Source organism: Cherax quadricarinatus, unplaced genomic scaffold (genome assembly GCF_038502225.1).
Source record: "Cherax quadricarinatus isolate ZL_2023a unplaced genomic scaffold, ASM3850222v1 Contig2141, whole genome shotgun sequence".
In the NCBI taxonomy this organism is placed as follows: domain Eukaryota; kingdom Metazoa; phylum Arthropoda; class Malacostraca; order Decapoda; family Parastacidae; genus Cherax; species Cherax quadricarinatus.
In genome coordinates this window covers 1-67501 of record NW_027197167.1, presented here as the reverse complement: position 1 = coordinate 67501, position 67501 = coordinate 1, and the positions used below count along the sequence as shown (strand labels likewise).

Sequence of the window (67501 nt, the reverse complement as noted above, 5' to 3'; positions counted from 1 at the left end):
ATTATTGTGGAAAATTTTTTAATTTTCCGAAACTATAGTGCCTAATAGGTGTTTAATGTGTCTATATGGGTCAAAAATGTATTTGAAAATAAGAGTAGAACCAAGAGCTCCCTTTGCGCATGCGCGGATGTGCGGGGGGGGGGGTGGCGGGTTTGTTTTGAAGGTGGAGAGGAAGCGGAAAAGGCATGGTACCACGAAATTGGCATTCACGGCGGCCTAAGGATTAATATAGGCCTCATTTCGTAATAGGAAGTGTCGTGACTGTTCCTAGTGGAGAGTGAGGGAACGTGATTTACGGGACCACGATAATAGAGTGGTAAAAGGTGATTACGGGTAGGACCGGGGGTGACTGACGCGTCGTCCTGGACTGAGCCCCGGGAAAATTACCCTTGGTTTAATCATCACTCATCGGTCTCAGATCTTAATGGAGTGATCTCTAATGTGTATAATAATTTGAGTCATTAAATCGTCTTGTGAATTGTAATGTAATTAAGGATAATAACGCTAAGTTAAGAGAATATGTGAAGTGAAATAAGTCGTTTGCTCCGAGTGAACACGCTAGACCTCGTTGTTAACGAGACGAGGAAAGGGAAACTCCTTGAGTCACGACGTCTAAAGCAGGACAAACCAGCGGATACCTCGTCCTGCTGGAATGAGAATCGTGTCGGTGTAGCAGGACATCGAAAATGAGATGGTGAATCAAGAAATGAGGAATATCAATCACCCACAGTTAAGTAACCCTTCTAGTTATAGCAACCTTAGACTGGCCAGTGGTGGTATGTTATAATTAGATAGGTTATGAGTGATCCAGCTACATCAAGTGACCACCAGAGAACATCTGGTAAGTAGTGGGATTATGTACAAATGTTTTCCTTGACGGATGTATCCAGGTGTATCCTACCCCCCTCCCCTTCATTCAGCTAAACTAATATAATCTATACAGTCCACAATTAATTAGTAGCACCGTACTTGTGGGTGCTACCCAATCCATACTGGTCTCGGATAGATATGGATAAGATTGTGAGGTCGAGGGGACCACTTGGTGCGACCAGGGGTGGTTAAGTTTTCTCACATGTCTACACGGGGTGACTACGGTAAACAATATGATTGTCTCCCAATGAGATTACTGGTATGTATATAATGTTGAGGTACATACAGGTAAGCACCCTAGAAAATTTTCCATATCTGCCCGTTGGTCCTTCGAGAACCGGGTGCAATCAGTGAAAAAATTAATTGAATTAATTACTTAATAATTAAGTGACTGATTGAAGGAAGTGGGTGTAGGGTGCACAAGTTTAATCGATCGTGTGATGGATGACAATTAGCCCAATTAATTGCTAGCACATGTGTGGCTAGGATATACAAGAGTAAAGTGCAAGAATTACTCTTATAAGGCGCCTACTTAAGTTGTATAATCAGTGATTAATAATTCTCTAACCATGACTGGATCTAATGGAGTTAATGTGGCTGACAAGTCCGTGAATTTTAGAGTAATGAAAGCATCATTACAGGCTATTAAAAGCCATGTGACGAAGGCATTTGATTTAGTGAATCAAAGAACCGTGAACCCTAATGAATTAAAGTTATATTTAGATGCTTTAGAGAGTAGATTTGATTGGTACAAATTGTGGTTTAAAGACTGTGAAAGAGATCTGCTAGAGAATTGTACAGATGGAATGGAAATGAATGTTTTAATTAATCAACATTACGAATTGGAAGAAAAACTGTCTTGTAAAAGTAAGGCTTTGAATAAATTAAAGGGTGTAAGCCAGGCAGTTGATCAACCTATTAATGCAAAGGGTGTGTTTGCCAAAACCTCCATAGTACGGTCTGGAGGAAATCAGACTAGGTCGGCAGGAATTAATTGTTCAATTGCAGACCAGTCAGCCAAACAGTTCTAAGGATATAACACATAATGACTCTGAAGTATCTGTCAAGGCTCAAAAGGGAAAAATAATCCCAGTGGTAATAATCATAGTTAAGAGTTAAATAGGCACATATCAAGTCAGGAATCAGTAATAGTGGTTCCTCACATCAAGGTAAGAGGAATAAGTACCTCAGTAAGTGTAACCCAGTTAATAAGAGGTCAGGCAAGGAAAAGAGAGACTGCCTCTTCTGCCAGGGTACTCATTTCACTAAAAATTGTAATGCCTGTAATTCATGGGATATTAAAGTGGAAAGAATGAAAGAACTTGACAGATTTATCAGATGTCTAGACAATCATAATGTAAAGGATTGTCATACCAAATTGAACAGTTGCTATCAATGCAACAAGGGAAAGCACCATACAGTTATGTGCAGGGTTGTATGTGATTCTTATAATAATGGTGACAATAATGATAATGTTAATAACCCTGACACTACAGTGACTGATGTAAAGGTTGCAGCTAATGGCAATAATGATGGCCTAGCTGAGGTAGCCTTGCCGGTGTTGGATGTAAAAATTCAGGATAAAGGGCATAAATCCAAAACCATACGGCGTCACTCTCCTCAACACTGGTACGGGCCATGTAATATATGGCAGACTACCGCCTAGTAATAATGACTAGAGGAAGTAGTGAATACGGTCACGGTGTCTTACTCATGAAAGGTCAACCCAGTACAAGTATTCTTCTATCGAGAATGATGTTGAACCAGTCTAATTTGTGGGAGCTGGACAGCATAGGGATTAATGTAAATGAGGAAAGTCCAAATGATTCCTTTACTCAGGAACAATACCTGAAGGATGTTAAATGTGAATCTGGACATTACTGGGTGCGACTTCCGTGGAAGCTTGACCGTCCAGAATTACCTACTAATTATAGGATGGCGTATGGACAGTTAAAGGACCCAGCTCTGCGAACTGAGCAAGACACCAAAATTGTTGACTGCTTATAATGATATAATTAATAAGCAGTTAAATAATAAATCGTTCTTACTTCAGGCGACGATAAATGCACACCTTAAGTGCACAGGTGGTCCACTGAGCGAAGTAATTGGGTAAATAATCTTATGTGGACAATTTCCGGGTGTGACGTCAACTGAAGAGGAACTAATGAGGATATGTGAAGGGGTTAATGAAATAATGAAGAAATGTGCTGGGACTGACTTGGGATACTGAGAGACTTGTTATTGTTAAAGTCTCAAAATTCCAGTATGCCCAATAAATTAATCCAGGGAGCATAGGCTTATGCCCCTGAGAGAATGGAACACTAATTAGTCCATTTTGAGGGATCAATAAATATAGATGGCCATGGAGTTGGTGCCTGTATGCAGTAATGTGCTGGGGCTGACTTGGGATACTGAGAGACTTGTTATTGGTAAAGTCTCAAAATTCCAGTATGCCCAATAACTTAATCCAGGGAGCATAGGCTTATGCCCCTGAGAGAATGGAACACCAATTAGTCCATTTTGAGGGATCAATAAATATAGATGGCCATGGAGTTGGTGCCTATATGCAGTAATGTGCTGGGGCTGACTTGGGATACTGAGAGACTTGTTATTGTTAAAGTCTCAAAATTCCAGTATGCCCAATAACTTAATCCAGGGAGCATAGGCTTATGCCCCTGAGAGAATGGAACACCAATTAGTCCATTTTGAGAGTTCAATAAATATGGGTGGCCAGTGAAGATGGAAAAAATTGTACTCCACATTATGTAAGTCGTCTAGCAACGACCTCCGCCCGGCCGCAGTGTGGAAAATTTTTTAATTTTCCGAAACTATAGTGCCTAATAGGTGTTTAATGTGTCTATATGGGTCAAAAATGTATTTGAAAATAAGAGTAGAACCAAGAGCTCCCTTTGCGCATGCGCGGATGTGCGGGGGGGGGGGGGGTGGCGGGTTTGTTTTGAAGGTGGAGAGGAAGCGGAAAAGGCATGGTACCACGAAATTGGCATTCACGGCGGCCTAAGGATTAATATAGGCCTCATTTCGTAATAGGAAGTGTCGTGACTGTTCCTAGTGGAGAGTGAGGGAACGTGATTTACGGGACCACGATAATAGAGTGGTAAAAGGTGATTACGGGTAGGACCGGGGGTGACTGACGCGTCGTCCTGGACTGAGCCCCGGGAAAATTACCCTTGGTTTAATCATCACTCATCGGTCTCAGATCTTAATGGAGTGATCTCTAATGTGTATAATAATTTGAGTCATTAAATCGTCTTGTGAATTGTAATGTAATTAAGGATAATAACGCTAAGTTAAGAGAATATGTGAAGTGAAATAAGTCGTTTGCTCCGAGTGAACACGCTAGACCTCGTTGTTAACGAGACGAGGAAAGGGAAACTCCTTGAGTCACGACGTCTAAAGCAGGACAAACCAGCGGATACCTCGTCCTGCTGGAATGAGAATCGTGTCGGTGTAGCAGGACATCGAAAATGAGATGGTGAATCAAGAAATGAGGAATATCAATCACCCACAGTTAAGTAACCCTTCTAGTTATAGCAACCTTAGACTGGCCAGTGGTGGTATGTTATAATTAGATAGGTTATGAGTGATCCAGCTACATCAAGTGACCACCAGAGAACATCTGGTAAGTAGTGGGATTATGTACAAATGTTTTCCTTGACGGATGTATCCAGGTGTATCCTACCCCCCTCCCCTTCATTCAGCTAAACTAATATAATCTATACAGTCCACAATTAATTAGTAGCACCGTACTTGTGGGTGCTACCCAATCCATACTGGTCTCGGATAGATATGGATAAGATTGTGAGGTCGAGGGGACCACTTGGTGCGACCAGGGGTGGTTAAGTTTTCTCACATGTCTACACGGGGTGACTACGGTAAACAATATGATTGTCTCCCAATGAGATTACTGGTATGTATATAATGTTGAGGTACATACAGGTAAGCACCCTAGAAAATTTTCCATAATACTGGTAGAAACATTACGTTGCGTTTCCTTAAGAAACCTGTTATCCATGTTCACCTATCAATAAATAGGTACCTGGGTATTAGTCGACTGGTTTGGGTCGCATCCTGGGACAAAACTGACCTAATTTGCGGGAAATGCTCAGCATAACAAGCGGCTTTCTATATAGTAGTATGTCATTGATGTCAGCTAGACCTGTATACCTTGTATATGTACTTGTAGAAATAAAAATATTATTATGTAATAAATGTTGGTCGCATTCTGGGAGAGAGGATTAGGGACCACAATGGAAATTAGACAAGCAGTCTTATTATTAAGTTTATTTAGGTACAGGTGCACAAATACAGTTGCATAAATTATCATGCTTAGTAACATATGTGTAAATTACCTAGGATAACCCAAAAAACGTCAAAGTGACCCATTTCCAGTGGCTTTACTGGGTTATCCTTGGTTACTAACCTTCCTGGTTATAATAATTATAGTGGTCTCACGTCCCTAACGGTGTGTATATCTCTGCACATTACGGCGGTCCCGCAATTAATATCATTATTTCTACAAGTACATATACAAGGTATACAGTCCTAGCTGACATCAATGACATACTACTATATAGAAAGCCGCTTGTTATGCTGAGCATTTCGGTCAAATTAAGTATTTTATCCCAGAATGCGACCCACACCAGTCGACTAACACCCTTGTACCTATTTAACATGGGTGAACAGGAACAACAGGTGTAAGCCAGTACACCCAATGTTTCCACCCTTGGATATAGGAAAGCACTGGTTTGGTAATAGAGTTGTGGATGAGTGGAACAAACTCCCGAGTACAGTTATTGAGGCTAAAACGTTGTGTAGTTTTAAAAATAGGTTAGATAAATACGTGAGTGGGTGTGAGTTGGATCTGACTAGCTTGTGCTACTAGGTCAGTTGTCGTGTTCCTTCCTTAAGTGAATGTGTCCTGCCCTGACTAGGTTGGGGCATTGGCTTAAGCCGGTAGGAGACTTGGACCTGCCTCGCATGGGCCAGTAGGCCTGCTGCAGTGTTCCTTCTTTCTTATGTTCTTACCGGGAATCGAACCACGGGTTCTCTGCGTGTGAAGCGAGAGCTTTGCCTACCAGCCCACAGCCCATCTAATTGCCAGAGATACCTTCCTAAATACCTTACAAGGACCCAAATGGAAATAAGTCACTTTTTTTTTTGAGGGGGGGGTTCTCCTAGGTAATTTACACTATGTATAATTGCACTTACGTGTGCCTAAATAAACTTAGTAGTAATTATAAAAAATAATTTTATGTGACTACAGTCTAGGACGTACCTGGTCACACTGGTCCTCATCACTGTTGTCTTCACAGTTAGTTTCACCGTCACACCACCATCTTTTAAGGATGCACTGTGAACCAGACTTACACTGACTCAGACCTGTCTTGCACACTACCTGTGGGAACTAAAATAATTTCGCCTTCATTTTCACGTTAAGATTAAGATTTATCCAACTTATTTATCTTTGCTCATTTTATAGTTTTTTTTTAAAAGTGATAATTTTCAAAAAATCTGTTTACTTTTAACTTTTTTATCATGATTTTTTCTTGTGTAGTCTTTTTAAAAGAGAATTTTCAATTCACCATTTCTACGTATTTTTACGTATTTATATAACTTTTGAAATTCTACCTCAAACATCAACCAAATTTGCTCCTCTGCAAGTCTGTAATACCTCAACTTTTCTCAAAACAGCTTTATTCCTGTACTATTAAATTACAAATTAATATCCATAGTAATTTAACGTGATCTAATCTCAAATGAAAAATTCTCGTATTTCTCTGTCTCTCACCCTCGTCCTCTTCCTCCCTATATTGTAACACTTCTCCAGAAGAATTAGGTGTAGCCTAGAACCACATGTGTTACTCTCGTGTTCTTAGATATCTGCACTCCAGTTCGACCTCAGTCGGGCTATGATCACTTAATTCTGTAGACAGCCTGTACTGTCTGCATAGAAAACTCATCTGGCAGACAGCATGGGCTCTCTATGCAGACAGTACAGGTTGTCTACATTTAAATGTAGACAGCCTGCACTGTCTGCAGTTCCACGTAATAAGGATCTTTAATGCGTTTTGTGAGCGCATCGATCTTATGCGACGATCGTAAATCATACAAACTGAATTACCAATAGAATGAGGCGTCGTATTTAAGCGAAGTCGCGTACTGCAAATCCGTATAAAGCGAGGGACACGTGGTACTCAAATTGTTTACAGCTCCCTAAAATTACACAAGTCCATTTAAAAATAGCGAAAACTTAATGATCTAAATAGTTAGAACTAATTCAAGTTGTGGCAAGTACGTTTAAAGACTTTTTTTTTTAATTTATTTTAATGTAAAAATTAATAATTTTGTACCCAAACAACCTTGGAAAGCTTACCTAACCTTTTTATAACAAGCACAATTTAATTTAACCTAATCCAACTAAATATACTTTAGATAATTGTGCAATAATTTAATAATAAACACACACAATGAGATATATTTTTTTCGTTAGGTTAAGAATGATTTTTGCGAAATTATTGCATACACAAATTTTCGCTTGCCTTTATTCAGCAAGAAGAGCGTTGCTATTTAAACCAATATAGCAAGTTTTACCTATTCGGCACGGTATTATATATTGCTGGTGTGGTCTCCATGCTTAAATACTTTAGTCAAGGTGGAAATATACAAAGTGCAATAATTGTAAAGGAAAGTCAACGTTGTTACTGTCCTGTATTTTACAGATGGTAATATCAGGAACCTACCTACCATCAGGTAGGTATACGCTTTGTCACAGTAGGTACCTATTTACCAACAGGTAGGTATATCCTTTGTCGTAGTAGGTACCTACTTACCAACAGGTAGATATATGCTGTCATAATAGGTACCTACCTACCATCAGGTAGGTATATGCTGCCACAGTAGTTACCTAACTACCATCAGGTAGGTATATGCTTATATCATTTGTCCTCTAACAAAAAATTTTTTAGCAATAAATTTCTAGAGATAATGGGCGATCTAAAAAACTATTACTGAAAATAAATATTTTTTTTAGAATGATAATATACCTGGAGAGTTTACCTGGAGGTTAATCGGGGGGATCAACGCCCCCGCGGCCCGGTCCACGACCAGGCCTATACAATGTTTCTAACAAAATGTCCCCTGGTGTCTTAACACGGCCCTGCACTAAACCCATGTATCTGAATGCCATTTAACAAAGCAGAATTGAACTCACATCACTGGGTAATGTTACGACTGCAGGTGGATCAGTCACTGCTACAGTGACTGTGGTGGGACAGTGAGCTTCATCACTGTTATCCTCACAGTCATCAACGCCATCACACACACTTGCTTGACCGATGCATTTTTTGTCCATAATGCATCGAAAGTCAGCCTCTGTACATTCCTCCTAGAATGTGTGTAAACGGTTAGGTTCAAATACTCGCAAGTATTGAAAAAAAAAAAAAAAAAAAAAAAAAAAAAAAAAAAAAAAAAAAAAAAAAAAAAAAAAAAAAAAAAAAAATACATTCGTCTCTCGACCTGCGGGGAGAGAGGACGCTTCTACTGGTTCTCTTGCACGCCACCTGGTGAGGAAAACATAGTATTAGCGCCAAGATGGCGGACCGACTGTACCGGCGCATTAATACTGTCTGCATTCAGCTGGTTAGAGGAACTTTAAGCAACGACACGATGAACGTTCTCCTGCCAAGCATTATCAGGGACTGTTATGGCATCCCCAACGAAGAGCTGTATGGTGTGGCACTGAATGGAATGTCAAGGGTCTTCGTGAAGTTCATGAGGGCTGACTTCTACTCTACCATCGTAGATGAATTTCAAGAACGACGGATGAGTATCAATTCGGCAGTGGAAGTATGCTTGCATGATGTGTCTAAGTATTTTACTTGGGTGAAGGTAAGGAATGTACCTTTTGAGGCAACAGCATACAGCATCCAAGATGTGTTCAGTGGTTATGGAACTGTACACTCGACGAGCATGGGAATGTGGAGGGACGGCCCTTATGAGGGGATGCCGGAAGGATCATGCACACTGAAAATGACCCTGAGGAGACCGATACCATCATATGTTACATTGCGTAACCATAGAACACAGGTTTTTGTTCACTATGCGGGGCAGAGGAAGACGTGCCGTTTATGTGACTCTTATGAGCACATGGTGGCACAATGCCCCAGGAGACAGGAGCCTAGGCGTCAGGAGACAGCTGCTGTGGATACGCCATTAGAAGCCACGGATGTTATGACGGATGAAGTGGAAAGACGGGGTACAGGCCTATGGAGTGAGGAGGTCGACAGGGCAGAGGTGGTTTTGGAGACGTGTGTTACACTACCAGTGGAAACGGGAGGGGAGGGAATATCGCCGTCAGACAGGCCGTTAGATAATGCAGAGTCAGCTCAGGACGGGATTTTGGAGGCTGTGCTGAAGGATTTTTTGGAAGAGTCGGTGCTTGGTGTGGAAAGTGATGTGAGGTCAGGTGATGACAAGGTGATGGATGAACAGAAGCAGGGTAAGGAAGACTTGAGTGAGGTTCGAAAGGAGAGCAATGTGGTGGTGGAGGTCCATCAAGAAGATGTGGTTGAAGAAGAAATGTATGTAGAGGGTAGCTCCCGCAAGAGATCAGCGGGGGCATCAGACATGGACGAGGTCCTCACACCAGCGCAGAGGCCTGGGAAGAAGATGTGGGCAGCTGTGGTTGCAAAGGCAAGTCAGGGAGGAGGGGGGGGCAATGGGAAGCTAGGTGGGAAGGGACAGGGAGGGGTTGGAGGGCAGGAACGAGGGATTGATAGAGAAGAACCGAGACCTATGAAAGGAGGACCAAGTAAGCCTCAGCGGCACAGGGGTAAGCCGCCTTTCTTGTAAAATTCAGGTGTGTAACTTTCAATGTAAACGGTCTTAAAAACGAGGTCAAGAGGGTATGGTTAGAGTGGGTTTTGAGGAGATTTAGCATTGATGTCTGTTTTTTGCAGGAACATAACCATAGGTTAGGATGTGAGCTGTTGTTGAAAGGTTATAGGTTGTTTACATGTGATGCTTTGAGGTTGAAAGGAGGTGTGGCTGTGGCGGTAAAGGAGACCAGTCCTTTGCGTATCCTGGGTTGGGAGGAGGGGGGGGGTGGGAGGGTTGTCAGGGTGGATGGGTTTTGGGGGGCCAGGAGGGTTAGTTTTGTAGGTGTGTACATGCCAGCAACTAGTAACACTAGAGTGAAGGTGGATTTTGTACGCGAGGTTCTGGTATATCACTTGAGAGGTTTACCTGCTTTTACGGTGATTGGTGGGGATTGGAATTGTGTCATTAGGAAGGGTGATGTGGTTCCGAGGGGGGCGGGTTGTGTTTTGGGGGTCCTGCGGGATGTTTTGCGAGATGTTGGAGCAGTAGATGTGGTGGGAAGTAGGGGATATGGAGTGGAGCACACTTTTATTCGTAGGGGATATGAGGCAAGGTTAGATAGGATTTATGTTAGGCAGGGCATAGGTGTGGAGAGGGTGAGGACTATCGATGTGGGTTTTTCTGATCATCGTGCTGTTATAGCAGATTTGAGGGTAGATGGCATAGTGAGGGTTTATGCAGGATATTGGAAATTAAATGTGAGGCTACTTAGGGAAAAGGATGAACCTACGGGGTTTGAAGATTGGTGGAAATCCTTGTGGGAGACTAGGAATATGGAAATGGATTTGCTGGATTGGTGGGAAATGAGGGCTAAAGTTGAAATAGGGAAATTTTTTAAAGTACGGGGTAAGGAGATGGCTAGGTGGAGCTATGGCCTACAAAATTATCTTGAGGGTCAGTTAAATGACTGTTATGCAGAGGAACGTGTGGGGCGGAGTGAGGACATGGAACGTTTGCGAAATAGGTTGGCGGAAATTCACAATGAAAAATTTGAGGCAATTCGAGTTAGGGCAGGGTTGGAGGATGTCTTAAGGGGAGATAGGCCATCGGGTTTTGTATTAAGGAGGTTTAAGGAACGGCAGGCGAAGACCACCTTGGCGTATATTGAGGTAGGTACAGGGGGGGGTGGCTTTGAGGAGGGTCAAGGCCTATCCACCACGGAAAATATTAGTTTGTATGCAGATTTTTGGTTTAGGGAGAAGTGGAGGAGGGATGGCAGGGGAGTGGGTGAGGGACGGTTTGGGGATGAAGGGTTTAATAGAGTATTAAGTGAGCAGGACAGTAACAGAATCGAGGGTAGTATTACTGTAGAGGAGGTGGAGGAGGCAGTTTTTGGGATGTGCCAGGGTAAAACCCCAGGCATAGACGGACTACCAAACGATTTTTATAGGTATCATTGGGGGAGTGTACGGCATTGTTTGGTGGGGGTTTTGAATTGTATGTTAAATAGTGGGAGGATGGGGAAATCACAAAGAACGGGTGTCACGGTTTTAGTGCCCAAAAAGAAGGAATGCCGAGTTTTGAATGATTATCGTGCGATTACGTTAATGTGCTCGGATTACAAGATTTTTGCTAAGGTTTTGGGCAACAGAATGAGGAAAGTGTTGGGTTTAGTGTTACATAGGGGACAGTTGGGAATTCCGGGAAGAAGGATGAGGGATGGACATGGTGTGATTAGGGATTTTCTAGAGAGATGTTCGGGAGGGGGAATACTAGGTTTAGATTGGGTGAATGCTTATGATTGCGTGGACAGAGATTTCTTAGGGGTTTGCTTAGAGAGGTTGGGTTTTCGGGAGGGGGTAGTGAGGTGGGTGAACACCCTGTATGATGGGGCTGAGGTGAGGGTACAGGTCAATGGGAGGTTGGGTGAAAGTGTACCAATGGAGAGAGGTTTGAGACAGGGCTGTCCGATGTCACAGCTGCTCTTTGCGTGTGTGCAGAATCCTTTTTATGAGTCTGTTGAGAGGGTAATGAACAATCAGGAGATGGAAGGGGGGTGCAAAGGGGGCATCGTTGGGTATGTGGATGATACTACTGTTATGCTAAGGGGTAAGGAGGAGTTAAGGAGGGTGGGAAGAGTGATTCAGATGTTTGGTATGAATACCGGAATGAGAGTTAATACGGTGAAATCAAGGTTACTAGAGGTCGGTAATTGGATAGGGGGGGGCTTGGGGATAGGGTTAGGATGGACAGTGGTTGACAGAATCAAGGTATGTGGGATATGGTATTTGGCAGAAGTGCAGGCATGCAGAAGGGTAAATTCGGAGTCTGTCAAGGGTAAGGTTTTAAGTAGACTAGGAGGTTTAAGTGCGAGGGACTTAGCTTTACATCAGAGGGTAGTGGTGGTAAATTCACTTGTCTATAGCAAGGTATGGGGGGTGGCAGAGGTTTTTCCCTTAGAGGTACGAGATATTGTGGAAATGCAGAGGAGGGTGCTGAAGTTTGTGTGGGGATTTGGGAGGGCATGGTTAAGTAAGGAGGTAGTTATGACGGATGTGCGGAGAGGGGGTTTAGGTTTGTTGACTTTAGGACTGAGAGTCATGGCTGTATATATCAAGGGGAGGTATATGAGGGAAGGGGGTGTGAGGGGCGTCAAAGTAGGAAGAGTTATGGAGGAGGCACGTAAATGGTGGAGTGGGAAGGAATTGAGGGTTTGTGAAGATATGTTGAGATTTTTATTGACAGTGCAACAGGTGGATAAAATCAAAGTGAAACGGTTGGTGAGGGTAGTGAAAGGTCAAGGAATTATGCAAGGGGTAGCCGTGTATCCAACGTATGATTGGGGGGTTATTTGGAAAGATTTTAGTAAGCTGCGGATACCGGCTAGAGTAAGAGAATTAGTATATAGGTTTATCATGGGGATTCTGGCTTCCAAGGAGGTGTTACGTAGTATGGGATTTGTGGAAGAGGCTTTTTGTCAGTTTTGTGGTGATGTTGAAACGGCGTTTCATGTGGTTTTTTTTTGTACCTCCTTGGAGGGGGTGAGATCATGGATGGGTGGGGTTATCAGACTGTTGGGGGGGGGTCGTTTGTCGCTTTTAAGGGCTTTACTACTGGATGTAGGGGGAGTGTCTAGGGATGTAGGAAGGGCTATAATGTATATCATAGTGGATTATCTGGACATTTCATGGGGAATGAGGGGATTAAGGGGTGATATGAGGATAAAAGCGTTGGCGGCCAGATTCTATAGGACGAAGTGTAGGAATAAGTTGGTTTATGGGGCGTCTTGGGAAAAAAGTTTCCCGGAAGGTTATAGGAATCTCACTGTGGGTTCCCTTGGGCGGGGTCCCTGAGGATGGACAAAGGAGTGGTCTCCTTATGGGGGGATGTAAAGGGGGGGGGTTGTTTTTGGTTTATCTGGAACTGATGTGTGTAAGAGGAAGGTAGTGAGAATTAGGTATGGATGGTAAGCCATGTTTCAAGAGAATGTTTGTCATAGTGAGATATAAGTGTGGTTTCCAGGGTTACTTTTCTAAGCCTGATGGTTATGTTCACTGGGTTTAAAATTTCCTTGAAAGCCAGGATACCGAGCCCTTAGGATCTCGTTTTTAAGTAATTAGATTGACACGTTGGTATCAACACAAAATTTTTCTGAGATACGTGTCAGTTCTTTTGGGACTGGCACATTACAGCAGCCTTAGTCTTATAACTACTCTGGTTTTATTTAAGTCTCGGGTTCTTTAAATTATTTACATAGCCTAGTATTGTACCGCTACTATGGCATGTGGTGTATTATCTTGTAATTTGAGTGTGAACTACACTATAGGCAAATGTTTTGAATGTTTGTAATTCATGGTTAACATTAATATTTGATATCATATTGGTGGTGTATATAATTCTACTTATTACAGTGTATGTGTCTAGGAATGTAATGTTTCATATCTGTTTTAGTCTGTGAATTTTGTGTTTTTGTCTTGTTCAAGCCCTACCAACTTTTAGGTTTGATGAGGTCAGGGTATGACCTTTCATTAGGATAATTCAATGTATGTTATTTAGAACGGGGACTGTACAAACGGGGAGAGGGGGGTAGAAGTGTCAGCTGTGTCTGCACTGGTAATAATGATTATTATAAAAGGAGGGTTTATAGGTTATGTATATGGTTGTGGGGTTATGTATATGGTTGTAATATGGCCTTGATCTATGGTGTTCTTAAAATGTACCGGGATTGTGTACTAGAGGTTTTGTAATACCTAGTATGGTTTTTAATTTTATACTATATTCATTATTGTATTTGCTCTGTTTATAAAATTCTGTATTGTAAGGATGTGGAAGGTTGGGTTTTCAATATTCTGGTGTATGTGTTAGGTATGGTGCTCCTGTTTAGCCAAGTACTTGTGACATGGAAGTAAACTATATGTATTTGTTCTGTATACCGATCTGAGTTGTATATTAATTTAATTAACATATATGTATGTGTGTGTGTGTGTATGTGTATATATATATATGTATATATATATATATATATATATATGAGTAAATATATGTATGTGTATGTATGTATTGTCATCAATACTAAGTACTTCTATAAAGTTACAGTGGATGTGGTTGGTTTATTGACTATTTTGTAATGTTGGTGTTTAATTTCATGTTCGGAGAGGTATGAAGGTCACTGTATGTACTTTTTATTTATTTTCACTGTGGTTTGTTTTGTAAGTAATACAATGTATTATGTATATGCAGTTTTTAAATAAAATATAAAAAAAAAAAAATACTCGCAAGTTTAATGAACATTTGAGGTATTTAATCACTGTGAATCCTATTCTTAGAATTAATGCTATTTTAATGGTTCATGTGCAGGTGAAACGTTGCCTTGATTGCCTCCAAGCCGTCACTAGCCTTTCAACCTAATAAACTAGCCATCCACACAACAATACATATTACAAACCACACTGAAACGCTAATCAATGGATTAAATGCACTCAAGAGTAATATTAACAAACCAACCACTAACTATCCAACTATGTAAGAAAATTGTGAAGGAATTCTTTCAGTTTTCACACATTTTGACTCTACACTAACACTAGGGTAGGCAAAATGCTGCACTTCATCATATCAAATGGCGCCGAGTCGCCATCTGGAGAAGACCCGGGCCGGAAGTACCGGCAAATCACTAATGAATGGATGAATGAATCATATCAAATGGAAGAAAAGTCTATCCCTCTCTACAACACTGTCATCATCTACTGGCTTTCAAATGAACTCGGGCAATTATTATAATCAAGGCGAAATATTAAACCCATAGGGTTATATAAGGGAAGGGAAAGCAATAAGGTTTGTTCCAAGGAAGAGGAGGACAGGCCCACTTCCTTGGATCAAGAGATTCTGGTCAGCATCAAGGTAGCCCTACCTTTCAGGAGAACTATATCACAGAATCTCTAAAGTTTAACGATAGCTATAATTTTAACTTTAATTTTTAAAGGGGTGAACGGGTAAGCCAGTGGAAGGCCTCGGTCAGATGACCAAAAGCTCCAGTGGCGGGTCATTATATGACTTAAGACACGCTTCAGGAAACACTTGGCCTGTTTCCTGACTAATCTTACCTAAGCTAACCTATTAATAGTCAAATATGGAAATAAGCTCAAGAATTTTTTATATTTTCAGTTTCTGTTGCCCTTTTTTTCTATGTTCATCAGACCCATTATCCTGACATAAGTCTTACTCAGACGATGTCCCGTCTCTGTGTTGTGAAGGAAGATCTGTGTAAGTACTCGTGGGTGACTGTTCCACGACACCGCTCTACAGCGGGGACCTGGATGTTAGCTGACAACAGAAGGGTCCAACCAGGCTAGGTTAGGTAAGATTTATCAGCAAACAGTACAAGTGTTTCCTGACCCGTCTTACTCATATGATGACCCGCCACTGGAGCTTTTGGTCTTCTGACCGAGGCCTTGTGCTGGCTTACCCCTCCACCCCTTTAAAAATTATGGTCATGATTATAACCATTCATTACTGCTCAACCCGGCTAGATTCCCGTTCCTACGTGGCTCGAAGGAAGCCTGGCTGTTGAGAGCTCTCTCTCTTCCTCATCCGACAGCCTTATTCATGTATAATTCGACAAGCGCTTATACAGCGCCTCATTCAGGCTTAATTCTGAGCACAGATGTCACCAACATCAATTCTTGAGGGGATTCTCATGAAAAGTACTGCTTTCGTTCTTAAAATTAGTCTAGATGGATCGAAAAACGATAATATAAGCAAATTTAATTCGCCTTTTACTGGCCCATGAGCTTTAGCACCTGAACTTCTTTATTTTTCGTTCGATTTCGTTCATTTTTTTTTTGTACGTAAAGAAGCACCTTTCCATTTTAATGTGACCAAGTTTCAATAAGATAACTAAAAAAAAAAAAAAAACGGGGAAAAAATTATTTACTTATTTTTCATACATATTGCAAGTTATTGCACGATACTGTCGAGGTGGGACTTGGAGAAGCTGTTTTGACATTATCTGCGCATAAAACAATGCTAAACTGTATTTATCCGGGTTAACTTCACTGTAATTTATCCTTTCTTCATTCTTAAAAAAAATAAAGTTTGTATGGTTTTGACATTCAGCCAAATATCTGACTTTTGCCCTCACAAAAATCAAAAACAAATTATGATATCTCAAAATGGTAATCTGCAGTTTGTAAAACAATCTTTCCTTTATGTTGTCTGTGAATTTCATTGCATTCCTGCTATTAACGACAGTACGGCAGTATATATGTGAATAACCTACTTCCGAGATAATCCGCGAAACAGCCGGACCACCGATTTTTTTTTCCGAGAAAATAGCATTTTTCTCAGGTTTATACTGCATTACGAGTGTATATCATAGTTACCCATGTCCGTTTTCTTTAATATAAGGACCCTGGATGTGAAAGAAGGAGAATGGAAGCCCATCCCTAACTATGGGAATCTTATATTCCAGAGGGAACGCTCTAGGAATATGCCATATATTATTCATTCTGGAGTATTTACCATATTTCTTTGTTATTTATATTGTTTATTATGTCATATTAGATCAATTGTGATAGATAAATAAGCCCTAGAAGCGATAATAGCGTTTGTATTGAAGCATATTCCCCGGCCATCCCGAGACTGGAATTTTCCATGACGTCAGCAATATGTTCCCAGAAGGTTCCTGATTGGCTGTAAGTCTACGTGTAAGTCCCACCCACTTTATTATGATGCCAAATCGTCAATTATTATCTTAGAAAGAATAATTTTATTTATTTATTTATTTATAATTTGAGCACACTTACAGAGGTACAAAAAAAATACAGATAAGAGCAGCATGCCAAAGCCACTTATACTATGCATAGCATTACGGGCTGGCTTAAAATTAACTTAAGATTAACTAAGCAATGATGAAATCAGTGATAAGACATTAATGTAAACTGATAACTATAAAATACAAATGAGTATTACAAAGACAGGTCATATGGTTGCATGCATTGTTGTTCATTCAGTAGAATGGAGTATTCTGTTAGGTAGTGTATTTAAAAAAAATAACAAATTGGGTTTTAGATTTAACATTTATGTGATATAATTGTGAGTAACATTTAGGATATACAATTTATATGGTTCAGTTATTCAGTATTTATTTGGTTTTGGGTGAGTAAGTGATCTTTGAGAAGAGACTTGAATTTATAAACAGGTAGTGTTTCTTTTATATTTACAGGTAATGAATTCCAGATTTTAGGGCCTTTTATGTGCATTGAGTTTTTGCATAGTGTGAGATGGACACGAGGAACATCAAAGAGTGATCTGTGCCTTGTGTTATGGTCATGTGTTCTGTTGAGGTTGGCAAGGAGATGTTTGAGGGGAGGGTTAATATCAGAGTTGAGTGTTCTATGTATGTAATAGGTGCTGTAATAAGTATGGATGTTTTGTATGGTGAGTAGGTTTAGTGTATTGAATATTGGTGGAGTGTGCTGCCTGTAGTGAGAATTTGTTATCATTCTAACTGCAGCCTTTTGTTGGGTAATTAGTGGTCTGAGATGGTTAGTTGTTGTTGAGCCCCATGCACAAATTCCATAGGTAAGATAGGGGTAAATAAGAGAGTGATAGAGGGCCAGGAGGGCTGACTGTGGAACATAGTACCGTATCTTCGATAGTATGCCTACAGTCTTGGAAATTTTCTTAGAAATTTGTTGTATATGTGTATAATATGTGTATAATATGTATATAATATGTATAATATGTATATAATATGTGTATAATAATACAATAAATACACGAAAGAAAATCGGAAAAGAAACATGAAAATTGAGGACAGGTGAGCAGACCTGCCGCGGGTGGTGACGTCACCCTAGGCGCTTTAAATGACTATAATTCCTTGTAGGAATGTCGTAGAACAATGATTCTTGTACCACAAATTGATTAACTCAATTTGTGAATTTTTTCGAATATTTTTGTCAGTCGCGCTGAGTAATCTCTAAGGGCCTCTCTTAATCTATTCCCACATTAAACTCATATACTGAAACTACATTTAATTATTTAAAATTTAACTCACCTCACTGGGTAATCTTATAACCGCTGGTGGATCTGTTGGGGGCAGTGTGTGTGGCTGGCTGGGGCAGAGAGCCTCATCACTCTTATCCTCGCAATCATAAACACCATCACACACTTTCACTTGGCCAATACATTTTTTATCCCCTATACAGCGAAAGTCAGTTCCTGTACACTGCTCCTAAAATGTATTAAAATAGACGAGTTTAAATAACTAGGTTTGCTAGTCGCCAAGATGCGACACCTGGGATCACAAAAACAAACACGGATTATTAATTCTGGAGGGTTTGCAGATTATGAATGCTAATCACGGACTTATTTTCACTGAGGTCCTTTGGAACTCTCAAAGAACAAAAAGACACAATACAGTGACTGGAACAATGTGCAAATAACCCGCACATAGGAGAGAGAAACTTATTACAACGTTTCGGTCCGACTCGGACCACTGACTAGTCTCAGTTTGCCTAGTCAGTGATCCAAGAATGCCACCACCCACAACAGATGACTAATACCCAGGTGCCTATTTACTGCTAAGTGAACATAAGCAGCAGATGACTCATTGGGTGAACAGATATGAAAGAATTTATGGGATTTATTCCGAGGTAAATGAGGTACGTCGTAACATATACTGTAACTCCCTCCTTAACCCCCCAAAAATATTATAATCTTAGTATTTCTTATTACAGAAGAATGCAGTGTATACATCATTACAGGATATTAAGATACCTTACCAATGAACACTGTTGTTCATCACTGCCATCTGCACAGTCTTCGTCACCGTCACATTTAAAGGACATAGGTACGCAGGAGCCACCAGAGGAGCAGTTAAACTCAGCCATGGTGCATGTCACCTGTTGGAATGTTCAGTGTCAGTAATGCCGAGATAAAGCTGGCAATAATTATAAAAAAGTTGGTACAAACACTGATTCGTGGGTAGGTAAGACACATAGGCAACTTTATTCCGTCGTATTCGACTAAGAAGCCTACTGTGTAGGCGAAACGTTTCGGAATAAAGTTGCCTAACTGTTGTCTATGTGTCTTACCTACCAACCTGTCGGTATTGTATACCATTTTGATATTCACTGATTAGTAGGCTTGGCAGTGGTCACCCTTCTATCACCGAGGTTAGGTTAGGTAATATTTGTCAAGAATAAGGACCAGTGTTCCCTGACGCGGGCCTTAGCCATACGATGACCCGCCACTGGAGCTTTTGGTCATCTGACAGAAGCCTTCCACTGGCATACCAGTCAACCCCTTTCAAAAAATACTTTTACTGTTACATCACAGAGGTACTTACCTGGAGGTTATTCCGGGGATCAACGCCCCCGCGGCCCGGTCCACGACCAGGCCTCCCGATGGATCAGGGCCTGATCAACTAGGCTGTTACTGCTGGCCGCACGCAGTCCGACGTACGAGCCACAGCCCGGCTGATCCGGCACTGACTTTAGGTATCTGTCCAGCTCTCTCTTGAAGGCAGCCAGGGGTTTATTGGCAATTCCCCTAATGCTTGATGGGAGGCTGTTGAACAGTTTTGGGCCCCGGACACTTATGGTGTTTTCTCTTAGGTACTTGTATTAATCTTTCCTAGAATTTGTGTATATAAAATTTTTTTAAAGCTATATACATTGATACTGGCACAGTATCAATGTATATAGCTGAAAAAGACCATGGTTGATAAATCACTTTGACATAGGGGGGAGGAGAGATGTTTTAAATTTATCACAAAGAACTGAAATAAAACAGTTCAGAAATAAAGAAAACGTCAAAAATAAAATGTAAGTAGCCACAATTTCTCTCAGAATAACACAAAAAGAAGCGCTAAGCCACAAGGACTATACAGCGCTGCAGGGCAGGAAGGAAGCGAGGGCATCAGGTGGCAAAAGGGAGATGGATGAGCAACAGGTTACGGATAACAGCGGGGCAGTGGATGGTGAAAGGGTAAAGGGCAGCAAGAGACTGAACCAGAAAGGGCTGAGGGGAGTGCGAAAAGTATCATCAGAGTTTGTGGAGTAAATCAGTCGTTGTCAAGAAGTCAATGAGAGAGTCAGGATTAAAGGAGGGTCCATCAGCAAGAAGGGAAGGTAAAGAGAGAGTAGTAGAACGAAGACGACGTTGGAGGTAAATTCTGCGTGCTCGTTGATAGAGAGGGCAGTCTAACAGAATGTGGCTAATCGATACTGGAACTTGACACTGCTCACAGAGAGGAACAGGGTGCCTCTCCATGAGATACCCATGAGTAAGACGAGTGTGGCCAATGCGAAGGCGGGAGAGAGTGGTCTCCCAACCTCGGCACTGATGACAAGAAGACGGCCAGTAACCTATGCTCGGTTTAATAGAATGAAGTTTGTTACCGAGCAGAGTTGACCAACGTTGTTGCCAACGGGTGCGAAGGTGGGTAGCTATTGCAGCAAAATAGTCCAGAAATGGAACACCTCGATAGGAAATTGGTAGGTCATATACTGCTGACCGCGCAGCAGTGTCTGCCTGTTCATTGCCCTGTACGTCGACATGACCAGGGACCCAACAAAAAACAATATCTTTATGTTTGGTAGAGATACGGCGTAGCCAAAGTTGGATACGGAGAACTAGGGGATGAGATGTATCAAATTTTCGTATAGCCTGTAGAGCACTAAGGGAGTCTGAGACTACTACAAATGATGACACAGGCATAGATGCGATACGAATAAGTGCTGCAAGAATGGCATACAGTTCAGCAGTAAAAATGCTAGCTGAAGATAGTAAATGCCCTCGTACGACGCTGTCCGGAAACACTGCTGCGAATCCGACGCCGTCTGAAGACTTAGAGCCATCTGTGTACACAGCGGTGGCATGAGAATGGGAGTGGAAGTGATCAAGAAAAAGAGAGCGGGAAGCCACCGTAGGCAGTTGAGCTTTCGAGCAAGGGAGTGAGAAAGAACAGACCCGAACAGCTGGAACTTCCCAGGGGGGTAGGGAAAAGTGAGATGCTACATGAACATATAAAGGTGGTAACTGAAGGGAAGACAAGAGTGAATGTAGGCGAAGAGAAAAGGGACGGAGCAAACAGGGGCGGCGAACGAATAAAGAATGTCTACTAATATCGGTGACCATTCTATAAATGGAAGGATTGTGTAGATCGTGAGAGCGTACATAGTAACGAAGGCAATGGGCATCACGGCGATCAGACAAGGATGGAACATTTGCTTCTGTATAGAGGCTCTCAACAGGGGAAGAGCGAAAAGCACCAAGGCACAAACGTAAGCCTTGGTGATGGATAGAGTTAAGGCTAGAGAGAGTAGCAGGAGAGGCCGCGGAATAAATCTGGTCACCATAATCGAGTTTCGATAAAACGAGGGCTGAATGTAGGCGAAGCAGAGTTCGACGATCAGCTCCCCAGGAAAGATGAGCAAGGGTTTTAAGAAGGTTTAGCCGGCTGTGACAAGTTGCCTTCAGAGAGGTAATGTGAGGTTTCCAGGTTAACCGACGGTCAAAGAGAAGGCCTAGAAACCTGACTGTATCACGTTCGGGGATACGGGAGCCATAGAGATACAAAGGATGATCGGAGATAACAGAGCGTCTAGTGAAAGTAATTTGGTGAGTTTTGGTACTTGAAAATTTAAACCCATGTGTGGTGGCCCAAGTGGAAACACGGTCGACCGCATGCTGGAGAGAAACTGCAATAAGGTGACAGTCAGCGCCTGCACAAGCAATAGCGAAGTCATCAACATAGAGTGATGACCAAATATTGGGTGGAAGAACAGAGGCCAAATCATTTATAGCAAGGAGAAAAAGTGTTGTGCTTAGAACACATCCCTGAGGGACACCTTCAGCTTGGACGAAGTCCGGGGAAAGAACATTATTGACTCGAACACGGAAATGTCTGTCAGTTAAAAAGTTCTTAAGGAAGGATGGTAGATTGCCTCGGAGGCCTAAGGAATGGGCCTGGGCCAAAATATTATACCTCCAAGTTGTGTCATATGCCTTCTCAAGGTCAAAAAATATGGCAATAACTGAGTGATTATTCGCAAAGGCATTACGAACATACGTATCCAAGCGTAGTAAGGGGTCTATGGTAGAACGACCCTTACGAAAGCCATATTGACTAGCGGAGAGACTGTTGTGAGTCTCTAAATACCACATTAAACGTCGATTTACGAGGCGTTCCATCACTTTGCAAACTGCACTTGTAAGAGCGATGGGGCGATAGTGGGAGGCATCATGTCCTGTAGTACCCGGTTTGCGGAAAGGGAGAACAATGGCAGATTTCCACAGCTGGGGAAGAACTCCTTGTGCCCAAATAAGATTGAAGAGGTGTAAGAGGACTACAAGGGCTGACCGATGTAAATGTTGTAACATACGAATATGAATGTCATCAGGCCCAGCTGCCGATGATCGGCAAGCTGAGAGCGTTGCCTCCAGTTCTTGAAGTGTAAAAGGCACATTATACTGTTCTTCTCCGAGAGAAGAAAAGTCCAAGGGTACTAACTCTCTGGCAGACTTTGAGGAAAGAAACGAGGGGCATAGATGGAGCCCTCGGGAAATACGGACCAGATGTGTGCCAAGTTCAATGGCAACGTCGAGAGGGTTTGCTATATCAACACCAGTGACCCGTAGAACAGGAGCCGGGTCAGGAGAGTATTTACCACTCAATTTCCTCACTTTTTTCCAGACTGCACTCATAGAAGAAGCAGAGGTGATGGTGGAAACATAGTCTCGCCAACAAGTGCGTTTAGCTTCACGGATGACACGGCGAGCGATCGCACGCTTCTGCTTAAAATCAACAAGTCTCTCAGCGGTTCTATTGTACCGGTACCTGCCCCATGCAGCACGTTTCAAACGTACTGCACGAGCACAAGCAGGAGACCACCAAGGCACGCACTTCTGAGAATGCCTGCCTGAGGTTTGGGGTATAGAATGAGAAGCTGCGGTATAAACTGATGTCGAGAAGATGTGTAGGAGCTCATCAATGGAGGATGAAGAAGGAACCTCACTAAAAGCAGTGAGGTGTGAGTAAAGATCCCAATTTGCCCGATCAAATTGCCAGCGAGGGCTACGGGAAGGTGGTGAATAGGAAGGAGAAGTAAGAATGATCGGAAAATGATCGCTGTCATGTAAGTCTGGTAGAACAGACCAGGTGAAGTCTAGTGCAGTGGAGGAAGAGCAGACTGATAGATCGATGCAAGAGAGAGTATGAGTACGAGGATCAAAATGGGTGGGAGTACCCGTATTTAAAACATGGAGGGGGTGAGAGGCAAGAAAAGCCTCCAACTGAATGCCACGTGAGTCACAATGAGACCCCCCCCAGAGGAAATGGTGGGCATTAAAATCACCAAGTAACAGAAGTGGTGGTGGTAAGGATGAAACAAGAAAGGCAAAGTCTGGGATAGAAAATGCTCGAGAAGGAGAGAGATATAAAGAACATATTGTAAACCACTTATTCAAGTGGATACGGGCTGCAGTGTAATGCAGCGAGGTATGGACAAATAGTTGACAGTACGGAATATCATTGCGTAGAAGAAGGGCACTTTCATTAAAGGTCCCATCTGAGAAAGGATCCGAAGAATACAATAAATTATAGCCTGAGATAGGTTGGAAAACAGCCGAGTGTAATTTTGGTTCTTGTAAGCAAGCACCAACAGGGGAAAACCTGGAAAGCAACATCTGAAGCTCACCCCGATTACCCCTGAGGCCGCGGATATTCCACTGTAAATAGGCCATGATTGGCGATGAAGAAAATATCAGGAATCTGTAGGTAAAGGCACCTACGGACTAGAGGGGTTAGAAAAGTCAACGTGTGGTGGCATTGGAAGATGTTCAAGTAGCGAAGGAACGGAGCGTTGCGAAGAATGGGGTTGTGAAGATGGAGGAGAGGGAAGAGAAGGAACAGGAAGTGAATCAGTGTCCATTGAAGGTTTAGTCTCTGCAATATATTCTGAAATGGCTTCAAGTGTTTCTGAATTCAAAGATGTATGGGAAACCATATTGGAGATAGGAGGAGGAGGGTGAGTAAAGATTGGGACAGTAATGGACTGTACCAAAGTAGAGGGGGAGGGAAAAGTGTAAGGGACTGGAGATGAAGTGTGGGGGGGGACAGAAGAGGTAGAAACCTGGGAGGTGACAGAAGAGGGAGAAACTTGGGAGGGGACGGGGGTGGAAGGCATAGTACGAGGAGGAGGGTGAATCTCCACACTTGTAATAGAGCCAGAGAGAGGGGAAGAACTAGGTACAGAGACTGGAAAGGTAAAGTGTGGAGGTGGAAGAAGGGAAGGAAGGGGCAAAGAAGATTTGAGCAATGTGGATTTTTTGGACTTCTGAGTAGAGGGGCGATTGGTATTAGGTGTCGTACGAGGTCTTGTCGATACTGGGGCTTGTGAGGAAGGACGCGAAGATGTGAGAACAGACTGAGTTGTAGTCGGGACGTCAGAGCCAAGGACAGCAAAAGGATTAGATGCCGTAGTGGCTATGGGAGGGGTAACAACAGAGGAGGCTGCAGAAGATGGGACCCCAGAAGTGGGGGGATGTTTGGAAACACGAGAATAAGAAACACGGGGTAGTCTCCCTTGGAGGCGGAGATGAGTAACTGCCATAGCATAAGGGAGACCTTCTGCCTCTTTGAGGCAACGGATTTCACGTTCATTTAAGTAGACCTGGCAACGGCGGGAGTACGAAGGGTGAGCTTCATTACAATTAAGGCAAGATGGAGGTTGACTGCAAGATGTATTAGAATGGTTGTCGGCACCACAGACTGGGCATTCGGCCATAGATCTGCAATATTTCGCTGGGTGACCAAAACGCCAGCAATTTCTACATTGTTGCGGTGTAGGTATCACCTTTCGAACTTGTAACCGATGTCCCGCGACATATACAGAGGACGGGAGTTCTCGGCTGTCAAAAGTTAAACGAGCCACATTGCAAGGGTAACGTCTCCGCCCCCGGGCAGGAAGGACATAAGTGTCTACTTTGAGGATTGGGAGATCCTGGAGTTCCAGCTGTTCAAAAATGTCATTGCCACATGACTGGAAATTCTGTTGGACTATGGTATGGGGCAGAATGACAGTACCACTACAAGAATTGAGAGAAAGATGTTTTTCAATAGTGATAGGAGTAGTATCGATATTCGAAAGGAGAGAAAGATCATGAGCTTGGGTAGCATTCTGGACAGTGACGATGCGCGTACCGCTCTTGAGAGCGTGAAATGAAATATCTCTGCCAACATGACGCAGGAGCGCTTTGGCAATACTATGGTCAGAAAGGTAGGCAGAAGAAGAAGTTGGTCTTAAAGTAAAGAATTTAGTCCATTGTGTGGTCCGAAACTGAGCGTGGAGAGGGAGTGCTTGACGTGTCGGTCGTTTCCGAGTAGAATGGGAAGGTAACGACGGAGCATCATCAGGAGATTGACGTTGGCGTTTAGGAGTAGGACCGGAGTTGGTCCGGCATGAAATGGGTGGGCGATTCGAAAATTGCCGTACCGTAGAGGGAGAAGCCGGAAGCATAGTCAAAGGAGAGCGGAGTTCAGACAAATCGAAGGAGTCAGTCGAAGCCCCGGTACCTGAAGCGGGTGAGGAAACAGCACCAGCAAGAGGTACAGGGGCATCAGGAGTGTCCGAAGAGTGGTCTAAACACAAGGCAGGGTCAGAATGGGGTGCGGTATCAAGAAGGGGCCCGGGGGTAGTGGTTTCATGGACTAGGGCTGCCATGGTTAGGTTACTCCTTTGCTTTTTGTTTTTAAGAAAAAAAAAGAAAGAAGAAAAGAAAATAAAAACAAAAAAAAGAATAAAAAAAGGGGGGAGCGGGGAGGAATAGTTCCCAGGAGGAATGAAAGGGCCGGAAATCTCCCTCCGCGCCCAAGAGGACTCGACACCGCTAGTAGCGCAGATGCAGCATGGAACCCGTGCCATACCCTACCCTTCATGCCAGTAAACCAGCAATCCGGGATAGCAACCTCACATCTGCCGAGCTACCTCGGTGGACAAAAGAGAGGGCGGCCGGATATCCGCCACAAAGCATACCTCCTTCAGCCACCACCCCCGGAATCCGAAAGGTGGCTTCCAGAGATACACCCGTCGCCCAAAAGACACCCAAAGCTACTCCGGGATACCGGAGAGGGATCGGGACATCCCTAGGCAATCCAGATTCCACGGCAAACTACGCCACCGCCAAGAAACCTCAACGGAATGGGATCGACCCCGGTGTCCTTTCCCCTACCTAGGAACTAGCGCGCCTGTGGGAGAAATCACGAAGGCTAAAAAGAGGAAGGGCAAAAGGGAGGGGTGAGGAGGAGGAGGAGGAATGGAAAAAGGGGAGGATGGGGAGGATGGGATAGGGGAGGGGAGAATGGGGGGTAATTAGGTTCGGTCTGAGGAAGAAGACCGACAGGGCTAATTCCTCAGACCAAGAGCCTCTTCACCACGCCAAGGAGCCCCCCTTGAAGAGGAAACGTGAGCCACACACACAGCCTTTCAGTGTTTCACACACACAGCCTTTCAAGTGTTTCACACACACAGCCTTTCACAGTGTTTCACACACACAGCCTTTCAAGTGTTTCACACACACAGCCTTTCACAGTGTTTCACACACAGCCTTTCACAGTGTTTCACACACACAGCCTTTCAAGTGTTTCACACACAGCCTTTCACAGTGTTTCACACATACAGCCTTTCACAGTGTTTCACACACACAGCCTTTCACAGTGTTTCACACACACTGTCTTTCACAGTGTTTCACACACACTGTCTTTCACAGTGTTTCACACACACTGTCTTTCACAGTGTTTCACACACACTGTCTTTCACAGTGTTTCACACACACTGTCTTTCACAGTGTTTCACACACACTGTCTTTCACAGTGTTTCACACACACTGTCTTTCACAGTGTTTCACACACACAGCCTTTCACAGTGTTTCACACACACAACCTTGGAGGCAAAGAGGGGAATGTATGAGAGTATAGTTTTACCAACGCTCTTATATGGGTGTGAAGCGTGGGTGATGAATGTTGCAGCGAGGAGAAGGCTGGAGGCAGTGGAGATGTCATGTCTGAGGGCAATGTGTGGTATGAATATAATGCAGAGAATTCGTAGTTTGGAAGTTAGGAGGAGGTGCGGGATTACCAAAACTGTTGTTCAGAGGGCTGAGGAAGGGTTGTTGAGGTGGTTCGGACATGTAGAGAGAATGGAGCGAAACAGAATGACTTCAAGAGTGTATCAGTCTGTAGTGGAAGGAAGGCGGGGTAGGGGTCGGCCTAGGAAAGGTTGGAGGGAGGGGGTAAAGGAGGTTTTGTGTGCGAGGGGCTTGGACTTCCAGCAGGCATGCGTGAGCGTGTTTGATAGGAGTGAATGGAGACAAATGGTTTTTAATACTTGACGTGCTGTTGGAGTGTGAGCAAAGTAACATTTATGAAGGGGTTCAGGGAAACCGGCAGGCCGGACTTGAGTCCTGGAGATGGGAAGTACAGTGCCTGCACTCTGAAGGAGGGGTGTTAATGTTGCAGTTTAAAAACTGTAGTGTAAAGCACCCTTCTGGCAAGACAGTGATGGAGTGAATGATGGTGAAAGTTTTTCTTTTTCGGGCCACCCTGCCTTGGTGGGAATCGGCCAGTGTGATAAAAAAAAATAAAACCTTTCACAGTGTTTCACACACACAGTCTTTCACAGTGTTTCACACACACAGTCTTTCACAGTGTTTCACACACACAGTCTTTCACAGTGTTTCACACACACAACCTTTCACAGTGTTTCACACAGCCTGAAAAAGATTCAGTGTGTTTCACATACAGCCAGAAAACAGTGTTTATATGTAACCTCAGAAAATTAAAAAGTAATTACTTTGTGTTGAGAGTTCTTTGAACTATTAAGAAGACTAGCAGACAGGCTGTATAAAAAAAAAAAAAAAAAAAAAAAAAAAAAAAAAAAAAAAAAAAAAAAAAAAAAAAAATTCTGTGCAGTATTAAAAATGTAGTTTACAAGTAATGAAATATTATTGAGCATGACCAACCGGGCTGTGGTTCGTACGTCAGCTTGCGTGCGGCCAGCAGTAACAGCCTGGTTGATCACACCCTCCCCTCAAGGAAGGTTCCTTGATGTTGGTGAGGGGCTCTTGATTTAGGGAATTGGATCTGTGCTCCAGTTCCCCGAATTAAGCCTGAATGCCTTCCACATCCCCCCCCCCAGGCGCTGTATAATCCTCCGGGTTTAGCGCTTCCCCCTTGATTATAATAATAATAATGATCACACCCTGATTCACCATGAGGCCTGGTCTCGGGTAATAAAAGAAAGCCACCAGCATGCATGTGTATTTAGGGCAGACTCTGTGATGTCAGTAACAGTCTCGTAGATGAAGTTTATAAGCTCCTTCTCAGCACAACCCCTCAAGGAAAGTTCCTTGATGTTGGTGAGGGGCTCTTGATTTAGGGAATTGGATCTGTGCTCCAGTTCCTCAAATTAAGCCTGAATACCTTCCACATCCCCCCCCCAGGCGCTGTATAATCTTCCGGGTTTAGCGCTTCCCCCTTGATTATAATAATAATAATAATCCTCCGCACGTATGCCGTATTCTATTCAAGATTGATGGACTGACCACATCGACTCAAGGTTGAGGGACTTATTATCTCATTCTCCTCCTGTTCTTCAAGATTCTCCTTTGTATGGACTGATGAAGCCACTGTGTGGCGAAACGTTTCCTCAATAAAGATACCCAAGAGTTGCACATGTGTCTAATTTATCAGTAACAGTCTCGTAGACAACTTGTATAAAATACAGACACGATGAAAAAATAGACGCAAATGGAGAGAAAATTCATTAAGTTTTTAACAGATCAGAGACACGGGATTACAAGGCAAACCGATCGTAAAATCACCGATAGCATAGTGTGAATTGTGAACCCCGGTGTTCGTGTTAATAAAATCGAACCTCAGAATGAGTTGAAAGTTTGTGTTTCGTAGGATCAAAGAATGACAGACTCTGCACGTTAGGTACCCACCTGACAGCCCGAAGCTAACACCAAACTGAATATTATCTTCAGGGACATGTTGGAAGATGAGACTGAGGCAATATATACCACAACAATAACTAACAACCATCTAAGGGTAGACAGAACAATGTAACTGGCAGATAAGAATAGAACAATGTAACTGGCTGACAAGAATGGAACAATGTAACTGGCAGACAAGAATAGAACAATGTAACTGGCAGACAAGAATAGAACAATGTAACTGGCTGACAAGAATGGAACAATGTAACTGGCTGACAAGAATATAACAATGTAACTGGCAGACAAGAATAGAACAATGTAACTGGCAGACAAGAATATAACAATGTAACTGGCTGACAAGAATGGAACAATGTAACTGGCTGACAAGAATATAACAATGTAACTGGCTGACAAGAATAGAACAATGTAACTGGCTGACAAGAATATAACAATGTAACTGGCAGACAAGAATATAACAATGTAACTGGCTGACAAGAATAGAACAATGTAACTGGCAGACAAGAATATAACAATGTAACTGGCTGACAAGAATAGAACAATGTAACTGGCTGACAAGAATATAACAATGTAACTGGCTGACAAGAATAGAACAATGTAACTGGCTGACAAGAATATAACAATGTAACTGGCTGACAAGAATAGAACAATGTAACTGGCTGACAAGAATATAACAATGTAACTGGCTGACAAGAATAGAACAATGTAACTGGCTGACAAGAATAGAACAATGAAACTGGCTGACAAGAATGTAACAATGTAACTGGCTGACAAGAATATAACAACGTAACTGGCTGACAAGAATATAACAATGTAACTGGCTGACAAGAATAGAACAATGTAACTGGCAGATAAGAATAGAACAATGTAACTGGCAGACAAGAATAGAACAATGTAACTGGCAGACAAGAATAGAACAATGTAACTGGCTGACAAGAATATAACAATGTAACTGGCTGACAAGAATAGAACAATGTAACCGGCTGACAAGAATATAACAATGTAACTGGCTGACAAGAATATAACAATGTAACTGGCTGACAAGAATATAACAATGTAACTGGGTGACAAGAATATAACAATGTAACTGGCTGACAAGAATATAACAATGCAACTGGCTGACAAGAATAGAACAATGTAACTAGCTGACAAGAATATAACAATGTAACTGGCTGACAAAAATAGAACAATGTAACTGACTGACAATATAACAATGCAACTGGCAGACAATAATATAACAATGTAACTGGCTGAAAAGAATATAACAATGTAACTGGCAGACAAGAATATAACAATGTAACTGGCAGACAAGAATATAACAATGCAACTGGCAGACAAGAATATAACAATGTAACTGGCAGACAAGAATATAACAATGCAACTGGCAGACAATAATATAACAATGTAACTGGCTGACAAGAATATAACAGTGTAACTGGCAGACAAGAATATAACAATGCAACTGGCAGACAAGAATAGAACAATGCAACTGGCAGACAAGAATATAACAATGTAACTGGCAGACAAGAATATAACAATGTAACTGGCTGACAAGAATATAACAATGTAACTGGCTGACAAGAATATAACAATGCAACTGGCAGACAAGAATAGAACAATGCAACTGGCAGACAAGAATATAACAATGTAACTGGCTGACAAGAAAAGAACAATGTAACTGGCAGACAAGAATATAACAATGTAACTGGCTGACAAGAATAGAACAATGTAACTAGCTGACAAGAATATAACAATGCAACTGGCAGACAAGAAAAACAATGCAACTGGCAGACAAGAATATAACAATGTAACTGGCTGACAAGAATATAACAATGTAACTGGCAGACAAGAATATAATGTAACTGCCTGACAAGAATAGAACAATGTAACTGGCTGACAAGAATATAACAATGTAACTGGCTGACAAGAATATAACAATGCAACTGGCAGACAAGAATATAACAATGTAACTGGCAGACAAGAATATAACAATGTAACTGGCTGACAAGAATAGAACAATGTAACTAGCTGACAAGAATATAACAATGTAACTGGCTGACAAGAATATAACAATGTAACTGGCAGACAAGAATATAACAATGCAACTGGCAGACAAGAATATAACAATGTAACTGGCTGACAAGAAAAGAACAATGTAACTGGCTGACAAGAATATAACAATGTAACTGGCTGACAAGAATATAACGCAACTGGCAGACAAGAATATAACAATGTAACTGGCAGACAAGAATATAACAATGTAACTGGCTGACAAGAATAGAACAATGTAACTAGCTGACAAGAATAGAACAATGTAACTGGCAGACAAGAATATAACAATGTAACTGGCAGACAAGAATAGAACAATGTAACTAGCTGACAAAAATATAACAATGTAACTGGCAGACAAGAATAGAACAATGTAACTAGCTGACCAGAATATAACAATGCAACTGGCTGACAAGAATATAACAATGTAACTGGCTGACAAGAATATAACAATGTAACTGGCTGACAAGAATATAACAATGCAACTGGCAGACAAGAATATAACAATGTAACTGGCAGACAAGAATATAACAATGTAACTGGCAGACAAGAATAGAACAATGCAACTGGCAGACAAGAATATAACAATGCAACTGGCAGACAAGAATATAACAATGTAACTGGCTGACAAGAATATAACAATGTAACTGGCAGACAAGAATATAACAATGTAACTGGCTGACAAGAATATAACAGTGTAACTGGCAGACAAGAATATAACAATGTAACTGGCTGACAAGAATATAACAGTGTAACTGGCAGACAAGAATATAACAATGCAACTGGCAGACAAGAATAGAACAATGCAACTGGCAGACAAGAATAGAACAATGCAACTGGCAGACAAGAATATAACAATGTAACTGGCTGACAAGAATATAACAATGTAACTTTCTGACAAGAATATAACAATGCAACTGGCAGACAAGAATATAACAATGTAACTGGCTGACAAGAATAGAACAATGTAACTGGCTGACAAGAATATAACAATGTAACTAGCTGACAAGAATATAACAATGTAACTGGCAGACAAGAATAGAACAATGTAACTGGCAGACAAGAATATAACAATGTAACTAGCTGACCAGAATATAACAATGTAACTGGCAGACAAGAATATAACAATGCAACTGGCAGACAAGAATATAACAATGTAACTGGCAGACAAGAATATAACAATGTAACTGGCTGACAAGAATATAACAATGCAACTGGCAGACAAGAATATAACAATGTAACTGGCAGACAAGAATATAACAATGTAACTGGCTGACAAGAATATAACAGTGTAACTGGCAGACAAGAATAGAACAATGCAACTGGCAGACAAGAATAAAACAATGCAACTGGCAGACAAGAATATAACAATGTAACTGGCAGACAAGAATATAACAATGTAAGTGGCTGACAAGAATATAACAATGCAACTGGCAGACAAGAATAGAACAATGCAACTGGCAGACAAGAATATAACAATGTAACTGGCTGACAAGAATAGAACAATGTAACTGGCAGACAAGAATATAACAATGTAACTGGCTGACAAGAATATAACAATTCAACTGGCTGACAAGAATAGAACAATGCAACTGGCAGACAAGAATATAACAATGTAACTGGCTGACAAGAATATAACAATGTAACTGGCTGACAAGAATATAACAATGCAACTGGCTGATAAGAATAGAACAATGCAACTGGCAGACAAGAATATAACAATGTAACTGGCTGACAAGAATAGAACAATGTAACTGGCAGACAAGAATATAACAATGTAACTGGCAGACAAGAATATAACAATGTAACTGGCAGACAAGAATATAACAATGTAACTGGCAGACAAGAATATAACAATGTAACTGGCAGACAAGAATATAACAATGTAACTGGCAGACAAGAATATAACAATGCAACTGGCAGAGAAGAATATAACAATGTAACTGGCAGACAAGAATATAACAATGTAACTGGCAGACAAGAATAAAACAATGTAACTGGCAGACAAGAATAGAACAATGTAACTGGCTGACAAGAATAGAACAATGTAACTGGCAGACAAGAGTAGAACAATGTACCTGGCAGACAAGAATAGAACAATGTAACTGGCAGACAAGAATAGAACAATGTAACTGGCTGACAAGAATAGAACAATGTAACTGGCAGACAAGAGTAGAACAATGTAACTGGCAGACAAGAATAGAACAATGTAACTGGCAGACAAGAATAGAGTATTAAAAAATAGAAACATTTAATAAATACCATTCTGAATTTGAACTGATATACACACTTTACACTAGGTATATTATTATTATAATAAAAAAGAAGCGCTAAGCCACAAGGGCTATACAGCTACATTAGGTATACTTATTACTGCACCTATTACATACATAGAACACTCAACTCTGATATTAACCCTCCCCTCAAACATCTCCTTGCCAACCTCAACAGAACACATGACCATAACACAAGGCACAGATCACTCTTTGATGTTCCTCGTGTCCATCTCACGCTATGCAAAAACTCAATGCACATAAAAGGCCCTAAAATCTGGAATTCATTACCTGTAAATATAAAAGAAACACTACCTGTTTATAAATTCAAGTCTCTTCTCAAAGATCACTTACTCACCCAAAACCAAATAAATACTGAATAACTGAACCTTATAAATTGTATATCTTAAATGTTTCTCACAATTATATCACGTAAATGTTAAACCTAAAACCCAATCTAACTTTATTATTTTTTAAATACACTACCTAACAGAATACTCCATTCTACTGAATTTACAACAATGCATGCAACCATATGACCTGTCTTTGTAATACTCACTTGTGCTTTATAGTAATCAGTTTACATTAATGTTTTTCACTGATTTCATCATTGCTTAGTTAATCTTAAGTTAATTTTAAGCCAGCCCGTAATGCTATGCATAGTATAAGTGGCTTTGGCATGCTGCTCTTATCTGTATTTTTTTTTTGTACCTCTGTAAGTGTGCTCAAATTATAAATAAATAAATAAATAAATAAATAAATAAAACAAAACATACAAACCGTGCAGTTGTGCTCATCACTGCTGTCGACGCAGTCAGCGCCGCCATCACACTGAAACATGGCTGGGATACATTGACCGTTGACACAGTAGAAAGCCTCAGGAGGACACTCAAACTGTGTAAAATGGAAGTGTAATTATTCATATCACACCAGAAAATTTTGAGTGTTTCAATACATGTAATTTTTCTTATGATGGCTAAAGCTCCCGCTTCACACACGGAGGGCCCGGGTTCGATTCCCGGCGGGTGGATACATTTCGACACGTTTCCTTACACCTATTGTCCTGTTCACCTAGCAGCAAATAGGTACCTGGGTGTTAGTCGACTGGTGTGGGTCGCATCCTGGGGGACAAGATTAAGGACCCCAATGGAAATAAGTTAGACAGTCCTCGATGACGCACTGACTTTCTTGGGTTATCCTGGGTGGCTAACCCTCCGGAGTTAAAAATCCGAACGAAATCTTATCTTATCACAGTAAGCGGGTATTATCACAATATGCGAAATAACCAGTGTGGAACAAAACAGTGAATTTCCAAGCGTTTTCATTATTTCTCACATTATTAAGGAACTGTGGACATTGTGAGAAATCACGAAAGTGCTTGAAAATTCTCTATTTTTTTCAGTGGTTATTTCGCATCGTCTTTCTTATGTTGACTTGCAGTTTAACATTACTTATCAAAGTATGAACTGATAATGGCATGCAACACACACAAGTTGATCAGTAAGACGCATGTATTCTACCGAAGACTCGGCATTAGCAGAGATGTAATGTTATCAGTCCATCACCCACGAAGACAGTTTTGAGGTGGTCAGTCCCTCAGCCTGGAGAAGAGTTCTGCTCAGTCTGGAACATTGTTCCAAGTTAATTATATATATATTGTCCCGCCTCAAGGCAACATGAGCCTAGCGAACTAGGCTTGTTTCATGTTGCGAGGAAACTCATGGCAGTTGTATGCTCAAGGATTAATCTCAGCCTCCTCCACTTGTTTCGTGGTTTCATTGCTATTATAGACGGCTTGTGGAGGTGGGTATTCAAACAGGAGGAGGCTGAAATTAATCCTTGAGCAAACAACTGTCACGAGTGTTTTCTCAGCCCCAGGAAGCTCTCTATAAGTGTTTACAAGGGCAATGAAAGTCGGGAGATTTTGAAAATTTCAATGCTTATTGGTATAATGTTCAACACTAAACAGCAGCACACATGTCTACGTCAGGGAAAACTCTTACAAGTCACACATAATATCTTAAAAGTGAAGAGTCTACTCGCGGTGTCTAATGTCTACGTTCTATAGCAAAATTTCCAGGACTAATAAACCTTTGCACAGTCTTCCTTGTATTGTACTGATAAAGGCACTGGATGGCGAAATGTCTACTAATAAAGATAACCAGATGCTGCACGTGTGTAATTCTTGTCGGTACTGTATATCATAAGTAAGTAAGTTTATTCAGGTATACACAAATACAGTTACATAGAATTATCATACATAGCAGCATATGTATAGAGAACCTAGGATAACCCAAAAAAGTCAGAGTGACTTATTTCCATTGGGAATCCTTTCATTCATGTACAAAGCTTTGCACACACTGTTTCTAGCCAAAGGAAGGTATTTTTAAGCATTTTTCCGGGCCCATAAATAAGGCCCATGTTATATTATTCATTATACTGTATTATTAATGTATATTTACCTGGCAGCCAGCTTCATCGCTTCCATCTTCACAGTCGACATCTCTGTCACACTGCCATAACTTGGATATACATTTACGACTTGATAAGCACTGAAACTTGTCTACGCAGATAATCTGTAACATAATTAACAATTTATCATAGGCTTGTACTCTACATTTTTAACGTCTAAGCCATAGCAGACACTTGTGCTTATCTCCTATCTTTCCTATTGAAAGATCCCGGTTTATTTATTAATCACCGAAGTAATCAGTATTTGAAATAGTGAGATGGCAAAGCAGCAGCAGCAGGTTGCATTCTGTAGTGGAGTTGTGACAAGAAACTGATAGTGGAGAAGAACGTTCCTTGTAGGCCTGCTGCAGTGTTCCTCCGTTCTTATGTTCTTATTTGAAGCAAGAAAACTGTTGAGCCTCGGGTGTTGAAATCATTCCATTAACACTCAGATAACGATATACGATCAGACTGAAAGATATAGCTGTACTCTGCCATTTATACTTAAATAAAACGCGAAGCTAAAATGTATAAATACCAAAGCAGTTATATAACAGAACCTGGAGTAAAAAAAAAAAAAGGACGATTTACAAAATAGAACCCTGAGTTAAAATAGATATACAAAATAGAACCTGGAGTTAAAAATGATGATATACAAAATAGAACCTGGAGCTAAGAAAGATGATTTATAAAATAGAACCTGGAACTAAGAATTATAAAAGGATTAAAATAGTTAAAATGACTCGTGAATATAGAGAACAGACATAACAAACACAGAGGATTATGAAAGGATTTAAAGAATAGTGGTTTAACACCATCGACAGGAAGAAATAAGGGCCACAATTGTTACCAAAAACAAAAAATGATCAGATTCCAGAGAACATTTCTTCAGAAATGAATTATAAGACTTGGAAGAGATGTAAGAGGTGGTGGTAGTAGTACATGATTTTACTAATAAAAATTAGGTAGTTACAGGAGCAAATAAACAATATACTCTTATGTAAAAATACCACAGTAAAAACAGGAAATAAAACCCGAGCGCTTTCATGTGCTTACACACACATCTTCAGAGGAATAGGAAGCAGCAGCAAGGGAACCACATTTTATATGTTAAACCTTGAGGTGACACCTCACTCAGAGAAAGTAACAACACCTCACTCAGAGGTGACAACACCTCACTCAGAGGTGACAACACCTCACTCAGAGGTGACAACACCTCACACAAACTTGTCCTGCACTTATATTTGTCCAACATCAAGTGAAATTGTTCCTATGACAAAGAACACACTGTTATGTAACTATATACGCTAGTGGAGAAAAAAGGAAATACAACACTTATGGGCCAGTAGGCCTGCTGCAGTGTTCCGTCATTCTTATGTTCGTAACACCGTGAAGCATGTTTTCAGCAATTGTGCTTGCACGAATGATTACACTTATTAAACTGATTACATCAATTAGAAATTTTTACATTTTTAGCAATTCTTTTTAGCAATATTTTGATAAACTCTTAAATCCTGTACTTACTGCATTTAACAGAAACATTACCTCAGTGCAGTTTTGTTCATCGGATCCGTCCCAGCAGTCTTCATCACCGTCACACTGCCATGTGGCCGAGATACACAGTCCAGTGTCGCAGCGGAACTGTTCAGCAGCGCATGTAGTCTGCGGCAATGTACATCATTATAAGACTTGCACATTAAAATTAAGGGGACATGTTGCACCAATAGGGGTGTTGGGGATGTACTTATTTAATTCGAGGAAGGAAAGGGATACTTGAAGTCCTTGGATCAAGAGCCGTTCATCAGGGTCCTTCCCCTCGGAGATATATATTAGACCAGTAGTAATCAAACTAGGGTCTTCGGTTCTTCGGTCCAGTGTCCTGAGGGTGGTTTTAGGGAGGTCTAAAGCAGCCTACGACAATTTAGAAATTTTTCAAACACGAAAATTTAAACACGTATAAATAAAAAGGATTCGAAAATATGCAAAGCAAAAGTGTCAAACTTAAGTTTTGAGAAAGTTAATTCTACCAACATTAATACACACTGTACTTGCCTCACAGTCAGCCTCGTCGCTTCCGTCTAGACAGTCAAATTCAGTGTCACATCTCCAGCTTATGTCTATACATCTGTTATGTGATGAACATTTAAATTGGTCTTTTCTACAGGTGACCTACAAAAAATAATATAAATAAGTTCATAGAAAAGTATTTTTTTTTAATTTTAGCAATTAGTAACATTAGTGAAAGACAATATAACTATGTGATATTTGAATAAAATAAGTATCACTATTTATTCGATAAAACTGGCAAACTGGGATTTATGGCAGCCAATAGCAGCGTGAGTCTTGTGGTCAGGAAATCACACCTGTGGTGAAAGTTTGAAATCGATCAGAGGAGTCATTTTCCAGTTATGGCTCCGATTCCATTTTTTTTTAACTATTTTACTACGTCGACAAATTTGCCAGCACGCAAATAAAAAGAGATACTATCCTGGCCGTTAAGAGGAGGTAAACTGAGAAATTAATTAACATGATATAAAGGGAATAAAATTTTCATAGTATTTTACACACAAAATGGTCAAATCTGCAGCAACACATTCACTACGCTACGCTATTGAGAGTTTTGGAAGTTCTCTCAGCCATTCCAGGATGCTGGGAATGAGTTCAACAACCTTGGACACAGTGCCAAGTATATCCAAGAATCTGGTCCTCGTTACCGTACACAAGTGTTGAAAATCTGAAGAAGATCGGATGAGGCGTTCTCGAGTTATGAACGAAATAAAACGATAAGTTGAAGGGAGAAGAAAAAAGAAAGAGAAAACAAATCCAGGTCACTTCTCGGTCCTCCTTCGGAATCACCTAAAAAAATATTTTATTCACTCGAATACAGAAGACTGTGTATCACAATAAATTTACTCATACCAAATATGAAAAAATCTCACAGGAAAATAACTAAAATAGACCGAGAACGTGTTTATTTTTTGACCTAAAAAAACATGTTCCGCTTTATGCGGTCTCGATTTATGTGAATTTACTATTATGCAATTTATCGTTCCCATCTGTAAATCCATGTTTGCAATATACATTTGTACGTGATCGGAGCAGTTTGCAAAGTGGACTGAAGACCCTTGTGGTGAACTGTGTGTTGAGGGCGAGACAAGAGCTGAGAGCAGCTGCCAGGAGCACTGAACACATGCACAACCTAGCACCAGAGACTCTTCGAAATACTATTCAGAAAAAGATACAACTGTGACGGTGAAAAACTCTTGCAATGCTTCCTGGCAGGTTTTGTGAGCGCCTCACCCATCCCCCTCCTTACATATATGTAGTCAAAATAAAAACTGCCAGTTCAGTATGAAGAAATTGTCACAAGAGAATACTTCCTGAAAATCTCGTCGTCTTTCAACCTCTCAGGCTTCTTTATTTTAATACCAAAATGTTTCACAACCATATATCAACTTTATAAGAGTTGAATATATTGAATTACTGTGAACTTATCTAAAATATAATTAGCTGGATTAGGGTAAATTAAATTGCGTTTGTTATAATAGTTAGGCAAGTTCTTTTGGTACAAAATTATTAATTTTTACATTAACATAATGAGAAAAGTATGTAACATGAAGCATTACTAATAAAAGCTACGGCATGAAAGATCTATAAACATAGTTTAACTTTTAACATGGGGAATTAAACTTACATTAGGATAAGCCTCGGCTGCTAATAAAACTGAAGGACGGTTTATGGGCCCCCATATAGGATTTTCAAATGCGAGATTCGTTGAAGATTCTGTCAGTGATCCACTGTGTATTTCATTAGGTGGCTCGGTGAGTAACGCTGTATCAGACATAGTGGGCAAGTCAGTCAATAATTCAGTAGGCAGGTCAGTTACTGATTCAATAGGTAGGTCTGTCATAGATTCGATTGGTAGGTCTCTCACAGATTCGATAGGTAGGTCTGTCACAGATTCGATAGGTAGGTCTGTCACATATTCGACAGGTAGATCTGTCACAGATTCGACAGGTAGATCTGTCACAGATTCGACAGGTAGATCTGTCACAGATTCGACAGGTAGATCTGTCACAGATTCGATAGGTAGATCTGTCACAGATTCAGTGAGCGGATCAGTTGCAAACTGAATAGGCAGATCAGTCACAGATTTTATGGGCAGTTCAGTCGCAGATTTTAAAATCATATCTCTTAGAGATTCGGTAAGAATATTAGTTAAAGATTCAGTAAGGAAATCAGTCATGGACTGATTAAGTGGATCAGTGGGAGATTCTTGATCAGACAGACTGGGACACCGCGCTTCATCAGTTTTGTCCTGGCAGTCATTGGTACCATCGCAGACTCGGACTTGTGGAATACACTCGGCTTGAGACAAACAACGGAATTCGGTTTCGCCACACACAACCTGAGGATATACGGAATAAACAAGATTCTAAGAAATATTTCTTCAAGCAAGAAAATTTTATATTACATGAAATGCTCATAAATTATGACATGCTAGACGAACTTTTCTAACACACACACACACACACACACACACACACACACACACACACACAAACCCACACCATACCACAGGTGGGGTTCAAACCCCACCCGTGGTGTGGTTTATTTGCAATCGTGTCATTACGATTTCGTGAATAACACATTGGCTGTTTACCACAATTAAAGTGCCGTCTCTTGCTCTATGAGTGAAATACTGAAATCCCAGTACGACTCTGTGTTTAGTGAGTCACTAATCAGTCTGAGGATCGACGACCCAAATGATTCCTTCATAAATGAGCCTCAAAACTCCATAAATGTATGCCAGATTTCCGACAACACCCTAACTCCGATAGATTTCGAAAAAGCCATTGACAACATACCCACGCACTCGACCCCGGGCCCAGACTCGTGGAACTCTGTATTCATTAAGAACTGCAAGAAACCCCTCTCGCGTGCCCTAAGTACACTATGGAGGAGGAGCTTGGACATGGGTGAAATTCAACAGTCACTTAAAACAACGGATATAACCCCACTCCATAAAGGTGGCAGCAAAGCATTAGCTAAGAACTATAGACCAATAGCTCTGACGTCCCACATCATAAAAATCTTTGAAAGAGTGCTAAGAAGCAGGATTGCAAATCACCTGGATTCCCAAAATCCGCACAATCCAGGGCAACATGGGTTCAGGGCAGGTCGCTCCTGCCTCTCACTGGGCAACGGAAAACACTGATGTTCAGTGAGACAAATTCCAACTACCCCGTTATGGAAAACTGGAGGAGATAATTAGAACTTAGTATACTACAAACTCTGGCCATACAATAGAGCGGAAAAATAATGGGAGGGACCTGGGAGTGGTAATGTCTGAGGATCTCACTTTCAAGAATCACAACAGTGCCAGATGGATATTGAGAACGTTCAAAACAAGAGATGCCAAGCCAGTGATGATCCTCATTAAATCATTTGTTCTCTCTAGGTTAAAATACTGCTGCACATTAACATCTCATTTCAAAGCAGGTGAAATTACAGACCTAGAGAGTGCACATAGAACCTTTACTGTACGTATAAGTTCTGTCAAACACCTCAACTGCTGGGAACTCTTGGAGGCACCTGACTTGTACTCGTTGGAACGCAGGCGAGAGAGATATATCATAATCTACATTTGGAAAATCCTAGAAGGGATGATCCCGAATCTGCACACACAAATCACTCCCTACGAAAGTAAAAGACTGGGCAGGCGATGCAAATTACCCCCAATGAAAAGTAGGGGCGCCATTGGTACACTAAGAGAAAACACCATACGTGTCAGGGGTCCAAGACTGTTCAACAGCCTCCCACCAAGCATAAGGGGAATTACCAATAGGCCCCTGGCTGCCTTCAAAAGGGAGCTGGACAGATACTTAAAGTCGGTGCCAGATCAGCCGGGCTGTGGTTCTTACGTTGAACTACGTGCGGCTAGCAGTAACAGCCTGGTTGATCAGGTCCTGATCCACCGGGAGGCCTGGTCGTAAACCGGGTCGCGTGGCGTTGATCCCCGGAATACCCTCCAGGTATATAGTCAGTTCTCTTATGAAATATTATATTTGTAAATTTTTGGTAGTCCGTACATAAACGCTGGTCTGGGATTACTGGGTACTTAACAGTGTAACTTCTTACTCTGTGTCATCTATCATAACTGTACCAGTGGTATACAATACCGACAACATGATATATATACATTGTCAGGATGTATACGAGTCGTATACAATACCGAGAAGATGAAGAATTAGACAGGTGTCTCATTCTTCATCTTGTCAGGATTGTATACCATATAGTACAACATATTAGACACAGCAACATCATGTAATCTTGCCTACTCCTGGTCCATCCCTGGGTATGACCTGCTTAAACTAGGGAATACCGCTTACCAGTGACGATGCCTTCAGTTTATCTGACTCCAGTATACAAGCTCACTTCTTGCTGCCTACTCTTAGGCTGGGACCCTGATTACCTCATCTTCAATCTTCAACCTCCTCAGTCTTTTGTAGTGTACTGATAAAGCCAGTGCTTGGCGAAACGTTTACAGAATAAAGATACCCAGATATTGCATATGTCTAAGTCTTCATTTACCATAACTCCCACAATCACCTTATTAAGTTTAATGAGGCCAGACTTACCAATGAAGAGGACCTATTTAATAGCCATGTCTGTTAAGTGCAAGGATTGTAATCAACACTGTCGTCCACAACACTGACACCTACATCGTTTCTCAAGTCTTGGCTAAACTAATTTCAACGCAGCAAACACTGTTATTAGACGGGTAGCAGACCAGCTCCTCTGCACCAGACCTCGCCTTCTTTTAACCATTACATAATTTGCTTATTCTCATTCCTACACTGGACTGACAAAAACTCCCCAGGAAAAACACCTCTCGATAACTATTCTGGAACTATACGTGTCTTATCTCACAGCTCTAAGAATGTATCTCCAAAGCATATGGTAATAAGTCACTCTGTCTGATTTTTTTTTGGGTTATCCTAGGTTCTCTACACATATGCTATGTATGATAATCTATGTAACTGTATTTGTGTATACCTGAATAAACTTACTTGCTTATTTAGCTCTGTAGATTAACTTACAGTGTACAACGTACCTTAGAACAGCCGACTTCATCACTGGAATCTGGACAATCACCTGTTCCATCGCACTTCCAGGAAAGAGGTATGCATTTATCTTTTGATAAACACTTAAACGTATTTTCTGTACATGATACCTGCAAGAACCAGATTCTGAAGTAGCACAGAATAAACAGCGAGTAGATTAATTATATGAGAAACCCTCATTTTAAAACAACATGGTGTAATGTGGAATACAATTTTTATTCTATTCTCATTTCAAATTCTCAACTATTTTGCTTTGTCCGAAGTTAAGACGAACATCCATGTAACCAGTTAATTTGGTATCCCCGAAGGGAACCTTAAGGAGGATTCCTGAATTGTTTTAACTGTTTTCTCTTTTCTTTCTCAAACTTCCCTTTTTTATTTTGCTGGTAACTGGAGAATGTCTCATTAAATCGGCTTCAAAATTTTAACACTTGTGCAGGGTCACTGAGGCAAGGAATGATGCAGCAGGTTTCTAGTCTGGATCTAATAACTTGAGAAGGATCGCTAACCTAATCAGCCATAACCCACAGACATCCTCTATTCTACACAATGTCCGTGGTTCGATCCCCAGTACAGGTGGAAACATTCGGGCGTGTTTCCTTAAGACACCTGCTGTCCCTGTACACCTAGCAGTAAATAGGTATCAGGATGTTAGCCGACCGGTATGGGTAACATCCTGGAGACAAAATTGACCTAATCTGCCCGAAATGCTCTGCATAACTCGGGGCTTTCTACAGCCCATGACTGACTGATGTCAGCTATGGTCTGTGTAAGTTGTATCATGTACTTGTTGAAATAAAGGTTATTATTATAGGCTGGAGACGAATTAACGTAGGCTTAGGTATGAGTGACGTAGTATCCCTGAAATAGTAAAAGACGAAGGCAGTCGCACATTCGTTCTAACACACAGGCTCATTTATGGTACGACAAGCTCACTCACTGTTGATAAATTAGACAAGAATTCATCCTTCAATACATAAAAACATACAATGCTTACTGGCCTATGCAAGGAAGGTCCAAGTGTTGAATAGTACTGTAAATACACCAGTGTGCTACCACTCACCCTGTGTAATACATCAGTGTGCTACCACTCACCCTGTGTAATACATACCACTCACCCTGTGTAATACATCAGTGTGGTACCACTCACCCTGTGTAATACATCATTGTGCTACCACTCACCCTGTGTAATACCACTCACCCTGTGTAATACCACTCACCCTGTGTAATACATCAGTGTGCTACCACTCACCCTGTGTAATACCACTCACCCTGTGTAATACCACTCACCCTGTGTAATACCACTCACCCTGTGTAATGCAGATGAATGGTTCAGAGAACCGACATGTTGATAAATTAGACACATGTGCAACTCTTGGGTATCTTTATTGAGGAAACGTTTCGCCACACAGTGGCTTCATCAGTCCATACAAAGGAGAATCTTGAAGAACAGGAGGAGAATGAGGTAATCAGTCCCTCAACCTTGAGTCGATGTGGTCAGTCCATCAATCTTGAATAGAATACGGCATACGTGCGGAGAAGGAGCTTATAAACCGTTGGCAGGAGAGGTGCAGCAGTCATAGGTCGTGTAACATTTGTTCAATGTGGAAGTAGGTCGTGCCCAAGAATTAGGCAAGCGAAGAATTCCCAAGTATTAAGATCCCAAGAAGTTGCAGTGTCTGACAGGTTTGTAGATGAATGGTTCAGAGAACCGACATGTCACATTTGTTGAACAAATGTGACACCACCTATGACTGCTGCACCTCTCCTACCAACGGTTTATAAGCTCCTTCTCCGCACGTATGCTGTATTCTATTCAAAATTGATTGAGACTCAAGGTTGAGGGACTGATTACCTCATTCTCCTCCTGTTCTTCAAGATTCTCCTTTGTATGGACTGATGAAGCCACTGTGTGGCGAAACGTTTCCTCAATAAAGATACCCAAGAGTTGCACATGTGTCTAATTTATCACCCTGTGTAATACACCAGTGTGCTACGACTCACCCTGTGTCATACACCAGTGTGCTACCACTCAGCCTGTGTCATACACCAGTGTGCTACCACTCACCCTGTGTCATACACCAGTGTGCTACCACTCACCCTGTGTCATACACCAGTGTGCTACCACTCAGCCTGTGTCATACACCAGTGTGCTACCACTCACCCTGTGTAATACACCAATGTGCTACCACTCAGCCTGTGTCATACACCAGTGTGCTACCACTCACCCTGTGTCATACACCAATGTGCTACCACTCACCCTGTGTCATACACCAGTGTGCTACGACTCACCCTGTGTCATACACCAGTGTGCTACCACTCAGCCTGTGTCATACACCAGTGTGCTACCACTCACCCTGTGTCATACACCAGTGTGCTACCACTCACCCTGTGTCATACACCAGTGTGCTACCACTCAGCCTGTGTCATACACCAGTGTGCTACCACTCAGCCTGTGTCATACACCAGTGTGCTACCACTCAGCCTGTGTCATACACCAGTGTGCTACCACTCAGCCTGTGTCATACACCAGTGTGCTACCACTCAGCCTGTGTCATACACCAGTGTGCTACCACTCAGCCTGTGTCATACACCAGTGTGCTACCACTCACCCTCTGTCATACACCAGTGTGCTACCACTCACCCTCTGTCATACACCAGTGTGCTACCACTCACCCTGTGTCATACACCAGTGTGCTACCACTCACCCTGTGTAATACACCAGGGTGCTACCACTCTCCTTGTGTAATACACCAGTGTGTTACGACTCACCCTGTGTCATACACCATGGTGCTACTACTCACCCTGTGTCATACACCTATGTGTTACCGCTCACCCTGTGTCATACACAAGTGTGCTACCACTCACCATGTGTAATACACCAGGGTGCTACCACTCTCCCTGTGTAATACACCAGTGTGTTACCATTCACCCTGTGTCATACACCAGGGTGCTACCACTCACTGTGTAATACACCAGGGTGCTACCACTCACTGTGTAATACACCAGGGTGCTACCACTCACCCTGTGTAATACACCAGGGTGCTACCACTCACTGTGTAATACACCAGGGTGCTACCACTCACCCTGTGTAATACACCAGTGTGCTACCACTCACCCTGTGTAATACACCAGTGTGCTACCACTCACCCTGTGTAATACACCAGGGTGCTACCATTCACCCTGTGTAATACATCATGGTGCTACCACTCACCCTGTGTCATACACCAGTGTGCTACCACTCACCCTGTGTAATACACCAGGGTGCTACCGCTCACCCTGTGTAATACACCAGTGTGCTACCACTCACCCTGTGTCATACACCAGCGTGTTACCACTTACCGCGTCATACACCAGTGCTACCACTCACCTTGTGTCATACACCAGGGTGCCACCACTCACCCTGTGTCATACACCATGGTGCTACCCGTCACCCTGTCATACACCATGGAGCTATCACTCACTCTGTGTCATACACCAGTGTGCTACCACTCATCCTGTGTCATACACCAATGTGCTACCACTCTCTGTGTCATACACCAGTGTGCTACCACTCATCCTGTGTCATACACCAATGTGCTACCACTCTCTGTGTCATACACCAGTGTGCTACCACTGTCATACACCAGTGTTGTTGAACCACTGACCCGTGTCATACACCAGTGTGTTGTTGTACCACTCCCAGTGTCATACACTAGGGTGTTGTTGCACCAGTCACCCGTGTCATACACCAGGGTGTTGTTACACCACTCATGCGTGTCATACACCAGGGTGTTGTTGTACCACTTCCCCGATGTGTCAAACAACAGATACTATTTACATGATGCATCAGATAAGTCATGTTTAAAGTGCTGTCTTGAGCTCCTACTTACCTGGCTACAGCCACTTTCGTCACTTGAATCCTGACAGTCATTATCTCCATCACACCTCCAGTCCAGATTTATGCACTTGTTGTTAATGGCACACTTGAACTCCCCGTCTGTACACACAACCTGAGGGGAAACTAACATTCTCACTGTGTTTGTTTTTGCTAAAAAAAAGTGAATATATAATACTATTTAACAATAATAAGAATTATATTTTAAAGTTATCAACTAAGCTTTCAAAAATTATTCAGAATTAAATCTAAAAAAAAAAGTGTTTTTAATAAATGTGTTGGGGATAAAGGTAGTTCATATGCTTTTGTTTAAAATATGAAATGTAAACTGTATCACAATGATTGTGGGCAGAGGCGCCGTACTGAATTTAATATGTGAACTAGGGACTGAGTTTTGCAATGTGATCCGGAGTTCTCGAAGGTCAGTTGGGGGTTTTCTGCCTGCATTTGTAATTTGGAACACGTGTTAATGTTCCCTGCTGAAGAACTGTGACAAGAATTTGCAGGACCTCAAGAATTACATGTGGATGGCAGAAGATAAGGGAAGTGCACCATTAGTCCTTGCATTATATCTCTAGCTGGCCAGTGTTGGGTCTAGGTGTTCGGCAGGTGTTGAGGTGTGATCCATCTTCAGTAATTAAATGGTAAGTGTTAATACCAATTATATTTTGTGTACCCATTAAGCCTAATTGTATACAGTCCACAACTTCAATTACCAGAGTAGCTGGTTTTAATATTATAATTATTAATTTAATGTCAGGTCTAGCTTTTTGTGTGAGTAACGAAGTGGGCAGTCGAGGGAGCTACAGTTCAGTGACCTACTGTGACCAAGTCCCACTTGCTTCACCCAAATTACTTGCATGTAATAATTCAGGTAATACTCTGTAAGTCTCATGCAGGTAATTTACTCAATAATAATTCACAATAGGCCTTTGGTCCTAACGAACTCTGATATGTAATCAGGAAAAAATTAATTTAAAGATTTGGTTGAAAATAATGGATTGCTGGGTTCACATATAATTGGAAACAATTAAATGGGTGATGAATGTTGCAGCGAGGAGAAGGCTGGAGGCAGTGGAGATGTCATGTCTGAGGGCAATGTGTGGTGTGAATATAATGCAGAGAATTCGTAGTTTGGAAGTTAGGAGGAGGTGCGGGATTACCAAAACTGTTGTCCAGAGGGCTGAGGAAGGGTTGTTGAGGTGGTTCGGACATGTAGAGAGAATGGAGCGAAACAGAGTGACTTCAAGAGTGTATCAGTCTGTAGTGGAAGAAAGGCGGGGTAGGGGTCGGCCTAGGAAAGGTTGGAGGGAGGGGGTAAAGGAGGTTTTGTGTGCGAGGGGCTTGGACTTCCAGCAGGCATGCGTGGGCGTGTTTGATAGGAGTGAATGGAGACAAATGGTTTTTAATACTTGACGTGCTGTTGGAGTGTGAGTTAAGTAACATTTATGAAGGGGTTCAGGGAAACCGTCAGGCCGGACTTGAGTCCTGGAGATGGGAAGTACAGTGCCTGCACTCTGAAGGAGGGGTGTTAATGTTGCAGTTTAAAAACTGTAGTGTAAAGCACCCTTCTGGCAAGAGTGGAGTGAATGATGGTGAAAGTTTTTCTTTTTCGGGCCACCCTGCCTTGGTGGGAATCGGCCAGTGTGATAATAATAATAATAATAATAATAATAATAATAATAATAATAATAAATTAATGGCGTTTGTGTAATGGATTACAGTTGCCACAATTACTTGGATTTGCATGCCCAGTGGGGCTGGAATTATTTCTTATACATTCGTAGTATAAATGGAGTTGTGCAATTATATAAATTAATTGCTATGCTCAGTGAGGCTAGGATTGTAATTGCTATAATTGTTAATTTGCTAAGCCCAGTTAGGGCTAGGAATGAAAATTGTCTTCTTTCTGATTATAATAGTAATTATAATTATTTTGTTAAGCCAGGAAATATTTGGCTACTATATTTGGTTCATATAATAATTATAATTATTCTGCTAAGCCAGGTAATATTTGGTGCATATTGTAATATTTATACCAGTGTCTCATTGTATAATTTGTATAACCAGTGTTCATTAATTGAGTCTAATACATAAAGGAGCCATGGATGAAGGTAATGTAATTAATGCAGATAAGTCTATGGGAATTAAGGCTATAAAGGCCTCATTAAAAGTAAAAAAGGTCATGTGACCAGAACCTACAATAAATGCCTGGAATTGGTGGCAGAAGAAATTGAATAAGGCTCATTTAGAATTATATATGGAATTATTAGAGAATAGGTATGGAAATAAATGGTATAAAATACCGACACAATGGAAATATAAACACAAATGCAGTATAATGTGATCCTTTATTGACAACGTTTCACCCACACAGTGGGCTTTTTCAAGTCACACACGGATCTACCTGGGGTTGGAAGGTACGAGAGTATTTATAGTCATGTTCAGAATGTTGAGGTCAGGTGGAGAATGCTGCATCTGATGATCTACCGGGTGGGGTTATAGAGTCTTGGGTAGCTTGGCAGGGGTATTGGACAAGTTGTGAGTAGACCTTCTGCAGTGTTCTATGTTCTTATGTGGGATAGCGATGAAGAAGTTTCTTGGCGAGTGGTTCAGCTATGTTATAGAAGCCATTGTTCTACAGAAACTCAAGACTTATAGCCACAGAAGACAACACTCAATACAGAAGAATCCTGGAATCATCGCTTATCTCTACAACCAACAATTTCAACCAGAACAATGGCTTCTATAACATAGCTGAACCACTCGCCAAGAAACTTCTTCATCGCTATCCCACATAAGAACATAGAACACTGCAGAAGGTCTACTCACAACTTGTCCAATACCCCTGCCAAGCTACCCAAGACTCTATAACCCCACCCGGTAGATCATCAGATGCAGCATTCTCCACCTGACCTCAACATTCTGAACATGACTATAAATACTCTCGTACCTTCCAACCCCAGGTAGATCCGTGTGTGACTTGAAAAAGCCCACTGTGTGGGTGAAACGTTGTCAATAAAGGATCACATTATACTGCATTTGTGTTTATATTTCCATAGCAGAAGCAGCCTTACCTGTGGTGAATGTAAAAATTCGGGATAAAAGGCGTAAATCAAAAAATGTAACTGCATAATTGGACCAGGGATCTCAACGCACATTCCTAAAACGTAGCTGCCTTATTGGTATGAAAGTGCAGGAGGGTGGATCCTACAAATTTAAGATTATCTGGTTTTCTGTCAGATAGAAGGACCCAGTTGTACGACACTGTTTATGTAAATATCGGGAATGAGACAAAACGTAGCAATGCAGTTACAGTTGAAAGGCTTCCACAGAATATCTCTACAATAGGGCTTAGTGGAACTACGGAGAAGCTTTCACAAAACGGTGTAGAATTGGCACTTGTGCAAATAATGACTCAGTGGGGCCAATAAATCTTCTAATAGGGAGTGATTATGCTTCATTTGTACAGGTTATGTTAAGGAAATGTGGTATCACTCTTAAAAACAGCAGGAGGCCATGAAATATATAAGAACATAAGAAAGAAGGAACACTGCAACAGGCCTACTGACCCATGCGGAGCAGGTTCATGTCCCCCCCCCCCCGGATTATCCCAATGACCTACCCAGTCTGGTCACCCCCACTCAAGGATGGAGCACTGTACCAGACCCAGCAGCACAAGCTAGTCAGGTCCAACTCACACCCACCCACACCCACTCATGTATTTATCTAACCTATTTTTAAAACTACACAACGTTTTAGCCTCAATAACAGTACTCGGGAGCTTGTTCCACTCATCCACAACTATTACCAAACCAGTACTTTCCTATATCCTTCCTGAATCTGAATTTTTCCAACTTAAAACCATTGCTGCGAGTCCTGTCTAGGCTGGAAATTTTCAGCACGCTGTAATAATTAATAACTAAATGGAACGGTAAATATTTATTATTGTTATAATCTAATAGTGTTAATAAATGGATAGAGATGAAATTAAATTGTTAAAGGAAAAATTTGTAAAAGGTTCAATAATAGATAAAGTAGGTCTATATTTAAATGATATTGTAATTAGGTGAAGGTGTGGAGTTAATAAAAGTATTAGTCAGAGGGATGAAGTATTAGTCAGAGGTGGTTTGGTCATTTAAAGAGAATGGATCAAAGTAGAATGACATGGAGAGCGTATAAATCTGTAGGGGAAGGAAGGCGGGGTAGGGGTCGTCCTCGAAAAGGTTGGAGGGAGGGGGTAAAGGAGGTTTTGTGAGCGAGGGGCTTGGACTTCCAGCAAGCGTGCATGAGCGTGTTAGATAGGAGTGAATGGAGACGAATGGTATTTGGGACGTGACGATCTGTTGGAGTGTGAGCAGGGTAATATTTAGTGAAGGGATTCAGGGAAACCGGTTATTTTATATAACCGGACTTGAGTCCTGGAAATGGGAAGTACAATGCCTGCACTTTAAAGGAGGGGTTTGGGATATTAGCAGTTTGGAGGGATATGTTGTGTATCTTTATACGTATATGCTTCTAAACTGTTGTGTTATGAGCACCTCTGCAAAAACAGTGATTATGTGTGAGTGAAGTGAAAGTGTTGAAATGATGATGAAAGTATTTTCTTTTTGGGGATTTTCTTTCTCTTTTGGGTCACCCTGCCTCGGTGGGAGACGGCCGACTTGTAAAAAAAAAAAAAAAAAAAAAAAAAAAAAAAAAAAAAAAAAAAAAAAAAAAAAGGTGCAGAGACAGGTTACAAATGAATTGTGTGAACATATAATGTATCATATCTTTATACCAAACCCCATTCTCTGATAATTTTAATTATAAATTTTTAAAAATTGTAAGGAAAGGTGGAATACAAAAATAATTTCAGTTAATTAAGTCGTTTAGCAACGAATTCTGAAGCCCAGCCGCCGTGTTTTACCTGGAGTTTACCTGGAGAGAGTTCCGGGGGTCAACGCCCCCGCGGCCCGGTCTGTGACCAGGCCTCAGAAAAATTTCCTAAATTTGCTTGTAACATAAGAAGAACATAAGAACGAAGGAACACTGCAGAAGGCCTACTGGCCCATGCGAGGCAGGTCCAAGTCCCTACCGGCTTAAGCCAATGCACCCAACCTAGTCAGGTCAGGTCACATTGACTTAAGGGAGGAACACGGCAACCGACCTGTTAGCACAAGCTATCAGGTCTAACTCACACCCACCCACATCTACTCATGTATTTATCCAACCTATTTTTAAAGCTACACAACGTTCTGGCCTCTATAACGGTACTTGGGAGTTTGTTCCACTCATCCACAACTCTATTACCAAACCAGTACTTTCCTATATCCTTCCTGAATCTGAATTTTTCCAACTTAAAACCATTGCTGCGAGTCCTGTCTAGGCTAGATATTTTCAGCACACTATTTAAGAACATAAGAACATAAGAACGAAGGAACACTGCAGAAGGCCTACTGGCCCATGCGAGGCAGGTCCAAGTCCCTACCGGCTTAAGCCAATGCACCCAACCTAGTCAGGTCAGGTCACATTGACTTAAGGGAGGAACACGGCAACCGACCTGTTAGCACAAGCTATCAGGTCTAACTCACACCCACCCACATCTACTCATGTATTTATCCAACCTATTTTTAAAGCTACACAACGTTCTGGCCTCTATAACGGTACTTGGGAGTTTGTTCCACTCATCCACAACTCTATTACCAAACCAGTACTTTCCTATATCCCTCCTGAATCTGAATTTTTCCAACTTAAAACCATTGCTGCGAGTCCTGTCTAGGCTAGATATTTTCAGCACACTATTTACATCCCCTTTATTTATTCCTGTCTTCCACTTATAAACCTCAATCATATCCCCCCTAATTCTACGTCTTTCTAGAGAGTGCAGTTTCAGGGCCCTTAGTCTATCCTCATAGGGAAGGTTTCTGATACATGGGATCATCTTTGTCATCCTCCTTTGTACATTTTCCAGAGAATTTATATCCATTCTGTAATACGGTGACCAAAACTGTGCAGCATAATCTAAATGAGGCCTAACCAAGGATGTATAGAGTTGAAGAACAACCTGAGGACTCCTATTATTTATGCTTCTTGATATGAAGCCAAGGATTCTATTAGCTTTATTGCGAACACTTATGCACTGTTGTCTTGGTTTCAGATTACTGCTAACCAGAACTCCTAAATCTTTTTCGCAATCCGTAATATTAAGATCTACATTATTTAGTTTATATGTGGCATGGTTATTGTCCTGTCCAACATTTAGAACTTTGCATTTGTCTATATTAAACTGCATCTGCCACTTCTCCGACCACTGCATCAGTCTATTCAAATCTTCCTGGAGTGCTCGAATGTCCTCGTCAGAATGAATTCGACGGCCTATTTTGGTGTCATCGGCAAACTTGCCGATGTCGCTCTTTATGCCCTCATCTATGTCGTTTATGTAGATTGTGAACAGCAGGGGGCCCAACACTGACCCCTGTGGAACACCGCTCGTGACGCTTCCCCACTCTGATTTCTCCCCATTTATGCAAACTCTCTGCTGCCTATTTGTCAACCATGCCTCTATCCAGGAAAAAATTTCTCCTCCTATTCCATGTGCTTTAATTTTCCTCAATAGTCTCTGATGTGGGACCCTGTCAAAAGCCTTACTGAAGTCCATATACACAATATCATATTCATTACCATGATCTACCTCCTCAAATACCTTAGTGAAAAAAGTTAATAAATTCGTAAGGCAGGAACGCCCCTTTGTAAAACCATGCTGAGATTCGTTGATTAATTTATGCTTTTCAAGGTGGCTACGAACTGCCTCGGCAATTATTGATTCCATAAATTTTCCCACTATGGAGGTTAGGCTTATTGGTCTATAGTTCGAAGCTAAGGACCTGTCACCTGTTTTGAAAATAGGTATCACATTTGCCATTTTCCACTTATCTGGCACCATGCCAGTTTGTAGTGATATGTTGAAAAGATTAGCCAAAGGTGTGCTAAGCTCCTCTTTACATTCCTTTAGAACCCTTGCATACAGTTCATCAGGGCCAGGACCATGTCACTTGTGACCCTAATAGTGCACAGTTTATTATCGTCCTGTTCTACATAATTTATCATTACTGGAATATCGCTGGTATCCTCCTGTGTAAAAACTGAGAGGAAGTATGTGTTAAAAATTCTACACATTTCCTTATCACTGTCAGTGAGCTGACCCGAGGAACTTTTGAGTGGGCCTATCTTGTCCCTGATCTTACTTCTGTATACCTGAAAGAATCCTTTTGGGTTAGTCTTCGATTCTCTTGCAACTTTAACCTCATAATCTCTATTTGCTTTTCTAATTCCCTTTTTTATTTCTCTCTTTAACTGAATATATCGATTTCTTAATTGCCCCTCTCCTCTTTTGATTTGCCTATATATTGCCTAGATATGTAGATATAAATTCAAATGTACACCTGTTAACCCTTTTGGGGCCTAGTTCCCATGCCTTTTGTGCATCCATATGCTCTTGCGCTACGTGTGGATCTTTTTTTTACAGAATTTTCCTAAAGGTAGAACATATAAATGAATAATATAATAATTAGGTATTAAAATGTGATGCCATTTGGACACTTCGAGAAATTTTAAGTGAAGGGGTGTGTCATGCACCAGGGTGTTGTTGTACCACTCACCTGTGTCATGCACCAGGGTGTTGTTGTACCACTCACCTGTGTCATGCACCAGGGTGTTGTTGTACCACTCACCTGTGTCATGCACCAGGTTGTTGTACCACTCACCTGTGTCATGCACCAGGGTGTTGTTGTACCACTCACCTGTGTCATGCACCAGGGTGTTGTTGTACCACTCACCTGTGTCATGCACCAGGGTGTTGTTGTACCACTCACCTGTGTCATGCACCAGGTTGTTGTACCACTCACCTGTGTCATGCACCAGGATGTTGTTGCACCATTCACCTGTGTCATACACCAGGATGTTGTTGCACCATTCACCTGTGTCATGCACCAGGGTGTTGTACCACTCACCTGTGTCATGCACCAGGTTGTTGTTGTACCACTCACCTGTGTCATGCACCAGGTTGTTGTTGTACCACTCACCTGTGTCATGCACCAGGGTGTTGTTGTACCACTCACCTGTGTCATGCACCAGGTTGTTGTACCACTCACCTGTGTCATGCACCAGGTTGTTGTACCACTCACCTGTGTCATGCACCAGGTTGTTGTACCACTCACCTGTGTCATGCACCAGGGTGTTGTTGTACCACTCACCTGTGTCATGCACCAGGTTGTTGTACCACTCACCTGTGTCATGCACCAGGGTGTTGTACCACTCACCTGTGTCATGCACCAGGTTGTTGTACCACTCACCTGTGTCATGCACCAGGTTGTTGTTGTACCACTCACCTGTGTCATGCACCAGGGTGTTGTTGTACCACTCACCTGTGTCATGCACCAGGGTGTTGTTGTACCACTCACCTGTGTCATGCACCAGGTTGTTGTTGTACCACTCACCTGTGTCATGCACCAGGGTGTTGTTGTACCACTCACCTGTGTCATGCACCAGGGTGTTGTTGTACCACTCACCTGTGTCATGCACCAGGGTGTTGTTGTACCACTCACCTGTGTCATGCACCAGGGTGTTGTTGTACCACTCACCTGTGTCATGCACCAGGGTGTTGTTGTACCACTCACCTGTGTCATGCACCAGGGTGTTGTTGTACCACTCACCTGTGTCATGCACCAGGGTGTTGTTGTACCACTCACCTGTGTCATGCACCAGGTTGTTGTTGTACCACTCACCTGTGTCATGCACCAGGGTGTTGTTGTACCACTCACCTGTGTCATGCACCAGGTTGTTGTACCACTCACCTGTGTCATGCACCAGGGTGTTGTTGCACCATTCACCTGTGTCATACACCAGGATGTTGTTGTACCACTCACCTGTGTCATGCACCAGGGTGTTGTTGTACCACTCACCTGTGTCATACACCAGGGTGTTGTTGTACCACTCACCTGTGTCATGCACCAGGGTGTTGTTGTACCACTCACCTGTGTCATGCACCAGGTTGTTGTTGTACCACTCACCTGTGTCATGCACCAGGTTGTTGTACCACTCACCTGTGTCATGCACCAGGGTGTTGTTGTACCACTCACCTGTGTCATGCACCAGGGTGTTGTTGTACCACTCACCTGTGTCATACACCAGGATGTTGTTGCACCATTCACCTGTGTCATGCACCAGGGTGTTGTTGTACCACTCACCTGTGTCATGCACCAGGGTGTTGTACCACTCACCTGTGTCATACACCAGGATGTTGTTGCACCATTCACCTGTGTCATACACCAGGGTGTTGTTGTACCACTCACCTGTGTCATACACCAGGGTGATGTTGCACCGCTCACCTGTGTCATACACCAGGGTGTTGTACCACTCACCTGTGTCATACACCAGGGTGATGTTGCACCGCTCACCTGTGTCATACACCAGGGTGTTGTACCACTCACCTGTGTCATACACCAGGGTGGTGTTGTACCACTCACCTGTGTCATACACCAGGGTGGTGTTGTACCACTCACCTGTGTCATACACCAGGGTGCTTTTGTACCACACACCTGTCATACACCAGGGTGATGTTGCACCGCTCACCTGTGTCATACACCAGGGTGGTGTTGTACCACTCACCTGTGTCATACACCAGGGTGGTGTTGTACCACTCACCTGTGTCATACACCAGGGTGGCGTTGTACCACTCACCTGTGTCATACACCAGGGTGGTGTTGTACCACTCACCTGTGTCATACACCAGGGTGCTTTTGTACCACACACCTGTCATACACCAGGGTGATGTTGCACCGCTCACCTGTGTCATACACCAGGGTGTTGTTGCACCACTCACCTGTGTCATACACCAGGGTGTTGTTGTACCACTCACCTGTGTCATACACCAGGGTGTTGTTGTACCACTCACCTGTGTCATACACCAGGGTGTTGTTGTACCACTCACCTGTGTCATACACCAGGGTGATGTTGCACCACTCACCTGTGTCATACACCAGGGTGTTGTTGTACCACTCACCTGTGTCATACACCAGGGTGTTGTTGTACCACTCACCTGTGTCATACACCAGGGTGGTGTTGTACCACTCACCTGTGTCATACACCAGGGTGATGTTGCACCGCTCACCTGTGTCATACACCAGGGTGTTGTTGTACCACTCACCTGTGTCATACACCAGGGTGGTGTTGTACCACCCACCTGTGTCATACACCAGGGTGATGTTGCACCGCTCACCTGTGTCATACACCAGGGTGTTGTTGTACCACTCACCTGTGTCATACACCAGGGTGTTGTTGTACCACTCACCTGTGTCATACACCAGGGTGTTGTTGTACCACTCACCTGTGTCATACACCAGGGTGATGTTGCACCGCTCACCTGTGTCATACACCAGGGTGATGTTGCACCGCTCACCTGTGTCATACACCAGGGTGTTGTTGTACCACTCACCTGTGTCATGCACCAGGTTGTTGTACCACTCACCTGTGTCATGCACCAGGTTGTTGTACCACTCACCTGTGTCATGCACCAGGTTGTTGTTGTACCACTCACCTGTGTCATGCACCAGGTTGTTGTACCACTCACCTGTGTCATGCACCAGGTTGTTGTTGAACCACTCACCTGTGTCATACACCAGGATGTTGTTGTACCACTCACCTGTGTCATACACCAGGTTGTTGTTGAACCACTCACCTGTGTCATACACCAGGATGTTGTTGTACCACTCACCTGTGTCATGCACCAGGGTGTTGTTGAACCACTCACCTGTGTCATACACCAGGATGTTGTTGTACCACTCACCTGTGTCATACACCAGGATGTTGTTGTACCACTCATCTGTGTCATGCACCAGGGTGTTGTTGTACCACTCATCTGTGTCATACACCAGGGTGATGTTGCACCACTCACCTGTGTCATGCACCAGGGTGTTGTTATACCACTCACCTGTGTCATGCACCAGGGTGTTGTTATACCACTCACCTGTGTCATGCACCAGGGTGTTGTTATACCACTCACCTGTGTCATGCACCTGGTTGTTGTTATACCACTCACCTGTGTCATGCACCAGGATGTTGTTATACCACTCACCTGTGTCATGCACCAGGTTGTTGTTATACCACTCACCTGTGTCATGCACCAGGGTGTTGTTATACCACTCACCTGTGTCATGCACCAGGGTGTTGTTGTACCACTCACCTGTGTCATGCACCAGGGTGTTGTTATACCACTCACCTGTGTCATGCACCAGGTTGTTGTTATACCACTCACCTGTGTCATGCACCAGGGTGTTGTTGTACCACTCACCTGTGTCATGCACCAGGGTGTTGTTATACCACTCACCTGTGTCATACACCAGGGTGTTGTTGTACCACTCACCTGTGTCATACACCAGGGTGTTGTTGTACCACTCACCTGTGTCATGCACCAGGGTGTTGTTGTACCACTCACCTGTGTCATGCACCAGGGTGTTGTTGTACCACTCACCTGTGTCATACACCAGGGTGTTGTTGTACCACTCACCTGTGTCATACACCAGGGTGTTGTTGTACCACTCACCTGTGTCATGCACCAGGGTGTTGTTGTACCACTCACCTGTGTCATACACCAGGGTGTTGTTGTACCACTCACCTGTGTCATACACCAGGGTGTTGTTGTACCACTCACCTGTGTCATGCACCAGGGTGTTGTTGTACCACTCACCTGTGTCATACACCAGGGTGTTGTTGTACCACTCACCTGTGTCATGCACCAGGGTGTTGTTGTACCACTCACCTGTGTCATACACCAGGGTGTTGTTGTACCACTCACCTGTGTCATGCACCAGGGTGTTGTTGTATCACTCACCTGTGTCATACACCAGGGTGTTGTTGTACCACTCACCTGTGTCATACACCAGGGTGTTGTTATACCACTCACCTGTGTCATGCACCAGGGTGTTGTACCACTCACCTGTGTCATACACCAGGGTGTTGTTGTACCACTCACCTGTGTCATGCACCAGGGTGTTGTACCACTCACCTGTGTCATACACCAGGGTGTTGTTGCACCACTCACCTGTGTCATGCACCAGGGTGTTGTTATACCACTCACCTGTGTCATGCACCAGGGTGTTGTACCACTCACCTGTGTCATACACCAGGGTGTTGTTATACCACTCACCTGTGTCATACACCAGGGTGTTGTTATACCACTCACCTGTGTCATACACCAGGGTGTTGTACCACTCACCTGTGTCATGCACCAGGGTGTTGTTATACCACTCACCTGTGTCATGCACCAGGGTGTTGTACCACTCACCTGTGTCATACACCAGGGTGTTGTTATACCACTCACCTGTGTCATACACCAGGGTGTTGTTATACCACTCACCTGTGTCATACACCAGGGTGTTGTACCACTCACCTGTGTCATGCACCAGGGTGTTGTTATACCACTCACCTGTGTCATACACCAGGGTGTTGTACCACTCACCTGTGTCATGCACCAGGGTGTTGTTATACCACTCACCTGTGTCATACACCAGGGTGTTGTTGTACCACTCACCTGTGTCATGCACCAGGGTGTTGTTATACCACTCACCTGTGTCATGCACCAGGGTGTTGTTGTACCACTCACCTGTGTCATGCACCAGGGTGTTGTTATACCACTCACCTGTGTCATGCACCAGGGTGTTGTACCACTCACCTGTGTCATACACCAGGGTGTTGTTGTACCACTCACCTGTGTCATACACCAGGGTGTTGTTGTACCACTCACCTGTGTCATACACCAGGGTGTTGTTGTACCACTCACCTGTGTCATACACCAGGGTGTTGTTGTACCACTCACCTGTGTCATACACCAGGGTGTTGTTGAACCACTCACCTGTGTCATACACCAGGGTGTTGTTGTACCACTCACCTGTGTCATACACCAGGGTGTTGTTGCACCACTCACCTGTGTCATACACCAGGGTGTTGTTGTACCACTCACCTGTGTCATACACCAGGGTGTTGTTGTACCACTCACCTGTGTCATACACCAGGGTGTTGTTATACCACTCACCTGTGTCATACACCAGGGTGTTGTTGCACCACTCACCTGTGTCATACACCAGGGTGTTGTTGTACCACTCACCTGTGTCATACACCAGGGTGTTGTTGTACCACTCACCTGTGTCATACACCAGGGTGTTGTTGTACCACTCACCTGTGTCATACACCAGGGTGTTGTTGTACCACTCACCTGTGTCATACACCAGGGTGTTGTTGTACCACTCACCTGTGTCATACACCAGGGTGTTGTTGTACCACTCACCTGTGTCATACACCAGGGTGTTGTTGTACCACTCACCTGTGTCATACACCAGGGTGTTGTTGTACCACTCACCTGTGTCATGCACCAGGTTGTTGTTGTACCACTCACCTGTGTCATACACCAGGGTGTTGTTGTACCACTCACCTGTGTCATACACCAGGGTGTTGTTGCACCACTCACCTGTGTCATACACCAGGGTGTTGTTGCACCACTCACCTGTGTCATACACCAGGGTGTTGTTGCACCACTCACCTGTGTCATACACCAGGGTGTTGTTGTACCACTCACCTGTGTCATACACCAGGGTGGTGTTGTACCACTCACCTGTGTCATACACCAGGGTGTTGTTGTACCACTCACCTGTGTCATACACCAGGGTGTTGTTGTACCACTCACCTGTGTCATACACCAGGGTGTTGTTGTACCACTCACCTGTGTCATACACCAGGGTGTTGTTGTACCACTCACCTGTGTCATACACCAGGGTGGTGTTGTACCACTCACCTGTGTCATACACCAGGGTGTTGTTGTACCACTCACCTGTGTCATACACCAGGGTGTTGTTGCACCACTCACCTGTGTCATACACCAGGGTGTTGTTGCACCACTCACCTGTGTCATACACCAGGGTGTTGTTGTACCACTCACCTGTGTCATACACCAGGGTGTTGTTGTACCACTCACCTGTGTCATACACCAGGGTGTTGTTGTACGAATCACCTGTGTCATACACCAGGGTGTTGTACCAATCACCTGTGTCATACACCAGGGTGTTGTACCAATCACCTGTGTCATACAGCAGGGTGTTGTTGTACCAATCACCTGTGTCATACAGCAGGGTGTTGTTGTACCACTCACCTGTGTCATACACCAGGGTGTTGTTGTACGAATCACCTGTGTCATACACCAGGGTGTTGTACCAATCACCTGTGTCATACACCAGGGTGGTGTTGTACCACTCACCTGTGTCATACACCAGGGTGTTGTTGTACGAATCACCTGTGTCATACACCAGGGTGTTGTACCAATCACCTGTGTCATACACCAGGGTGTTGTACCAATCACCTGTGTCATACACCAGGGTGTTGTTGTACCACTCACCTGTGTCATACACCAGGGTGGTGTTGTACGAATCACCTGTGTCATACACCAGGGTGTTGTTGTACGAATCACCTGTGTCATACACCAGGGTGTTGTACCAATCACCTGTGTCATACACCAGGGTGTTGTACCAATCACCTGTGTCATACACCAGGGTGTTGTGCCAATCACCTGTGTCATACACCAGGGTGTTGTACCACTCCTCCGCGTCATACACAAACATGCTGTATCACTTATCACTTACCCGATGTGTCATACAACAGATACTATTTACATGATGTATCAGACAACAAGTCAATTTTGAAGCCATACCCCCGGCCGGGATTGAACTCCAGCCCGTCGCGTTAGCCACTAGACCGCGGGTTCAATCCCGGCCGGGGGTATGGTTTATTTGCAATCGTGTCATTACGATTTCTTGAGTCAATTTTGAAGTGCTGTCTTGAGCTCCTACTTACCTGGCTACAGCCAATTTCATCACTTGAATCCTGACAGTCATTATCTCCGTCACACCTCCAGCCCAGATTTATGCACGTGTTGTTAATGGCACACTTGAACTGCCTGTCTGTACACACAACCTGAGGGGAAACTAACATTCTCAATGTGTTTGTTTTTGCTTAAAAAAATTGTATGAGTAATACTGTTTGACAATACTAAGAATTATATTTGAAAGTTATCAACTAAACTTACAAAAATTATTCAGAATTAAATCTAAAAGTGTTTTTAATAAATGTGTTGGGGATAAACAAAGTTCATACGTTTTTGTCCAAAATCTGAAATGTAAAGTATCACAATGACTATCCTTCTAGCGTTGACCTGACTGGCTTTCTCCTCTCATGTTTCTGTTTATCCTTGCCTCTTTAACTAGTCTTATGACCTTCTGTTTTTCTCTTATACTTGAAACTGATCCGGGAACTCAAACGTCGCCTTCATTTTTATTTACAATTTATCGTAAACTGAATAAAAAAAAAGAGCTGCATATGTTTGATTATAATCTAGAAATTCTAATCCTTCCCATAAGGTCAGAGTTTGAATAAATAATTTAGAAAATCTGCTAGTTGATGAGATACTTGTGCAATATTTGGGAACTTTTAGCCAGGAAAAGTTTCTTGTATATTCCTAAATATTGAACAAGTGTTTATTTATCAAGGTTCAAGTTGTTGTATTTAACATTTTAATAAATTTTGAAGTGAATAACAGGTACCAGTGAAGCAAATACTGACATACCCATCCACACTGGAACTACGCAAGTAGATTTTCCCGGGCCGGAAGTACCGGCAAACCTCGAATGAAATGAATGATTTTTACACTAACTTTCACGCATACGAGAGCAGGTGAGGAGAGACGTCTTTGTGGACAGTTGCTTAGTAGTGTGTTGGAGCGGGAATGATAGACTGGAAAGTTTTATTTAGTGTTATTACTTCATCACAACCATCTATCATTTAAATGATCAGTGTTATTACATCACAACCGTCTTCATCACATGAATCACCAGTGTTATTACCTCATCACAACCATCTTCATCACATGAATCACCAGTGTTATTACCTCATCACAACCATCTTCATCACATGAATCACCAGTGTTATTACCTCATCACAACCATCTTCATCACATGAATCACCAGTGTTATTACCTCATCACAACCATCTTCATCACATGAACCACCAGTGTTATTACCTCATCACAACCATCATCACATGAACCACCAGTGTTATTACCTCAACACAACCATCTTTGTCACATGAACCACCAGTGTTATTACCTCATCACAACCATCATCACATGAACCACCAGTGTTATTACCTCAACACAACCATCTTCGTCACATGAACCACCAGTGTTATTACCTCATCACAACCATCTTCATCACATGAACCACCAGTGTTATTACCTCATCACAACCATCTTCATCACATAAACCACCAGTGTTATTACCTCATCACAACCATCTTCATCACATGAATCACCAGTGTTATTACCTCATCACAACCATCTTCATCACATGAACCACCAGTGTTATTACCTCATCACAACCATCTTCATCACATGAATCACCAGTGTTATTACCTCATCACAACCATCTTCATCACATGAATCACCAGTGTTATTACATCACAAGAATCACCAGTGTTATTACCTCATCACAACCATCTTCATCACATGAACCACCAGTGTTATTATCTCATCACAACCATCATCACATGAACCACCAGTGTTATTACCTCATCACAACCGTCATCACACGAACCACCAGTGTTATTACCTCATCACAACCATCATCACATGAACCACCAGTGTTATTACCTCATCACAACCGTCTTCATCACATGAACCACCAGTGTTATTACCTCATCACAACCGTCTTCATCACATGAACCACCAGTGTTATTACCTCATCACAACCATCTTCGTCACATGAACCACCAGTGTTATTACCTCATCACAACCGTCTTCATCACATGAACCACCAGTGTTATTATCTCATCACAACCATCATCACATGAACCACCAGTGTTATTACCTCATCACAACCGTCTTCGTCACATGAACCACCAGTGTTATTACCTCATCACAACCGTCTTCGTCACATGAACCACCAGTGTTATTACCTCATCACAACCATATTCATCACATGAATCACCAGTGTTATTACCTCATCACAACCATCTTCATCACATGAACCACCAGTGTTATTACCTCATCACAACCATCTTCATCACATAAACCACCAGTGTTATTACCTCATCACAACCATCTTCATCACATGAATCACCAGTGTTATTACCTCATCACAACCATCATCACATGAACCACCAGTGTTATTACCTCATCACAACCATCATCACATGAACCACCAGTGTTATTACCTCATCACAACCGTCTTCATCACATGAACCACCAGTGTTATTACCTCATCACAACCGTCTTCATCACATGAACCACCAGTGTTATTACCTCATCACAACCGTCTTCATCACATGAACCACCAGTGTTATTACCTCATCACAACCGTCTTCGTCACATGAACCACCAGTGTTATTACCTCATCACAACCGTCTTCATCACATGAACCACCAGTGTTATTACCTCATCACAACCATCATCACATGAACCACCAGTGTTATTACCTCATCACAACCATCATCACATGAACCACCAGTGTTATTACCTCATCACAACCATCACATGAACCACCAGTGTTATTACCTCATCACAACCGTCTTCATCACATGAACCACCAGTGTTATTACCTCATCACAACCGTCTTCATCACATGAACCACCAGTGTTATTACCTCATCACAACCATCTTCATCACATGAACCACCAGTGTTATTACCTCATCACAACCATCATCACATGAACCACCAGTGTTATTACCTCATCACAACCATCATCACATGAACCACCAGTGTTATTACCTCATCACAACCGTCTTCATCACATGAACCACCAGTGTTATTACCTCATCACAACCGTCTTCATCACATGAACCACCAGTGTTATTACCTCATCACAACCATCTTCATCACATGAACCACCAGTGTTATTACCTCATCACAACCATCATCACATGAACCACCAGTGTTATTACCTCATCACAACCGTCTTCATCACATGAACCACCAGTGTTATTACCTCATCACAACCGTCTTCATCACATGAACCACCAGTGTTATTACCTCATCACAACCGTCTTCGTCACATGAACCACCAGTGTTATTACCTCATCACAACCGTCTTCATCACATGAACCACCAGTGTTATTACCTCATCACAACCATCATCACATGAACCACCAGTGTTATTACCTCATCACAACCATCATCACATGAACCACCAGTGTTATTACCTCATCACAACCATCACATGAACCACCAGTGTTATTACCTCATCACAACCGTCTTCATCACATGAACCACCAGTGTTATTACCTCATCACAACCGTCTTCATCACATGAACCACCAGTGTTATTACCTCATCACAACCATCTTCATCACATGAACCACCAGTGTTATTACCTCATCACAACCATCATCACATGAACCACCAGTGTTATTACCTCATCACAACCATCATCACATGAACCACCAGTGTTATTACCTCATCACAACCGTCTTCATCACATGAACCACCAGTGTTATTACCTCATCACAACCGTCTTCATCACATGAACCACCAGTGTTATTACCTCATCACAACCATCTTCATCACATGAACCACCAGTGTTATTACCTCATCACAACCATCATCACATGAACCACCAGTGTTATTACCTCATCACAACCGTCTTCATCACATGAACCACCAGTGTTATTACCTCATCACAACCGTCTTCATCACATGAACCACCAGTGTTATTACCTCATCACAACCGTCTTCGTCACATGAACCACCAGTGTTATTACCTCATCACAACCGTCTTCATCACATGAACCACCAGTGTTATTACCTCATCACAACCATCATCACATGAACCACCAGTGTTATTACCTCATCACAACCATCATCACATGAACCACCAGTGTTATTACCTCATCACAACCATCACATGAACCACCAGTGTTATTACCTCATCACAACCGTCTTCATCACATGAACCACCAGTGTTATTACCTCATCACAACCATCTTCATCACATGAACCACCAGTGTTATTACCTCATCACAACCATCATCACATGAACCACCAGTGTTATTACCTCATCACAACCATCATCACATGAACCACCAGTGTTATTACCTCATCACAACCGTCTTCATCACATGAACCACCAGTGTTATTACCTCATCACAACCGTCTTCATCACATGAACCACCAGTGTTATTACCTCATCACAACCATCTTCATCACATGAACCACCAGTGTTATTACCTCATCACAACCATCATCACATGAACCACCAGTGTTATTACCTCATCACAACCATCATCACATGAACCACCAGTGTTATTACCTCATCACAACCGTCTTCATCACATGAACCACCAGTGTTATTACCTCATCACAACCGTCTTCATCACATGAACCACCAGTGTTATTACCTCATCACAACCATCTTCGTCACTTGAACCACCAGTGTTATTACCTCATCACAACCATCTTCATCACATGAACCACCAGTGTTATTACCTCATCACAACCATCTTCGTCACATGAACCACCAGTGTTATTACCTCATCACAACCGTCTTCATCACATGAACCACCAGTGTTATTACCTCATCACAACCGTCTTCATCACATGAACCACCAGTGTTATTACCTCATCACAACCATCTTCGTCACTTGAACCACCAGTGTTATTACCTCATCACAACCATCTTCATCACATGAACCACCAGTGTTATTACCTCATCACAACCATCTTCGTCACATGAACCACCAGTGTTATTACCTCATCACAACCGTCTTCATCACATGAACCACCAGTGTTATTACCTCATCACAACCGTCTTCATCACATGAACCACCAGTGTTATTACCTCATCACAACCATCTTCATCACATGAACCACCAGTGTTATTACCTCATCACAACCGTCTTCATCACATGAACCACCAGTGTTATTACCTCATCACAACCGTCTTCATCACATGAACCACCAGTGTTATTACCTCATCACAACCGTCTTCATCACATGAACCACCAGTGTTATTACCTCATCACAACCGTCTTCATCACATGAACCACCAGTGTTATTACCTCATCACAACCGTCTTCATCACATGAACCACCAGTGTTATTACCTCATCACAACCATCTTCATCACATGAACCACCAGTGTTATTACCTCATCACAACCGTCTTCATCACATGAACCACCAGTGTTATTACCTCATCACAACCGTCTTCATCACATGAACCACCAGTGTTATTACCTCATCACAACCGTCTTCATCACATGAACCACCAGTGTTATTACCTCATCACAACCGTCTTCATCACATGAACCACCAGTGTTATTACCTCATCACAACCGTCTTCATCACATGAACCACCAGTGTTATTACCTCATCACAACCGTCTTCATCACATGAATCACCAGTGTTATTACCTCATCACAACCATCTTCGTCA

The 67501-nt window shown here is 42.4% G+C and overlaps 2 protein-coding genes and 1 long non-coding RNA gene across 4 annotated transcripts; all 3 read right to left on the bottom strand.

The window, feature by feature from the left end:
• Positions 1-6166: 6166 nt before the first annotated feature.
• LOC138851794 (very low-density lipoprotein receptor-like) lies at positions 6167-19692 on the bottom strand (the record flags this gene model as incomplete). Its single annotated transcript, XM_070081265.1, has 5 exons — positions 19556-19692; positions 18990-19109; positions 18263-18439; positions 8102-8275; positions 6167-6295 (listed from the first exon to the last, which is right to left on the bottom strand). Coding segments are annotated over exons 2-5 (588 nt in total), but the record flags the coding sequence as incomplete, so codon positions are not given.
• Positions 19693-33896: 14204 nt separating this feature from the next.
• LOC138851791 (uncharacterized) lies at positions 33897-40430 on the bottom strand. The gene is made up of 5 exons (XM_070081264.1): positions 39691-40430; positions 38049-38165; positions 37542-37658; positions 36008-36121; positions 33897-34439 (listed from the first exon to the last, which is right to left on the bottom strand). Exons 1-5 carry the CDS (start codon positions 40240-40242, stop codon positions 34170-34172), a joined length of 1170 nt encoding a protein of 389 aa, XP_069937365.1. The 5' UTR covers positions 40243-40430; the 3' UTR covers positions 33897-34169.
• A 1608-nt stretch (positions 40431-42038) lies between these two features.
• Positions 42039-66501, bottom strand: LOC138851792 (uncharacterized). 2 transcript variants are annotated; one of them, XR_011391400.1, is made up of 4 exons: positions 66468-66501; positions 61878-61997; positions 46996-47115; positions 42039-43233 (listed from the first exon to the last, which is right to left on the bottom strand). It is a non-coding gene; the product is annotated as an uncharacterized lncRNA (long non-coding RNA). The 2 variants fall into 2 exon arrangements; XR_011391401.1 differs by lacking the exon at positions 66468-66501 and adding an exon at positions 63815-63837.
• Between the last annotated feature and the right edge of the window lie 1000 nt (positions 66502-67501).

Bases quoted from the DNA above. Each gene is read 5' to 3' on its own strand.
- LOC138851791 (XM_070081264.1), bottom strand. From the start codon at position 40,242: ATGACTGATTTCCTTACTGAATCTTTAACTAATATTCTTACCGAATCT. The intron at 37,659-38,048 runs GCAAGTACAGTG...ACATTGCCGCAG, and splicing joins GCGACGAGGCTGACTGTGAG to ACTACATGCGCTGCTGAACA. The intron at 34,440-36,007 runs GTAAATATACAT...CATTTTACACAG, and splicing joins GCGATGAAGCTGGCTGCCAG to TTTGAGTGTCCTCCTGAGGC.